Source organism: Saccostrea cucullata, unplaced genomic scaffold, assembly GCF_032062105.1.
Source record: "Saccostrea cucullata isolate Sc308-1 unplaced genomic scaffold, CSIRO_AGI_Scuc_v1 ctg3543, whole genome shotgun sequence".
NCBI classification, from domain to species: domain Eukaryota; kingdom Metazoa; phylum Mollusca; class Bivalvia; order Ostreida; family Ostreidae; genus Saccostrea; species Saccostrea cuccullata.
Window position 1 is genome coordinate 1 of NW_026934733.1, and position 61,731 is coordinate 61,731.

Sequence of the window (61,731 nt, forward strand, 5' to 3'; positions counted from 1 at the left end):
GGTCACGGGAAAGGGTCTTTTCAGTGACCTTTCAGTGACCATTCAGTGGCCATTCAGCCACCATTCAGTCGACTGAATGGTGGATTTTCATCCTGTGAATGATCATTGACCTGCAAGACATTTGTTTTCTTTTGAAATAAATCCCTCTCCACATCGACATGTCGAATTCAAACAAACATCAGAAAAAATTCTGTCTTTGCACTGGATGTAAGGCACAAATATTCCATTAACAGGATTATCAGCTAAAATTTCATTTAACAGAATAAACATATTAGGTTTTTTTGTATTTCATATAATATCATTATCAGATTGTTTTGTGAATCATTTTGAAACTCTTTATTAATACTCTATATAATGTTAAATTTTTTAAAATAATTTTTTAACTCGACAGAAAGGCATGACTACTTAAAACTTTCATAGGAAACAACCAATTACAACCGTTTCCTGGCTGGCGTTAATGATGCCTGAATAAAAAAAAAATCACCATTTTTTTTTAAATACCTTCAACAAATCTTGAAACAAAACATTTCTTATATAAATTGTCTGTTTCTTTTTTATTCACCGAAATCCTGCAGGTGTCATAATAGTATTAATATAGAATTTTTATTATATTTTCCATTTTTTATGTAATTTTGAGTACAAATTCAATATTTATTTATTTTCAATGTGTTCATATATCCAGTACAAGGCCAAATGTTATATAACTTTTTGGTACTGTTAAGATGACCAAGAGATTGAGTAATAAAATCAATCACTATCAATAGATTAAGTATTTCATGTACATGTAAGTGGTCAGTGTTCTCAGGGGATAACAATGTTGATTTTGGTCAAACCTATTGACTTTGATCACGTCTTAAATTGAAGATATTAAATACGAAATTCTAATTTGGCAAAGGTTAATTCATGATTAGAATTACGAAAACACTGATCACACGATGACCACATACAGTCATGTCACATGGGTACTGAAAAAGTTAACAAGTTGTAGAATTGTCCTGAAAACCGATTAATCTGGGGTATATAATGGCCGTGCCCACCCTTACAACCTTAGTTGCGGTTTCTTAATAATAAATTTGAAGATAATTTGAAATTAATCATTTTTTAAGGCAGATATTATCAGAGGCTGAAAACAAGTGTTGCCATCCCTCGCAAGCCAAGCGGGAATCCGGCTGAAACAAAAATACAAAAAATATCAACTACAATAATCTAAAGTTCACGTCAAATCATTGCTGACACAAAATGATCCCTGAGTCTCCCTTCCGATTCGGGAGTTTTGGTACGAGACTGGAGCTGATTTTCTGATGAGATGAAAAACTTAATGTACACTTCCTGTATAAACACATTTATTAAAATTTTGGGCGTGCTGATTTTTCTATATACTGTACTTGAGTAGGGAGTGATTAGGCCCTGAACTAGATTTTTAAGCACTTGCTTGACTTCGACCGAAACAAACTTGCGAATCTTGCTGGATGGCTAGGTATTTTTTGGTACTAAATTCTTTATAAAGAATTGATTTACAAGATCTGAATAGGAAACTTCTAAGAAGTATGTTTTCAATTAATATCATCTACTCAAACTTGCGCACTTTTGGTAAGAATATATAGCAGAATTGATACTGTGTGCAACCTATAAAGGTGCTCTGTGACAGAAAATAGCGCTTTGATAGCTTACTAGTGTTTGATAGATACGCATTTAAACATGTCAAGATAAGCTTAAAATGTTCAAATACATTTGTCGGACTGAAGCCTGAAATATGGATTTAAAATATGCTTATTTTCAATGTAAGGGTTTGGTAAAAAAATTTCCAGACTGAGTTTATTACAATGAGAAGACGAAGTGGGAATTTTATTTTGTAATTTCACTGTACAAATATTATCAACAAAATCATGAGTTCTTTAAAAACCATACATTAAACCTTTCTTTGTGTATTTATTGCTTGTCAAGAACAACTGGATGCCTATGCACTGGTGTCTTTTTTAAAATTCAATCTAACATTTTTTTTTTGTTGTAGTCATATAAAACAAAGATGATACAAGTGATTTAAGAGTTTCAAATACGATACAAGCTTAGTTTAATACGCAGGTATTACCAAATATACTTATTGCCTATATGATATGATGTCATAGTAAGCTATATGACGTAAACTTTAGAGATAACAATTTCTTAGAATCGAAATTTAAGATTAATTTGAGGTCGTAAAAATGAATCAAAATATGCAGAGGTATAATATAAACGGAATCTTGTCGTTTCTGGGTCTATGTATTTATCACAGGGATTAAATAACAAACCCGTGAGGTCATAACTGTTTATCAGTATTAGCAGAGTGAAAGCGAAATGTAACTTACAAGAATGCATGTAAACAAATACCAGAAATCAAAGTTTTAAATGCATTTAAATGAATATCATTTGTGATTTATCTGGGAATAAAGCTTATGAATAAGGTATGTTATTATATTTCTACAATTTCTTTGTACAATTAAAGCAGATAGTGTGTTTACTTGCAGAGTTCTCATTACTAGTGCAAAGGGTCTCTTCGTAATGAATTAGGTCTCATTTCCCCAACCATTTTGAGTTCATTAGCTGTTTTGGGGTGTGTTTTGAAAAGTTTAACATTTAAATATCCCCACAAATAAAAGTCAAAGGGGTTAAGTCAGGTGAATGTGGAGGTCTTACAATGTATTTAATAGATTTTAAAGATTTGAATGGTCCTCCAAACAAAGTTCAAGTTCAAAACATAATTCAGCGTCTGATATACACTCGACTTGCGTAATTTTGAGTCATATTTGTTTACAAGCTCAGTTATTTCACAAAACAGTTTATTGTGAGTCTATAGAACAATGCCTCTTTTGTAACGTTCTAAATGTTTTCCTATTTTTAATTGTCTTATTCGTTCAATTGTTCCTTTTCGTTTATCATGCATAAACTCTTCAATTAAGTGCAAACTTTTACTGTTGTCTTCCACTTTATGTTAAGTTCATTGCATTACTGTAAACCTTATTTTTAATTGTCCGTAACATAGAAATTGGTGACTTGCTTTGATAAAGCGGTATCGGATCTGATGATTGCTTATATTAGATTGCACATTAAGAAGAAAAAAATCAGTTTTTTTTTTCGGTGATGTCATATACGACGTCATAATTAATCTTAATGGTAATTATTTCATAAAATTTTGATAGTTAGTTTTTTGTTACAGTCTTCATATTAAGAAATGGTGAGGATCACAACATATGTAAAATTACGACGGCTACGCGCACTGCTTTTTATAGGAAATACAGTACCTGTGAAATTAGTTAGTTTGAAATTTTTCTGTAAAAAATTTAGAAATGTACTATTAAGTACTTGAATGCTGTCATATTTCAAGAATGGTCCTCCTTCTTGTAAAACTCCTTCATGGTTTATCACATTCATATACTCATGATTACATCAATTTTATAATCTTTTGAAAGCATAAAATGTCGAGGGCACACTAAAACAAGAGAAACCAAATTGTTCTTTCTTATCTGATTTGGAACATAATTTTTGGCAGGTAAACAAATGACAGGCATTTTTTTTTATATAATAAATCCCATTATTCTTTGAAAGAAAACAATATCAGTCATTTAAAATCAAATTTAACGCAAGTGTATCTTTTGTTTAAATTGTTTAAAAAATAATCTTGTTAAGATCATTTACCTGCAAAACATCCGTTTTCAATTTCATTGTAGCCCTCTCCACACGTACAAATCGAATCTAAGCAAACACCAGAGTAGGTCCCGTCTCTGCACTGGATATCTGATACACATGCTCCACCAGTAGGAACATTAGCTAAAAACAAAAAAAAATCATAACAGTATTTTTCAGAAAACAGATTTTTGTTTAAATTTATTTTAAAAATTTCTGATTTGGACCCGCTGATTATAATAATGATTAAAGGTGCAAAAGAGAAAAAAAAAAGAAAATCATCCATCAAAAGATAATTCTGCTAGTTTATAGACAATTTTTTTTTCTACAAAAGTTAGGTCGTAAACGTGTAATTTTAGCAGAAACAAAGGCTACGTTTTAGACATGTATAGCGAAAAACTTCGAAATAAGATCTCGTGAAATATGCATATAAACGAATTCCGATAAACATAGCATACCAGAAAATGTACGGAAAATTATTTTTAAGCGAAAATATGAAAATTTATTTTGAAGAAAAAATCAAGGAAACAACAGTATTTGATTTATGAATGTATTGTTTTATTTTAAATGTTCTTCTTAGAACGTACGAACTTAATAAAACTTAGTTAACTTGACTTTTATTGTTTGAAGTAATTTTTGAGCATTATTAATGTTCGTTATATGTACTTCGGAAATCAGACAGAACAATTTGTGGCATTAACAAACTATCCAACGCAATTTTCAGGCAAGTACAATTTATTGCTCCCTCCTTTTTTAGTGTATGTGAACAACCTTGTTAAACACTGGTACCACTACGTAAGAAATAATTATACTTATAATTATAACATGAATCATTTATTTCATATCTGTAAACATGATTAATTAGTTTTTGTAAATTTCTGTATTGCTTCCTATTTTGAATCCACAGTTGCAGTTCTACCATAGAAATGCAGTTAGCTAGACTGGGTCTAAACTGGGAGTAAATTATCAATTTCCGTATGTTTTGTTCTGCTTATGTTGATATTACTTTTTACAATTTACTCAGCTTTGAACTTGATTTGTATTAAGATTGTGTCATTGTTTTATAATAAGCAGGGAGGTAATATTTTTATTTATGTATTCTTTCTATTAAATATCTTTTTTTTTTCATCAGATTGTTTTGCAAAATTTTAAAGGGACATGGACACGGTTTCAGCTAAAAATATTCAAACTATTTTTTCTATTTGTACAATATTCAACTAAGGTGTTTCTAATCATCATAAAAAAATTGAACTTAAGTTGTCGAGATACAAGAGAGATATATAGCTCCAAAACTTTGTTATGCAAACAGGGTCCGTGTCATTTTTTTTTTTTTGTTTAAATGTGTTAATAGACTAGTATATATACACGTATATTCGTCCAAATGTAATAATTTCAATGAAAATGTTAGTTCTAAATACAGTTAGACAGTATTTAGTGATTTGCTGAATTTCATTTTGTTATAAAAATGATATTTTCTATAACTTATGTAAACATACACAAGACACAAGCCTTGTTTGTATTATGAAGAACTTAAGTTCTATATCTCGTTTGTTAATCAACATAAGGTGTTCAAATTTTTGCTGATCAATAAATGGTGCATTAGTTCGGATTTTTCAAGATTAAAATTAGTTTTAAAAAATCAGGTGAAACTGTGTCCATGTCCCTTTAACATGACTACATGTAATAAGGGCACCGCTAAGCGGAGCATCCCCTCGCGACAGGAACTTCAGTGGTAATGGTAATATTTCATTAGAGATAAATTCTCTCCAGGGACGTTAATAGTACAACGTATTTTGTTTAATGTCCCTCGCAGGAATTTTTTGCTCATATTAAGGCTTGCCGGTTGAGAGCTGCACATTCTTTCCTATAATAGGAACTGACGACCATTGAGAAGTGAGGGGTCTTTCTATGCCAGCATCTATTGAGATATGGGCCATTGGTTTACACGATTTCACTCGAAGGAACGTCTCCGCGTCCAACAAAGGGATTCAAACCCACAACATTAGGATCAACCCCCTTACGTTGACAAAATTATTAGTGGGATGTTGTTAATGATCCTTTTTTTTTTTTTACAAAATGCAAAGTGCTTAGCGTCTTAGCTAAAGGGTGGGGGGGGGGGTTAACATTGATACCTTATTTGGGGTAGTAAAGTTTAACATAATATATTAATTTTTTTTTCAGCACTAAAAATTATTTAAACAAAATTATCGGGGTGGAGGATGTCTTTTTAACAAAAATCAAATTGCATAGCGTTTTAGTGGGAAAGGGGTGGGGGACATAATGTGCATACGTAATCGGGCAGTTTCCCTTATGCCTAGCAGAAACATATCACGTATGCTAAATGTATGTTTCAGTAATTTTAATTATAAACCTACCTAGGGCTGGGACGATACAACTTTTTCTATATCGATATGTATCACGATATTTGAGCCACGATACGATATGTATCACGATATGTTTAATTCTTATAAAATCTTTCTTTTTTGCATTGAAATAAACAAATTAATTCTTAGCAACTAAGAACAATTTATTCAAAATAGTTGTTTATATATTGTAAAACAAAAATATTTTACTCAAGTGGTGTTAATTATTATTTATTTTCATATCTATATTTATATTTAGCTTATTTATTTTATATATTAAACCCCAAATGTTAAATAAACAAAGAAAAACAGAAGTAAGATTTTTTTGGGCGATATTTCGATATTTCTTTTTATGTATCGATATGCATATCGTCCTCACATATATCACGATATATCGATATCTCGATATATTGTCCCAGCCCTAAACCTACCTAAGTATATCGATATCTCACGGTTCCAGGCAATATGCATTTTAATTTTGTAGTGAAAAATAACAATGTACATCGAGAGATTAAGTGAACTTGTGGATTGTATTTACATCTGTCTGGAATACTGTGCACCCCAAATTCCCAGACACATGTTGGAATTTGGTAATAAAACTGCGACGTTCATCAAAGTGTTTAAATCTGGTTCCCGCAGACTCAACACGCCTTTTAAACTTTAAAGCCGGCTCTTTAACTGGTTCCTTAGCGGAAATGATTATTGTCAACTCGTACATAAAGTGTCAGGGTTTCGAGACAGTGGAAACGCGATATCTGAAGAAATATTTCATCAATGAACTTTAAAATGAATAGGCTTCGTCCTTTTATACTGCCACACAAGTGTGTAAACGCTGAGAATGGTTAATACAAAAGTTATCTGTCAATCTTTCCCACAACTGATTATTGTCAACTCGTACATAAAATATCAGGGTTTCGAGGCAGTAAAAACGCGATATCTGAAGAAATATCTCATCAATAAACTTGAAAATGAATAGGCTTCGTCTTTTTATACCGCCACAAAAGAATGTAAACGCTGAGAATGGTTAATGCAAGGGTTTTCTGTCAATCTTGCCCACAAGGTGTAACGAACACACTAATACACACACACATACGCACATTAGCGATGCTCTGCAACTAGTTGCGTAAGGGGATAATAAATGACATGCAAATTTCTCATTCTCATTTTCTATGAGTGTGACGAAAGCATCCAAATATCTCTTTAAGGCAGAAGTGTTTATCATGGACAGACACAAGAACGGAGATTAGAACGAAGCCTATACAATGCAAAAGCTCTTCTTGCCTTTTTTCCAGAGTTTCAAAAGAGTAGATATAAGAATATGCATTTCTATTTGATTAGAACAGCGTTAGAGTAAAATATGAGAGGGGAAAAATCCTATGAGACATTTATGAATGCTGATGTTTAGGAGGTTTTGTAAGGCAAGTTGTGTCTCTTGTGGTCGTCCTCTCTGGAAACCCTTTTAGAATTTTTTTTTATCATAATTTTTTTAAATTATTTGACGTATTGTCATACAGTAGTTTCTATTCTAATGACTATATGATATATCCTGGTCAGCTTAATATAAAAGATACCACAGAGTCTGATACATTTGTTTCAATATTTGGATATTTTACTTGAAAAAAAAAAAAACATTAATGGTAATTTAACAACCAATTGCAAGCTCCATGATGTACGCGATGGCTTAAACTTTTCCATCGTTTAATTCCCTTAATTCTTTACATTTCCATTTGTATGTCTTTAAAATCCCTTTCAACGCAGCACTGTTAAGGCCTACTATGAGAAAACAACGGAAAATAGACGAGCGAAAAAGGTGGATATTTTTAAAATTGAAATTATTTTAATTAAACTGTTTTATTATCACAGAACTTTAATACTTATGGAAAAGCATAGTATACACCAAACTGTACTGTATGAAGTTTAGTCCCATCGATGAACAGTCACGTGCTGAATGCATAGTTTGTGTACTGAATATAGGTCATTAACAAATTTTGATATTGCAAGGGCATACATGTACTCTAGTTGAAATTAAAAATTCAAACTATTAATTGTTTCTGAATACATTGTAGTTTCTAAAAAATGCTGCTGCTTTAAATATAATTCGCATTTTAATAGTTAAATTTTTAAGTAAATAGGCGAAATGTCGAAATATGTTTGACTTAAGGTTGGTCCGTACTTTCAAAACTTTCTGTCAAACTAAGAATTGTTTTATTTAAATATCTTAAATAACTCATAAACTAACTAAAACACACAGAAAAGACACATCTTTGCAGGTTAAGTTTCATACAACATGTCTCAGAGTACCTACCTAAAGTGAACATAAAGAAGTCTGATATCATATTTATTTGCTATGCACCAAATCACATCAAATCCATATTAAATCTTGTGGAAAAACAAACATAATTAATATTTCAGGAAAATATTTGAAATTTTCTCTGAAAAATATTGAAAAATCGATGTTGAATCTGTCCACGTCTATCAGAAAAAAAATCCCTAAATCTCTTTATTTTTAAATATCTTAAAATCTAAGTTGTTTATTTGCCACTTTTTCTTTAAAACTATAAAGAATTATATCTAAGGTTTACAAAAACACATATTTTATTATTGTTGACTAGAAAAAAAATTAACAAAATGTTCAGCCTTTTAAATACGTACACCCCCTATTTCGAAATATCAAGTTTTTTCAATCATTCTTTGCATAATTTAAAAAAAAAAGGACAATTTAAAAAGAAGATACATGCTTAAAATAAATGAAAAAGATCTCTGGTTAATTTGTTAAAAAAATTAAAACGTTCTAGGTCCATAAATGCAATTAAGAATGATGCTTCTATGTTTGTACTTAATGATATATAGATCCTATGAACAGAGTACAAAGTGTTAATATGACGTCATGTTTACAAGTTCAATGCGATCAGTGCTTTGTTTTTAACCAGCTACACGGGATTTAACTAGCAACTTTTTATAATGCATTGATAAGTTATATTGTTGTTTATTATGCTAATACAGTTAAAAGTTGCAAATTATTTTATTTTCAGGTATCATGAGAAATACACAAAAGTCTTTTTTTGTGTGACGTCACAGAAAACTTTTCCCGTATAAATAAGACCCCGCCCCCTTTTTCATTAACAATGCTGCGAAATTACAACTTTGTTCATTTTCTCATGAACTATCATGGATGAGTATGAATATCACTAATATTACGTCATAATACCTTACTTTACGTAAAAATTATACTGCAAACTGTTGTGCTTTAAAACTGACAGCCGAATGTAGTTATTTTTGGTACATGTAACTCATCAGAAAATTTTATAAATATAAACTAGAGGTACTGTGAGCAATGGGCTCACTAAATGATACCCCCCGCCTCCCATATGTGTGTAAATGGCAGTGTCCGTGTTTTGCTATGGGAAACCCAAAATATGTGTCGGATCAAAAAGTAAAATAGGAGGTGCACAATGGCAATATGTAGTAAAGATTCTGTGAAAGTTTCATTAAATTTCATTCAGTGGTATAAGAGGAGTTGCGGATAAGAGATGGGTACCCCAAAGCGTAACAGACGGACGGACGGACAGACGGACGGACGGAATTAACGATTACTATATACCCTTCCGCTTTTCAAGCGGGGGGTATAATAATAGGGATGGCATTTTCTAACGGGTTAATCGATTAATCGGTCGGAACGTGAGTAATCGGTTAGAAAATTTGTAATCGATTAGTCGGAAAAATTAAAATACGTAAAATAAAACAAATTTAATAACAATATTAAAATAAATCTCCACAAAGGTTGTTATTTTAGCCTTAATCAAATCTTTTCCAGTTGTTTAACAGTTTATTATAACTCCCAAAACTGAGACCGTTTGGTAATTTGTCAGTTTCTATAGTGTTAATTATTATGAAAACACTTCCGTTTTTACCTTATTAATGTCCTATATTTGATTAATGAAAATAATTGAATATTTCTGAGCACGGTGAATTGGTATATTTGTTATTTTCAGTAAACTATATATATCAACTTAAATTTTTAAATAAATATGGTAAAATAAGGGTACGGCTCAGATATAGTTCAAGTTAATATTGATGACGAGATGGAGAAGTAATTTATGTGACATCTGCTTGAAAATTATCAATGATTTCTAGGGCTTGTGTCATGTTTTAATATATTTAATTTTAGTTTTAGTTTTCATTTTTGAGGGAGAGAGAGAGAGAGGGAGAGAGAGACGTGTATTATGTTTCTTCCTTTGCTTCAATAGTACGAAATTAAAAATCCCGAAACTGAATGATCTTTTAAGTTGGACTGCTTTATAAAGAAACAAGATGTGTTTGTGAAACACTGATGCCCACGTATGGTGAATATTGTGAAGACTGAACTTTTCTTAGAATGCAAATTTAATATACAGTGTATTGGTACCCAATGTAGGGTCTCATAACTGGAAATACAATTGTAAAACATGAAAGCTCTATCACCATCAGTTCCAACGGTAAGGCAAGGCTAAAGTTTTTTTCATAAGTACAGAAATCTTCAAGATCAAGGTCAAAAGGTCAAGGTTATTTGTATCCAATAAAAGGTCTTTCAACAAAAATCACATATTTGAAGTATGAAATCCCTAGCCCTAACCATTCAGAAGTTATGGCCAAGGTTAAAAAGATTATATTAGTACGTTATACACCAAGATCAAGGTAAGAAAGTCAAGGTTTTTGGTATTGAATGAGAGGTCTTGTCACAAGAATTACATATATGAAGTTTGAAAGCACTAGCCCTTACTCTTCAAAAGTTCTACCCAAGGTTAATGTTTTTTATAAGTTCGGAAATCTCCAAGGTCAAAGTCCAAATGTCAAGGTTATGGGTATCCAATAAATGCTCTTGCTCCAATATATATATATATATATATATATATATATATATATATATATATATATATATATATATATATATATATATATATATATATATATATATATATATATATATATATGAAGTGTGGAAGCTCTAGCCCTTACCGTTCAAAAGTTATGGCCAAGGTAAAGATTTTTAAAAGTAGGCCAAACTCTAAGGTCAAGGTCAAGGGGTCAAAGGTCTTGATATCAAATGAAAGTTCTTGTCACAAGAATTACATATGCAAAGTATGAGAGCATTAGCTCTTACCCTATTAAAGATATGATCAAGATTTATTTTTTTAAAATTAGGTCAAACTCCAAAGTCAAGGACAAAGGACAAGGCTCGTAGTATTCATTGAAGCGTCTTCTTACAAGGATTGCATATGTGAAGTATGAAAGCTCTAGTCCTTACCGTTCAAAAGTTATTGCCAAGATTAAAGTTTTTTTCATTATTATGTAAATCTCCAAGGTCAAGGTCAAAGGGTCAACGTTGGTGATATTCAGTAAAAGATCTTGCCACAAGGAATATACATATATATGTGAAGTATAGATGTCCTGGTATCTACTGTTCAAAAGTTATGACCAAAGTAAAAATTTGAATTTTTCTTATTAAAGTGGGTCAAATTCCAAGGTCAAAAGGTCAAATTTGGTGGAACCCGAAGAAAGGTCTTGTCACAAGGAAATCACATGTGAAATATGAAAGTCACAGCTCTACTAAATCAAAAGTTATGGACAAGGTTAAAGTTTTTGTGGACAAACAGAGAGACAGAAAGACAGAGAGACCAACAGATAGACAGACGGACACGACAAAAACTATATACCCCCGAAAGTTCGTTTACAGGGGCATGAAAAAGGTTTATATTACGTGTAAGCTCCACGCTCGTTACATTATTAAAATATAGAGAAAACATAAATATCTGAATCAAAGCATATCGTACGTTTAAATTTGATACATAATAATAACGTTCGCGTGAAAAACCGTATAGTAACATAAAACTAGAGGTACTGTGAGCAATGAGCTCACTCAATAATACCCCGCCTCCCATATGATTATAATGACAGTATCCATGTTTTGCTCTGGAAAATCCAAAATATATGTCAGATCAAAAAGTAAAATAAGAGGTCACAATGGCAATATGTAATAAAGATTCTGTAAGGAGGAGTTGCGGATAAGAGATGGGCACCCCAAAGCGCAACAAACGGACGGACGGATGGAATGACAGACAGCTAGATGGACGGACGGACGAACATACTGATTACTATTTACCCTCCCACTTTTCAAGCGGGGGGTATAATAATATACCATCGTAGCAGCGTCCATTGATCCTGATATACTCTGATTTGCAGAAACACACGCCAATCCAACCATTTAAGATTAAATTGCATTCAGCATTATTTCCACAATCGGTATTATTGTTGCAGAGGGCACTGGTGCAATCTGAGAAATAAAATATATGTAGCACCATATTCTCTATGACATAATTGCATAAATAGTATTATCTGCACTCTATACCAAGGATTATTCTTTAAATGTATAACCGTCAATAAAATGCTTCTGAAATACTTTTAAAAAGTACCCCATATATAAAATGCCATCTAAAGACAAAATAAATTTAAAACATAAAAGATTTTTTTTAAAAATACATATTTAAAAGTAAAAAGCTAATAAAGCAATTTTGCAGTCATATAAATCTTTTAACAATTAAGTATTTTATCCACTTGAATTATACGTTTAGCTTACACTTATGTTAGTAACGATCTCGTACTATAATTTTATGTTGTTTTTAACTACTTCTACATCAGAGATGTAAATAGGGCGCTATATAAGTGTTATTATTATTATTAATTTCGTTAACACTAAAACAGTTTCTGATTAATATTTCCTTACCAAAATTACTATGGCTACAATCCACAAACAGCGTTACTACTCTAAATGTATGAAGCACATCTAATCCGGAAAAATAAAATTGATCATGTGGACAAAATTCTTTCAAAGAAATCCGCCTTTCTTGGTGTCCATACTTCAGAACTAGTTCTGACAGTTTGTGGGGCCAGTAGTCACTCCAAATGTTGGAAATGGACACATCGCATTGATAAGAGCAATTTCCTAAAATGTATCAAATCAATATTAGGCTTTATCTGTGTTGAAGTTAACTAAAATAAAGTGATTATAACAGTATTTTTCAATACATGTAGGTTCTTTGACAAGAGCACACATCTGCTGAGTAGCAGTGTTCCTGCTTTTCTTGAACAACGATTCCCCTCATATTCATGTACTTTATTTGCGTACAAATTTGGTCACACTGTGCGGCACATCTACAGTGTATCCGGGGGTTATAATTCTATCAACTTTCTTAACGTTGCATAAAAATGCCACAACATATAAAAAACCTTTACATTTTTGTTTTTGAAAAGATTTTAAACCTTTTCTTCTCGTAAAAATGAACGAAGTTAATGTAAACCGTTGATTAAAAAATTAAGCTAAACCATACCTGGGGGACATGGTTAATCAATTTATATTTTCACTTCTTTTGGAAGCCTCCATACGAAAATGTTTAATCAATTAACCCGATTTTGAAAAGGTTTTAAATATATATCCTATTTTAACTACAGTGTAAATTAAACATTCATTTCTTGTTGTGACGCAACATAGTCATACTGGAGGATAAGCTTCCTTTTAAATATTGTTTCAAATGGCTTTTATATGGTGGCATATTTTTGCCACCAGTAGTCTGGTATTCATGAAGACTTGTGTGTACTTATCAGACAGGTATGTCGACATATCAAATATTTATGAGAACTTGTCAGATAAATTAATCAGGACTAGGATCTCCGTATGTTGTTTATACCCCTTGGTTTAGCTACATGTTCTAACTGACATCTTTTTTTCATCACAGTTTTGGAGAAGTCGACATAATTTTTCTAAAATTTACCTGATAAGTCGGTTTGTCCAATCGCGCAATGTTTTTTTCAGATAATGATGTCCAGCTGTGTATTATTATTTAGACTTCCCAGAGTCATAATGTGAACAAAATCAAATTAACAATATATAGTTAAACTCTTGCAAAATTTTATCTGGCAAATGATTCTTGAAAAATAAATTTAAAAATGCTTTTAATTTAATTCGTACTTCTCCTATTAAAATGATGTGAATATTCAAATACATGTAAACTAAATTGAGTCCCATTACGCAAGAATGTTAAGGTGTTTCCACCCTCAAATTCTTAATGGTTCAATGTACAAAACTGTATTTATTTTCATTTAATATTCTTTACATTTTCCAATGATTGCAAAAAAAATGTATAGATCACCATATTATTTAAGATGAGAAACATAATAAACAGAAGTGTATGTCAGCATAAAAAAATTGCACATTTTTTGTAAACAGTATTATAAAAATCATGTCAAAACTGGTCCAAATGCAAATTTCTGAAGCTGAATGTTCCTAAATACTTCCTACTTATAAGATACTTTTGAATTGTGAATATCATGGAGACTAATTTACAATAGAAGTACAATTAGAAAGAGTTATTGCCCTTGTCAAAATTATTAAAGATTGAATAATTGATGAAATAAAGAAAATATGCATTTTAAAAATTCTTTTACTTTACAATATTTATCATTACACCTTTTGTAAAACATTCTTCCAAAAGGTTTTTTTCTATTATGTATGAATTTTCACTAATTTCAGTTTTTGTAAAAACCTATGATATGACATCATATGAGGGCGGAGTTACCTTAACGACAAGTTTGCTTAGCTAATTGATTGTTTGTTGTTTTACGGTCCATTGGAGATATTTTCACTTATATGGAGATTTCATCTTAGGAAAACTTCAAATCTAGACCTCTACTCGACACTCAACTCAAAGCCTACCTTGAAAAGAGGCCTCGGTTTTTAACCCCTTCTCTACCGCATCGGTCAATATGACCGATAGCGCGTTAAAAATAGACAACGCGATAACAGGACCTCCATATCTTTTTAAAAATAGCATTAAGGTATATAAACTATATACTATATATCATCTTATAGAAAATTTCCTCTACTTTCAGACCCTAAAAAAATTTCGAGCCTTATTAATCGGTAATTAATAGATTTTACGTTTTGAAGACATCCATGACATTTTGAAAATGATGCAATTTTTCCAAAGCAAGACCGATTTTCCTGACGATAGATATATTTTTTCCTGATTAAATCATTTCAATAAAATTAATATTTTTAAAATGGATATTTTCTCTTCTTTTAAAATATGTATAAAATATTGCTTTTATTTTTAAATATTTTGTAAAAACAAGAATTTTCTTTCATGCATGTGATTTTTCTGGGTTTTATTCGCAATATTTAAATTAAACAAAGTTTTACCTTTATTTCTGTGTTGAAATAGGGAAAACAAAATACAGCTGGTAAAAGTGGAGAAAATTTCCATTTCAACTAACCTTCACTGGTCTCTTCATTTTCGGCATTTTTTGAATTACGATAGTTTGAATTTGAACCTCCGTCTAATTTTTGTAAAAAATTCGAATATTTAACGTCAAGGTCGTTTTCGTTGCGCCTCTGACATTTGGAACATTCGGACATTCGGCATGTTTTTTAATTAAATAACTAAGATATCATGTTTGAAGGATAATTATTTAATTGCAAAAAATATCTACTGTATTGATATTTCTATTAGTATAACTTAGCTGTTACTTTATCCATTAAAATTTCTCTGGAAAATAATCCATTATGTACCTACATGTATGTAGAACGATGCTAAAATATTAAATTTAAATAAGGGCAATGTACAATTCTTCAAGCACGGCAACATTTTGTTGTAACAAAAAAGACGACAAATCGTTATAATTAATGGATGGATAATACTTTAATTTCACTTGTATCAAGCTATTTCATTGGCTGAATCATTCAGAGGAACAAATAATATTTTCGATAACATAACTTGCCTACGTCACAATGAGTTACGTCAAAAAAGTATTACTCCGCTTGACGTTACTTTTAAAATAATGCTCAATTTGAAATCTTATTCTGGAAGAAAAATTGTCTTATTGTCTATATTGAAATTAAATTATAAGGAATGAAGCTAATTTCAACTTATGTTATACGATAAAACAAAACTTGGGGCAGTTTACGCTTTTTTATAAACCGCTTCGCGGTTTATAAAGCATAAACTGCCCCAAGTTATGTTATATTGTATAACATAAGTTGAAATTAGCTTCATTCTTTAAATAATCCAAGACAAGAATACACATACACAAAAAAATTTCTAACACATATTTAAAAATAAAATGCACAAAAACATATTAGAACTACGAGGGTTGTCCGTAAAGTTCGTGGACAACATTGATAATTACTGATAAACATTGATTAAATATATGAAACTATTATTTTCACTAAATTCATGTTTCATTTTATTAATTTAAGTTTTCAACAAAAACAAAGCACAAATAGTTAATTTTTTATCAGATACAAAAAAGACACACACTCATAACCGGAGCACTGAAACGAAAATCCTTGACGTTACCTGACGTCGAAAGCTTGATATGAGTACATGTAACTTTTCTCAACATAGTCACCGTTTAACTCAGTACATTTCTTATGTCGCTTTAACCAGTCATAAAATGTGCACAGAATGTTCTGGTTTCATACGTAAAATAATACTTAACAATGTCTGTCTCATTACCTGCAATCATCCTACCTCTGACTGCGTAAAAACGACTTTATTTAACGAGGCCCGATCTACTTGATCTGCGCATACGTTTTAACGCAGCGTCGACTCAGGCACGTCATAATACCCTTGACTGCCATCACAATTAAACACAATAACGTCACTATTAAGGTCAAGATCTAGTAAATAACTTGAGACTAATTTTTTGGTGCTAGATCCATTATGACGTCATAATCAATTTCAACTTTCTTTTTCCCGTACTTTACGGCTTCAGCAGAATTATGTAGAAAAAATGGTATTTTCAAGTCATTCAATTTGAAATCCTATGAAAAGTAAACCGGATACCTATATTAAATTTGATATTGATTTAAAGAAGAGGCCATGAGCATACTAATTACCGTTTTCTGAGAGAATGTAGGCAATCTGGATACATTTCCTTTGCCGAATACGAAAAAAACTCCCATATTCATGACTGGTTTTCTTAATTTTTCATTGAAAATGACAGTTTGAAATACAGTTTTTCATCTTGTTTATCTACAAATCATGCCCCGAAACATCTTATTTGACCAAGCTAAAGTTGTAAAGCATCAATGAAGGAATTTATTTCTCAAGTTTGATAAAACTGTAGGCACCTTTCATTTACTTGATCTTGACCTTAAAATGACGTGAAATTGTGCTAAAATGTTTCGCTAATCCTGCTTACCTGGTAGCTCTATAGACTGTGCATGGAAAGCTGGCTTTTTTTTTTTTTGATATTTAAATTAATAAACAACTTTGGAACCTAATCAATTTTGAGGGAATAATTTTTAGTACAGATTCATTAATTTTATCTTATTTTATTTCAATTTGTGAGATTAAAAAACAAACACTGCACCAAAAGTAAACGATTTTAGACTTTCTCTTTGAACACGTTGAAGTATTTATACACACTCTTTTTATTGCGGACTTAAATATGCATGGATTATCTTCAGATTTAAAAAAATAAAATAAGTCTACAAATCATTTTAATGCAACCCCCGAAATATTTTATTTTTCTATATATTATATGATATTAATAAAAATCGTAATTTTGTCTCCTTTACCCCCTTCCTCCCTCTACCCCTTTTTTCAACGTAAAACAACGTCGCGTGTTAAGGGAAAAATAAAGCATGGCGAGAAAATTATTTCATAATGTAAGAATTATTTTATTTTTTAGAAAGTAATACAGTATTGCAATCGTTTGTTCGTGTTATGTAAACCCATTGCGACCTATAAAATACGTAGTTGGATAGAATAAATCCAAATTTTGTGTTTTGACATATCCCTTTTCACTGTAATAAAGGCTACCTCCAATTTTCTTTTCATTTTTTATAAGAAGAATGAAAATTGCATGATATATGTGAAGAACAAAGATTTTCATCATGTATTTTTTTGTAAATTTCTTTGTTTATTGAAGAGTTTTAGCATGTACATGTAATTGTGTATAAAAATACGACAAATAGTCCATATCTTGACAGTGCCCCCATTTGACTACAATAAAGGTAAAATAACAAAATTTCATTCTTTTTTTTCTAAGCATAAAACATACAAATATATTTTTAAGAATTAAAATTTTTTATCATTCCGTTTTCGTAATTTTCAACTAGATCTGGCCTCGTTAAGGGGAGACAGGGTACATGTCACATGACTAAAAAGACATATTACGTCATAATCGGTGATGATATACATGTTAAACGTTGTTAAAATCAACAATTCTTGAGTAATTTTATTCTAAATTTTAAAACTGTTTTTAAACATTTTATTTAAGAAATTGTTATCAATCAAATTTTTATAGATCTTTCCATTATTTAGATATTGTGAAGTTGCCCAATCCACACATTTGTTTCTATTTACCCTGCAGTCGGATGTCAGTGACGTCATAGACGTGAATGTTTGAATTCTCAGTGCAGCGAGATCAAGTACACACACCTGTAATGATCATTTTATTTCATAATAACCGGGTCACAGTCAATGTATCGTGAAAAATTTCTGAAGCAGATTTTTTTCATTAATATTTTTTCGTGTTTAGTAGCAGAGATTCTCTCTATTTAAATAATTTTGAATGCTTATGTTTTCGGACAACCCTTGTATATATTGGTCTGGGAATTATGAACAGTATTGCAGATATTAAGTTCATTAAATATCTTTAGAGCTAAATAAATTGATAGTGTGATTTTAAATTTTAGAAAAGACCAACTGTTTAAAATGTAATACATTTGAATTATTATCTATTTTACGTTAAGTCTATTGTAAAAGAGGGAAAATTCCTTCCCTCACCGTACCTAAATATATGTTTGTTGAAGAGACCACCCCCCCCCCCCCCCCCCACCCACCCCACCCCCCACTCCCCGGGCTCCTTTTCTCCCAAAATCAAATTTTAGTTAGTATTTTCATTGTATTTTAATTAATATTTAATCTGTACTCTAACACAAGAAAATCAGTCTTAAAACGAACATCAAACAAGTCATTAAACAATAGTATTTCAAAATTACGGCGCCGCTGGAGGGCCAGGTAAAAAAATATTTTTATTTGTTCGGACAAATTAGAAATTCGTTCGGACGAATTAGATATTCGTTCGGACGAATTAGATATTCGTTCGGACGAATTAGTTATTTGTTCGGACAAATTAGATATTTGTTCGGACAAATTAGATATTCGTTCGGACAAATTAGAAATTTGTTCGGACAAATAAGTTATTTGGTCGGACAAATTAGAAATTTGTGCGGACGAATTAGTTAGTTGTTCGGACGAATAAAATATTCGTTCAGACGAATTAGAAATTTGTTCGGACAAATTAGAAATTTGTTCGGACAAATTAGTTATTTGTTCGGACAAATTACCCAGATAGCAGGATGTTATTGGACATTTGTTGGGCCAACATTGCTCCTTATGTTGGGCCACCGTTTGCATTCAACATTGGGCCATCGGTAATTTGCTCATCGGCCCTTAATCAAACCAACTTGTTGGCTTATTGTTGGGCCAATGTAACAGTTAATATTGGGCCAATGTTGGGCCAATGTATTATTTCAATATTGGGCAAACGTCAATTTTGTAAAATTGGGCCATTGTAAGCAATTAATGTTGGGCCAACGGTAATTTGCTCATCGGCCCTTAATCAAACCAACGTGTTGGCTTATTGTTGGGCCAATGTAACAGTTAATATTGGGCCACTGTTGGGCCAATGTATTTTTTCAATGTTGGGCAAACGTCATTTTTGTACAGTTGGGCCATTGTAAGCAATTAATGTTGGGCCAACGGTAATTTGCTCATCGGCCCTTAATCAGACCAACTTGTTGGCTTATTGTTGGACCAACGAACGGATATCATTGAGCCATTGTTGGTCCACTTATTCTTTCAATATTAGGAAAACATCATTTTTGGGCCATCGTTGGTTTGTATCTTATTGGCTCTCCATCATGACAACTCATTTGCTCTTCACTGGTAGGCCACTTGTCCTCAAAATTGACAAACAAATATATACAATAAGGTTATACTAGTTTTGTAGTACAGTTTAATGGTAAAAGCCCTTTAATACTATCTATATATGCTATATATGCTAGATTGATAGTTTGATACATATTCTCAATATCTCATAGAATTGCCATCAACAAGTATTGCATTGTAAGTAGCTCTACATTTATTAAAAAAACTGAGGAAAAGGAAATCAAAATATAAAATTAAATTATGACATACTATAATTTTATTGCTCAGTGCATGAAGAAAACATTAATAAAGAACTAGTTGATGCTCACTTCAAGCGATACATGTAGGGTTACATGACTGTATACTCCCTCTCTGATGTAAATTTATGCACAAGTTCAGTAAATTACAGGTATCAATAAGCACGTCTAACAAATAAACAAAGCCCTCCTGTTCTTAAAATAATACTACTTACACAAAAAAATGTTTCTGGCATCTGCATCGTGTTTGTAACAGACAAACAGACACGGAAAAGGGTAGAACTACAGGTATGTCACACTATATTACAGAAAAAAGTTAGGCACTGTCACTTTCCATCTGATCCCTCTACTAAGTCTCCTCTTCTCTCTCCCAAGTCTTTTCCCTCCTCCCCCTTCTTTTCTTTTCTTCTCTGTCCGTTTCTTCCTCCCCCATCCCTGTCCTTGGCATACCTTAGCTATTCTTTGATTGTGTTCTCAATGTCTTTTTAGAATCTCCAGTAGCACTAAAATTGAATTATTTGGTACTTAATACATTTGTTACTTTTCTCAGTAAAGAGTAAACATACGATTAAATTTACAAGTATATCACTTTATGTTTAAGCTGTCAATTAGGAATAACTGTCTTTTTTGTTTCTTGGTGTAATTAAGTGATTAGCTTGCGTGATGAAGGCATTTATGCATAACATTTCTACGCTTGATCATCATCATCACAACGTTTGATCCAATGTTGCCCCATATAAAAAAATGTATTGAAAATTTGTCGTTACACTGAACAAATTTTAAATGAAAGAACCCAATTTATGTTTAGTACTGAATAAATTTTGTTTTAACTTCAACATGTTCAACATTTTCAAAATGTTTGATCATGTACTCGACGTTTAAGTGTATATAAGTAAATTAAGTGGTAGACTTCGGAAATTTATTCAACTAGACACAAATTTCAATCTAAATAAGGTGCAAATTATTTATTGTTTTAACTGTATCAAAACACATTTTTTATTTTATACTTTCATTTATTTTTCTTGTATAGAAACAATAAATTTGATCACTGATAATTTATTTTGATTTGATAAATTATAAGAATTTTGTATTTTCAAGTAGGATTGGTCGTAGATTTATTTCTGATTGTAGAGACGATCAGATCTGTTAATATACATATTTGTAACAATTAAATGTTTATACACATGGCCCAATGTTGGTCCAATATATCGGGCCAACATTGGTCCAAGGAGCAAAATGACACTGGGCCAACGTCATTTGCTAACATTGGCCTAATGTTCTTGTTGACGTTTCGCCAACAATGTCGCATTCATTGGGCCAATGTTGGCGCAACGTTGGGCCAATATCTCTAGAAATAACACTCTACATTGGGCCAACGTTGGTGAAACATATCGGTTCAACATTGGGCCGATGAGCAAACTTAAATTGGGTCAATGTCATTCGCCAACATTGGCCCGATGTAACCGATTACATTAGCCCAACGTTGGCCCAGTGTTAGCATGCTATCTGGGGTGCAGTGTTGACCCATTAGCACCTGGCCTCTGCACTTCCCCATGTCTGATTTAAACAGATATGTACATGATATCGTTTAAAATCTAAACGTTAATTCAGATATACCGAGGCAAACATATTATTAATACTTACAAAGTGGATGCAGATATGCAAGGTATCAGTCTCATTACGCTCGCTCGTGTCAGATTAAAAATGGCGCGATTATTACAAGTAGCCCGGTTGTTGTCTACCCATGATGCTTAGTCAAATTCATGGTATATTGGGCCAACGTAGGGCCGATGTCAATCCCCAAACAAATATTTTCTCTCATAATAATAGTTTTATGAAATAGGACTAATGCCGAACCGTTTTACATAACCAGCTATCAATTATATTCCATATTGGGCCATTGTTGGCCCAATCAAGGTAACCCAACATAGATAATAGAACCATGATGTAAGATTTGGCCAACGATGTTCTGCTATCTGGGTTATTACAAATAAATATTAAAAAAAGAATAAAACACTCTTTGGTGCTGTGATCACTTATGTGCAAAATTAAAATGTTGAAAATATCATATCTAAACAAAAGCAGTCATCCAATGATAAGCATGGACATAGAAAGTCCTCTTAATTATTTCAGAATGTTCCAACGTTGTCCCAACGTAAAGCTCAGCAACTAATTATAAAATTGACACCATCAATTAGTTGGCAGTATAATAACTGGGCCAACGTTGGCCCAATATAAATACCCCATCTTTGAAACACCTAAACAAAATAACACTTGTGTGTATTACAAACATTGTGCCAACGTTGAGCCAACATACTACTGCCAACTTGATAAGGCACTTTCTTTAAGAGTGTTTTACAAACAACGGGCCAACGTTGGGCCAGCATAATACTACCAATTTAATAAGACATTTTCGTTTAAGGGTGTATTAGAAACATCGGGCCAACGTTGGGGAAACATACTACTAAAAACTTGATAAGACACTTTCTTTAATGGTGTATTACTAACAATGGGCCAACGCTGGGCCAACATACTACTAAAATCTTGATAAGACACTTTCTTTAATGGTGTATTACTAACAATGGGCCAACGTTGGGCCAACATACTACTACCAACTTGTAAATACACTTTCTTTAAGGGTATATTATAAACATTGGTCCAACGTTGGTCCAACACCAGGATCCTTCCTTCCTTGGAAACTAAAGTGAAGGGAAGTTGCTTACGTTGTACCAACATTGGGCTAACATAGGAATTCCGTCATGGTCGAGAAGGTTGACTTGGTAACATTGGTCCAACAATGGCCCAACGTTGTTCCCCCAACGCCAACCATACAACCTTTAACAAATGTTGGCCCAACATAGTCATGCTATCTGGGTAGTTATTTGTTCGGACGGATTAGATATTTGTTCGGACAAATTAGATGTTTGCACAAATTATCTTGTAAAGAGTGATATACAATTTGTTTATTCAGGAGGATATATCCCTTTTTAATACATAAATAGCTCTTTGGACCATGACATACACACGTTGCAACTAGACATGTGCTATTAAAGTCGGGTATGTTGATTGTAAATATTCGGAAATAATGGTTCTATACCGGTATATATTATAGGCCTAAAGTCTGCCATTCTGAAGGTATATTATCTGAGAGCCCATTAGTAAATTCAAAGGGTCAGTTACTTCTTACCAAACATCTTTTCACTCCCATCCCTGACACACTCATAAGATTTTTGTGAAATTTTCTTAATTCACAAACAGGATAATTTAATTAAAAACTCAATGAGGACCTTTTTTTCATTTTATGCACCGCATATGTACCAGATTGATTGATTGAATGTTTTACGCCGAATCGGCAATATTTCAGCCACATATGTATCAGAAATGTATTTCAAAAATCATTTACATGTCATGATTAATAAATGCAGGGTAGTGAATATGTACTTAAAAATTATAAGAAAGAGATCAACATTAAAACGACCTATCTTCAAAATATTTATTGATAATGTTGTTCATTAAAGTTATTTTGCAAAGAATCAAAATTAAATGTAACGTCTTGGTGCAAATCGCACATTAATCGCGGTGTCTTGACAGTTGTTCACATTTTCTCTAATTTGTCCGAACAAATAACTTATTCGTCCGAACGAATTTCTAATTTGTCCGAACGAATATCTAATTCGTCCAAACGAATAACTAATTCGTCTGAACGAATTTCTAATATGTCCGAACAAATAACTTATTTGTCCGAACGAATATCTAATTTGTCCGAACGAATTTCTAATTTGTCCGAACAAATAACTTATTTGTCCGAACGAATACCTAATTCGTCCGAACAAATAACTAATTCGTCCGAACAAATTTCTAATTTGTCCGAACAAATTTCTAATTTGTCCGAACGAATATCTAATTCGTCCGAACGAATATCTAATTCGTCCGAACAAATAACTAATTCGTCCGAACGAATTTCTAATTCGTCCGAACGAATTTCTAATTCGTCCGAACGAATATCTAATTCGTACGAACAAATAACTAATTCGTCCGAACGAATTTCTAATTCGTCCGAACGAATATCTAATTCGTCCGAACAAATAACTAATTCGTCCGAACGAATTTCTATATTGTCCGAACAAATAAAAATATTTTTTTTACCTGGCCCTCCAGCGGCGCCGTACAAAATATACATGTGCCGAAAGTTGTATTTTTAATTGGCAGGGAACATGTATCAAATTCTATTTCAAATTTAATCCTTCCAAGTATATATTCCCATTTTTTATTTATTTTTTCTGAGAAATTCGTAAATCAGATCTAGAAGTGATAGAAAAAAAATATTAAAACTTCTTGGAAATACTAAGTGACTTTTTGCCTTCGGCATGTTCGGTAAAACGAGATTTCCACACCTCCACTGCGTCGAATGATTTTGATTGACAGGACAAGCTCGTGGACATCCTGTAAACCAAGTGAACTTGAAGATTGAAAATAAAAGACGATGAATACTGTCAAATGGATTTGTTAATCTTAAAAAATTCATTACTTTTACTATTTGAAATATTTAGGAAAAATAATTTGAATTTTTATTTGATTCAACAAATATCTGAGAATGAAAGGGTATCCCCCTCTCTCTCTCTCTCTCTCTCTCTCTTTCTCTCTCTCTCTCTCTCTCTCTCTCTCTCTCTCTCTCTCTACATCTTTCTGTTTAATAAAATATATGTCAGCACATCACTTATTTAGTTTTGAAAATTTAATCTATTACAAATAATTTGATTGCCTCTTTCCGTCATCTTGTCTGCGTACAATCACGGCCGGGAAATATTTCCAGGTACATCTTGCTCTAAATTCGCTCTTGCGTACATCTGGGAGGACAAATAAAGAAATTTGTAAACACACTTTTTTCATAAATTTCTTTATGTATATTCGACGTTTACACTTTAATTAGGGTAAAACAATGTTTGAATAGATAATTAAGTCAAAAATAAATATTTTATTTATGTTTGAAATGTGTGTAACGTAACATATGACAGACATATAACGTTACATGACAGACTTGTAGCATATTATGACATGATTAAATAACATTTTTGATGTTTAGCAATACAAATAATTAATAAGAAATAAATTCAAACAATTCCTTATAATGTTAAAAAAATCAATTTGACATAGCAGAAAAAAAAACAATTTGTAGGCTACTTTTGATGCAAAAACTGACGAACGTAATACTGACAGACTCCTTTACCTAGCCAGCCAAGTCACCTTTAAACTTCATTATTTTAGCAAAAAGGTAATGTTATCTTATGAAAATGACATTATTCAAATTTTGATTCCTTATAAATTTTAAATTTGAATTTTTCTAAGATAAATCTCCGCCATACGCTTTGTAACATACAAAATTTCTACCATGTCTGTCATGTTACGTTTTTTCTTGAGCAATACCCGTTCGAAACGAGCCAATAAAATTTATTATTCAAAGCTTATCTTTTATTCTTAGGAATTAAAATACATAAAATAATATTATTTATGAAAATACTAATGAAATTTTAAAAATAATATTATTTAATATTGATAAAACCTATAACGTAACATGGACAGACGCATTAACCCTGACAGACACGTTTTAAGAACTGCAAGAAAATAACTATAAAACTGTATTGTATGAGTTATAAAGACAAATTCTGCCTTATAATACAATAAAATGTCTGAATTAAATATCTTTTTAGTTTAAATTCAATGAATATTTAAATCTGAATGCATCTGTTTGATTTATGTAACATGGACAGACATTCGGTTTGTCCGTCATCGTTACGATAATATTCGGGCAATGTCTGTCAATCGGTAAGTTTTGTAAGAAATTTCAAATTTGAAGGGTTTATGTAATGATGAAGAGCGTGCACGTTCATAATTTAAACAAAACATACAAAATACACCTACTGGTTGACAATATTTGATGATATGTGTAAAATCTAGGATAAAGACGACTTCTAAAGTTATATAAATGTAACATACTTTTTGTAACGTAACACTTGGACAGACAAGCTTTCGTGTCTTCTCGGTCTCTCTCGGTAGCTCTTCTTATAGAAATGTAAGCATATTTGCATAGAACACCAGAGAAATTTTAAATATCCATAACCTTAAGTCAAAAGTATGAGAAGAAGCGTCTCCGAGCTCTATTCTTAAACTTGCACGTAACGCCAACTTGTCATGACAGACACAGGAAGCATCTCACAGATTTGTTAATTTCTCAGCAAACTCGTTTTTCTGTTGAATCTGTGACCACTTAATTGATGAAAAAGTAAACTTTCTACCAGTAGACAAGAAAATTAAGAGAGTTTGCATAAGCGATGTCCCATTTTATAGCAATTTACCATGTGTATTGTACGATGGCCGATATGAGCCGTCAAAATACAAGTAAGAGTAGCTCTATCATGTACATAGAATCAATGGCCAAACACAATAAGTAGTAATAGTAATTTGTACATGTACAAATCTTGAGACAAAATACACTCGAGACTACTTAACATTCTTTAGATTTTTTGGGAAGATTATCTGTAAACTTAAAAGGGACAAATCAAAAACATGTGTTTCTGATTTTTTCCTTTATTTTCTCCCCTCATTTTTAGTTGTTTAATAAATGGTGTCACCTTACTTCAGTTGATTAAAATAATTCAGCAAGATTGTTTTTATTTTCGCCTTTGATCCCTCTGTGTTCCTTTTAATTGTAGTCTCTGCATGGTTTTTTTAATTTTAACTTTCACGACAACAAAATTATTAATCTTCATTCGTAGGACCCAAAATACTATTAAAAGATTTAAGAAACAATGAAGCTGCATTTTTATTAGTTCTTTTCCAGCCCGATGAAAATCTGTTACTTGATGATATGTGCAAGAAATGTGTTTATTTTTAATATTATGCTCTGTCGTTTCCATCATGTTCCATATTTTTTTTCTCGGAACGACGAAAAAAATAGAATGAGGAAATACATAATGTTTAACATAAAATACAGCTCATTTACTATGAAATCTGAATAACGACTCTCATAAAATATGCCTTAATTAAATGATGGAAAAACCCGACAGATTAGATCGCTGACAAAATACATGTATGTAAAAGTAAAATCAGTGTTGCTGTTAAATAACATTAAAAGCATTGGCATATGGAATGAGGGCAAGTAAAGTACCGTATGAAACAGGGGAGGATCCAACCATTTTTGAAAGGAGGTTCTAGGTTTGTGTCCCTCTAACCCCCCCCCCCCCCCATACAAACTCTCAAGCAAAGATTGACACACACATATGGAAAGATCTAAGGTTGTGGTAAATATCATCTTTGTTTTACTTCCTTTTTTCTTTGAAAATGTACCCCCAGTTCAAATAAAAAAATAAACACATTTCAAAACTACTGAAGCCATAAAATTAAATAGATTTGCAGGATTTCCGAAGAGTACAAAGGATTTGTTTTTAGGGTGGGGTTTAAAATAAAGAGTTACATGTTAGTTTCTTCAAAAAATATAATCAAAACACGGTACATACATGTGCATAGCCAACACAGCCAAAAATTGTGGAAATTTAATATCAAATTAAATCATCAAGAAGCAGATTCTCATCTAGTGGCAAAAGAGATAATTAAGATACAGATCCCTTGTTTCTGGAATTTTTAACCAGCGTCCTGGGGCTTATGAATGAAGGTTAAGATTTTGTTGTCGTGAAATTTAAAATCAAAAACACCCAGATAATTTTATTAGAGAAACTTGCAAAATATTTGATTAGATCAAAGACGAAAATAAAAAAAAAAAAAAACTCGCTGCATTTTGTGATCAATTGAAGTAAGGTACACAACATTTATTTAACAAAATAGAAGAAAAATCAGATACACATGTTTTTGATTTTGTTCCTTCTAAGTTTACAGTTAATCTTCCCAGTAAATCTAAGGAATGTTAAGTAGTCTCGAGTGTATTTTGTCTCAAGATTTGTACATGTACAAATTTTTACTACTACTTCATGCGTTTTGCCATCGATTATGTGTACATAATAGAGCTACTCTTACTTGTATTTTGACGGCTCATATCGGCCATCGTAGTATTGAGACTGACAGACGTTATGTTCAAAATATGAGGAGAAATAAAATTCATTTTTTTCTTTTATTTGAGACATAATGTGCATTTAAATACTTTTGTATGTAAATTCTAACCTTCCTAAACAGTAGTAAATAAAAATATTCTGTATATAAGGTATCATCGCCGTATATTAGTCTTTTATTTTGACATGGTTGAAAATGTCCTCCTACACATGCGTGATTCTAGTGGAATTATCAAATTCATTTCAAGAAAAATAAGTACGTTGATGAAAAAATCTACTCATATTATCTTTTCTATATATTTGCAATATAGTTTTCAATATAAAATATTTTTTATTTCAGTTTTTTTCAATAATTTATGAAATATTTCTCTTGTAAAAGTCATAGGTCAAGTTGTACACAAGAGCGAATTTTTAGCCACCTAGAAGTTAGCTAAAATAATCATCATAAAAAATAAAATGACACATAAAGTTTTAATATTTTGCATTAGAATTTTAAAATACGAGCGAATTTATGCAATACGTCAACAGACATTTGTAAATAAAAATAAATCCGTTATTTTACTCAGAATCGCCTTGGCACGGAAGTACATGTATGGTTGTTCCAACCGGGTAGATGTAATTAATTCATTCTATAAGTAGTAGTTTTATCTGCTACAGTCCACATTATTTTATTAGTTAAAAGAATAAGCATATTTACTATATATGTACGTGTAGTTTTATTTTATATTTATACTACAAGCGTTCGGTAACAAATACTCATGTTTTACGGCAATTAAAAACATGTTATTAAAATATCGACTTAAAACATATGTATGTGCAGAAAAAAATGTTTTTATTATTTATTTATCTATTGTTTAAAAATATCTTAGCACCTGAAATTAGAATTGTTGAATCATAGAATAATTTCAACGCAAGGAAAAGATCGGAGGCATTCCTAAGAAATTGTTAATCTTGCGTTCACCGTTCAGTTTGCGCTCCGTTCGTGTTCTGCGTTCACTCACCGTTCACACATCGTTCACCAAGTTGCGTTCAGCGTTCGCACATCGTTCATTAACCGTTCCCTCTGCATTCGTTCACCGTTCTTTCACCCTTCAGGTTGGAAAGTAGAACGTTTTAGGGACTATAGAACTGTACAGAGATAATCATTGTTCTAAAGCTATTTTCGAAATTTGGAAATAATGTAATTGGATATTTCCAGATATTAACTTGTAAAGTGATGAAACATCGCACAATTTAATTGAACTCTTATCCAATAAATCTCTTGTTTAGCCACAGTGGTTTTTATGCTCCTATTTCTGGAGTTGTTTATGTAGAAATGAAGAACATAATATACATGTATGTTTATTGATGCTCCATAATTTGTATATTATGTACGTAGTATTAAAATTCTTGGTATCCAATAAAAGGTCTGTTCACAAAACTTATATATCTGAAGTATGAAATCTCTTGCCCTTAACAATCAAAAGTTATGGCCAAGGTTTAGGTTAAAGTTTTTTTTCATAAGTATGGAAATCTTTAAGGTCATGGTCAAAAGATCAAAGTTGTTGGTACTCTATAAAAGGTCTTGCCACAACAAATACATTATGGAAAATAAAAGTCCTGGTATCAACTGTTCAAAAGATATGACCGAAGTAAAAAGTTGGGATATTTTTTGTAAAATTGAGTCAAAACTCCAATATCAAGGGCAAAAGATGAGATTTGGTGTTACCCAAAGAAAGGTCTTGTCACAAGAAAATCAGATGTGAAATATGTAAGGCATAGTTCTACTGAATCAAAAGTCGGACGGAAACGACAAAAAACTATATACCCATGAAACTTTGTTTACGGAGGCATAAAAATCACGTCTTCATATCATGGGTATGTTCAAGGCACATGGACAGTTGCAACAAAACATTTACATTCTCTCCCCATTTTTACAAATATATATATTCTAATGATCATCAAAAATTAGAGATACAAGACAGATTTAGAGCTCTAAACCTTTGTTATGTTCTGATTTTTTTTTAACAGATTTCCATCAAATATTTCTCATTTTATTTGCAATTGCCTCATAACAAATTTATACACCTGTATATTGCATGAACTTAAATCAGATCTAGATGTTTCGTATGTATATAAATTTCAGATATGTAAGCTTGCCTTTAAAATGTATGTTGAGGAGGAGAATTTCGTAGCGCGTAAATGTACAGGTGGGACATTACCATGTATGTAATAGATACTGTGGTTTCATTAGTTTTCGTTGGCATCAATTTTCGTAGATTTTGTAAAACAGACGTTTTCAAGGATATGTAAGTTCATGGGCAAAAGCATTGCCTAGACTAAAGAATAACATATATCTTAATTCAATGAATATTAAAATTTGGTGGATCTGCTGAACATCGAAATCTTCGAAAATTGGTGCTCAACGAATATTGATGAAACCACAGCATATGCCGAGTACTTTCCATATGTAAAATTATTAGACTGTTTGAGGCGTATTTCATCAGTATTATACCTTGTTTTTTTTTCAAAGTTTCGTTTGGTTTTAAATATGTTAAAATGTGAGAGACATTCTGAAAACTATTGTTTTGGTAGAGAAAAAGTTTTAGATTTTTTTTGTTTTTTCCCGTGTTCTAAAAAATGAAAGTTTCAAAAAAGTAATAATTATTGTATATTCTTGGCAACCTAAAATTCATCATTAAAAATATGATTTGTGTATTGTGTATGTTTAAATTGTGAGAAGAGTCCATTTTGATACATCTAAAGGAAAGCAAAAATCATCTATTTACCTCTTTCCGGATGAAAATGAAAATCCTGAAATTATATTCTATTTCTACAGGACATTTACACCAACAATCATCTTCTAAATCATAATTAGGCTACTGCGTAAAATTATGAGGAAAATATAAGAATTTTATGAGGAAAACGAATTCCATTCCCCCATCCTAGATTCCCCAGTTAAAAGGTTAAAAATCCTAAAGTTTTTAATCATTCACTTTGTAGAAAACTACGATCGGTATCAATTATAAATAACTTGTTTAATAGATATCATACTCTTTATTTAAATTACTGAAATTTTAAGTTATATTGCAGAGATGAGATCTTTAGGTAACAATTCTTTATATTTATTAACCAAGTGTAAATCGCCAGCTTACACATGGACTGTTCATGACCAAGAAATACACGCTTGTCAATCATCAGTATCACAAAAAATTTTGAATGCTTTAAGACAAAATTTATGTTGAAGCAAAAGTATACCTACAGTTTCTGTTGAAAATGAATTAGGTATACTATATATACTGACACGCACAAGAAACGCAACAAGCAGTAATCTACAAATGTTTGAATTTTTTATCGAATGATTTTCAAAAAAGAATACAGTAAGGCTAACCTTACTTTTCAGAACATCAGGGATTTGATAAAAATGTTAAATGTTTATCTTTTAACTTTACTAAGTAACATATGACTGTTAAAACACCCCCCTCCCAGTCATTCAATTACAACGTGCAAGACTGTCCTAAAAAACAATTACAGCTTAATTTTTACGATACAATAGGTTAATCAATATCGAGATCTGAGCGAAGGAGTTATTCTTTGACATTTTTAAATGCCTGTTTTTTAGAAGATGATTAGGTCGAATTTTCTCTAACTTAGTGCATTGTAGTAACCCTTGAACTTCCGGTCCAAGGACTATCATTTATGCATATATGATACATAAGACCCCGTTGATGCGTAATGCAGTGTATTTTTGCATCATCAACTCTTCATCACCTTTACGTTGAGATTTTCCAGTTAGGGCAATGGAAATGCTTACTTAAGCCATTTTCGAGAAGCCTTAGCATCGTAACGGGAAACGAAAGGAGATTTTATTTTTTGAAATGTTGCTGCTTTACTTAAGATGAACAGTATAAACCCTTAAAGCTCCCATAATATTGCCAAATGTTTTGTTAAACATGCCATTTTTGATTTCTATTAAGCAGACTCAAACTTGACTTCCGGTTATGGTACGAAAATCGTTCAACCGTTAAATTACCGATATTTACCAAATTGAAGATATCCATAATTTTAAAATACAAAATTCTTTACTTTACGTAATTATCTCCCCCAAATTCGGGTGTTGCGTTTCTTTTGCGTGTCAGTATATATACATGTATAGAGGAAAAAAAAAGAATAATTACATTGCAGGTGTACTATATATACATGTATAGAGAAAAAAATAACTTTTAAGAACTGTTGCATTTCACAAGTATATTAAGATATGAATGAACTTACCTCCCTGAAGAAATCTCCTTGCCTCCGGTAACGTAAAATCACAAGCCAGTTTCCTTCCCGCAAATTTCATAGGAATGTCCACACATATTTTCCTTAAACAGGACATACAACAAAACGTAAAAACAATTTACCATTAAGTCAAATGCTGACTGAAGTTTTTCATACCAATTGTTAGTCCATTATTTGCACCCTGAATTAACGATGGATTTTCCGGTATTTCATGATAAAGACAAGGAGCACACGACGGGTGTAACCAGTTGGCAGAGGATGTTCATTCCTCCCTTGGCACCTGCTCCAACCTCTGTTGTTTTGGAGGCCCGTTTTTGCTCTTTCCCTATTTTGTATTGTGTTATGGAATTTTGATCTTGAATACTGTTCGTTATCCCCATGTTCATTACACTACTAATTTTGAACATAATTTTGCCAAGGATTTAATCTTTACTATAGATATTTTCAATAATCATAATAATCACTCATCCAGTAAATAAGAAAAAGCTGTTTACAAAGATGACTAGCTCTAGATTTAAGTAGAATACATGCGTGAGAACATAAGTCTGATATCCTGAAATCTTAAAAAAAAAAACCACACAGTCCGTTTTTTTTTTTTTTTTTTTTTTGCATTTTTGGAAAGAGATGTATTTTATTTCTTATTTTTTTTTTGTCATTGTTAAAGATATGTTAATTTATATTTTTTGCAGTTACAAAAATACTTTTTAAGGCAACATAATGTGGTCATGCAATTTCATAATTTACAAACAATGCTTAATTAAATCTTATTCTTCAGTTTAAAGTTATGATTTTGCATTGTGAAAAAGGCATACATTACACATGATGTCAGACTCAGTTCAGAAATAATGTGAATTTAAATATATGAGAATGTATAGGCACACGAACAAAAAAAAACTAATTTCAGTCACTAAATTAAAAAAAAATTACAAATTTATTTTAAGAAATTCATAATGCTGACTTTATTAGCCTACGCCGATCATACCGTTTTAGAAAGAATTTACATGCTTGTTCCTTAATATACTCCTTTGAGAAACTTAGTCTCTTTGCTGTGACCCAAGCTTACCCGAAGTTTCGTGGTTTGAACAAAGTTAAATCTTCAATACAAGAGACAGAGGATGCTTGCATATAAATATGATATATTTAATATATGGATTTGTTTTTCTTGTGAAGAGGTTTATAAAAGTTTTTTTCTATGTAAGTAACAGACTACTCATTGTGGTCCAAATCTCCACCAAGAGGCCTGATTTTGAACAAATTAGCAAGAACCTTGACTATGTAAGACTTTACATGAATTTTTATTTTTGGGGTTGCCACCAAAATCTCATTTAATCTATGTTATCTCTTCTTGTAAGAGGGAGCGTCTAATACTTTATTTGTATAAAATGGACTTCCTACACTTGCGGATACCAAGTTTGCATGAATTTGGCTCAATAATGAGATAACTGATGATACATGTTTACATGTTAGTCCAAAATGTAAAATACTTACAAACGGAAAATTAGAAAGACGCCGGACAAAATATGATTAGAAAATCTTACTTGATATTTCAGATCTGATGAGTCAAAAAAAAGTATTTTGTGAACTGTAAACTAACTTATTTTATAATGGTTAAACTTAAAGTTAAATGTTTTCGGGGTGGAAAAAAGACCCAATAAGTTATGACTCAGATAAAACGAAAATTATTCATTATCATCACTACCAAAACTCTCTCTAACCCGAATTAAAATCTGGAGTACCCAATACTATTTCCATGCCTCAAAAATCTACTATCCCACAAAGAAAATTTTGATTTTAGTTTCACAGTTCGTGGAGGAAATTTTGCATAAAAATACACACCTTTGTAGCGTATAAGTCTGGACTGAATGAATGAAATGCAGGACAGCAATAACCAGAATAACCAGAAAAACTAAAAAAAAAAAAACAAAACAAAACAAAAAAAAAATATGAAGAAAACGATCTATTAGAAGAACATTTAGGTGTTAATCAATGTTCTAGCTGTAATTTTTAGAGAGAGAGAGAGAGAGAGAGAGAGAGAGAGAGACTCACGCCATTTGAAAATATCCATGTTATAGGTAATCTTTTTTTAAATGAATGCTTCCTTGATAGAATGTTTCCTTATTTTAGTATACAACAATGTACATGTATCATAAATTAAGGCAAAAAGCTTTTTTAGTATACAACAATGTACATGTATCATAAATTAAAGCAAAAAGCTTTCAAGTCACAATTCATCTACTATATGTATGACAGAATAAAAGAAAACAACAGGAAGCGTTTTATTTTTATATTTTGACACTTTTTAAATTTTATACTGAATCTTGTTACTTCCTTATACCCTATCTCACTTATGATTATTTCTTCTTCCTTGTTCCTCTGCGTTTATCTATATATTCTATTTCAAAATATTAATAAACTTTAAAACCGCTACTTGATTTATGAAATAAGTACGGAAGCCCATTTAGGACCTATCAAAAAATATTTTTGAATTCGTTATAACAATTTTTAGAATTCGTTACAATGAATTTAATTTGTTATAACAGATTTATTGAATTTGTTATAACAAATTTAATTTGTTATAACAGATTCATTAAATTCGTTATAACGAATTTTATTTGCTATTACAGGCTTATTGAATTCGTTATAACGAATTTAATTTGTTATAACAGATTTATTGAATTCGTTATAACGAATTTAATTTGTAATAACAGATTTATTGAATTCGTTATAACGAATTTAATCTGTTATTACAGATTTGTTGAATTCGTTATAACCAAATTCAAAAATTTAGTTATAACGAATTCAACAAATCTGTAATAAAAAATTAAATTGTTATAACGAATTCAATGAATCTGTTATAACAAATTAAATTCGTCATAATGAATTCTAACAATATATTCTAACAAATTGAATTCGTTATAACGAATTCAATGAATCTGTTATTATAATAACAAATTAAATTCGTTATAACGAATTCAATGAATCTGTTTTAACAAATTAAATTCGTTATAACGAATTCCAAAAAATCTGTTATAACAAATTAAATTCGTTATAACAAATTCTAAAAATCGTTATAACGAATTCAAAAATATTTTTAATAGGTCCTAAATGGGCTTCCGTAAATAAGCATTTATTCGTACCGTTAAAAATCTCATTTACATCTTCATACGTCAATATATGAATACGACGTCTGAATGTGAGAAAACTGGAGTGAAGAATTCATAAACTGTTTCATTGTTGTTCATATGATACAAACATTGTCGAATTGGTCAATGTGTTCAAGATTACTGATCTTAATTGTTAAATACAAAAAATATGATTGCTTTCATCTTGTTCATAAAAATTGCGTTTAAACAGTCAAAATGGTACATTATGGAGGACATCCAACTTTTCTTACAATCTATTTTAATATTTCTTTGTTCTATGATCGATACAATGACTTTGTCAGCAAACACAATTTTACATTAAGTCAAATGCTGACTGACGTTTTCCAACTATTTGTAAGGCCATTTTATCTATTTACGATTTGAATTGTCGATGAATATTTCCGTTGTTTCTCAGTTATGTCAAGGACTATACGGCGGTTATGACACCTGATAATGAGTCATGTTAATTTTGAATACTAACAATTATACATATGCAAATGTCTAAACACTACAGATTGGTAATGATTATTCAAACAACTATTCTAGAACTGATGGAGTAACTGACCAGTAAATTCTGAAGACAACTATGAACATCCATCGCTTCTTACTTGAGTTGATAATGTGCACCTTCCAATATTTACTCATCGCTGTTCCAGTGTCTGGCAATTATTTAAGCAAAAAAAAAAAAACGTTTTGGTTGTTGGTTCCGGCATGAATGTCGCATTGTTACAGAAAAAAAATCATTATGCGGGTTATGCTATTTTCTGCGACATTAATTCCCTTTCTAACAAACAAAATAAGAAAAGCATTATTCACATTTGATGACCGTCAAGCAAAAACCATCCTTAAGTCAAAAATTTGACATTTTGAGTTTTTTAGTGATTCTAATAGAAAATTTTCTTCTCTTTCAAATGATATATAACATGTCATTGTTCATAGACTAGAAATAAGTTAAAATTTTCAAAGAAAAATTACAAATTTTATGTCATGACGCTGTGTTTTATCGGAAAACATCATTAATTTACTTCTCACATTTCCATACTTGGGTTGTAAAAACTGCACAAGAAAAATCACCTCGGACTTCAAATGACATTTCGTATGTGATTTTTATTTAAATATTTGTTCGTTTTCCTTTTTTTTTGATCGATAATTTTAGCATTATAAAAGAAACATCTGGTTTCTACCCCCCCCCCCTTAAAAAGGAGACACGTCGGATGTGGGTTTGTTTGTGGGGTGGGGTGATGGTTTATTGTGCCCTAAATGCCCTTCATGTGGCATATGCTTGGAAAATCTTAGTATTATCTTAGATTCATCCGATACTAGAGACTTTCATGTACAACCCCCCCCCCCCAAAAAAAAGAGAGAGAGAGAGAGAGAAAATATCAGATTGATGTATTGTATGCTTCTTTTGTTTCAGAGATTTAATTCGCCATTTTAGGATCGAAAAAATTAAACAATATGAAGGTCAGGGTACATTTACGTCAAGTTGACATATATATAAAAAAGTATATTGTACCGTTAATTTATATTATTTGTCGATTTAACTAAATGTGTAAGGCCACAGAAGGTGTTTTCTTTTTCTCATACATGTAAGATTTTGAGTGTAGCTTTGTATGAATAAAAAAAAATTAGGTCTGCTAATAAGGGGCAACATGTAAATAGCGACATCATTTTCCAGAGAGAGAGAGAGAGAGAGAGAGAGAGAGAGAGAGAGAGAGAGAGAGCATTATATCACATACGAAGGTGTGTGTATGTGTGTGTGAGTTAGTTTGTTTTAATCCTGTTTTTGTTTCGGAATTTATTTTTTTGAACAGTTTTAGGATCACATTCTATTTCATCTTTCCCTCAATAACATCGCACAAATGATCCTTATAAAGCAACCACAACACTTTCCTACCGGAGATTAACAAGATTTGTTGAAGAGACACTGCATTAAAGATGCATATTATCCCTATAGCTGAAGTATAATTTTTACCCATGCAGAAAAATGTTTGGTACTTTACTTCACAGAAAACGGAATAGAAGCCCCCCCCCCCCCCCACCTTCTTATCTGCTGCAAATGTGCACTTTTCGTTCCTGGTGATGGATTTCTAGCAATCGATTTCTCTTTGTTTTTATATTTTACCTATTAAAGGAAGTCAAACATCCACCACCTTTTATCATGCCGAGGTACAGGAATTGTGGATGGAGGAAAGTTTTTGATTGAAAACAAGTACCCATGCATAATAAAGAAATATCTGTTAATTATTGAGAAAAAAATTACAATGTGTTTTTTTCCTGCTTGATTGTAGACGATATTAAGACAATTATTTAAAACCTGACCTACCATAGTCTCGTTCAAAAAGACACACGGCTGTCTCCGTAAATGTCCGACCAGCAGATGCTAGCTGATCGGAGATTTACGGAGACAGCCGAGTGTCTGGTTGAACGAGACTACAGCTGATCGGAGATTAACGGAGACAGCCGAGTGTCTGGTTGAACGGCACTAGACTTACCAGTGTATTTGTTTCAGCTATGTAAAAAAAATGCATCACCAGGTCCAGAAGAGTTCGTAATTTTATACAGTGTGGCTGCGGCAATATTTGAAGATGAAAAAATAATTATCCGGATAAAGATTTCTGCACAGGATGAAGTTTTTTTTGTTAAAGTAGAATTTAGAGACCATGACTGCAGTCATGAGGGGGGGATACTGCTGCTTTCTCTTTTAAGCAGCAGTTTCGTGTACCCCTCCTCCTGGTGTGACATACATTTTTTTTATTAATTTAAAAAGAAATCAGATCTGAAGCAATCTCAGAAGTTCTCTTTTAAAATATATCTGAATTTGCCTCTAGAATCTAAAAAGTGTTCCTATAAATACAGCATCGGAAACAATGACTTAAATAAAGGATCCTCGCACATTAATTTTGAACATATATTATGCGGATCTCGAGTGACATGAGACAATTCGTGCAAAAATGCAAGCATTAAAACAATTCCTTAACACACACACACACAGAGAGAGAGAGAGAGAGAGAGAGAGAGAGAGAGAGAGAGAGAGAGAGAGAGAGAATTATGAACTGAGTACCATGCATTGCCAAAATTTAGACTCCAAAACACAGTTGGTCTTTGGCATAAATGTTACGATGTACATGTACGTGGTGTGTAATTGAAAGCCCATATATGGAACGCCATCACTGCCTTATAGCATACAACTATGCATTTATTACGTCAATTTATCATTACGTGATGTGAACATATCTTTACGTTATGTCCATTTTTTATGGGATGATGAAAATATATCTTAACATCATGTCAATGCTGCATTGAAGTAAATACATCCTTTCTTTATGTCAGCACTTCATAACTTGAAGTAAAAAATTCATTATGTGAAGTGATAATGTGTTTACATTGTGTTAAAACTTAATTACGTTTAATGAATGTTTCTTTACATCATTTCATTTCTTTAATATGTGAGGTCAAAATTGCATTACGTCAAGTAAATTGTTTTTTATAATTAAACTTATCATCACATGAAGTCAAAAGCCCATTCCTTTTTGAGAGTGTATATTTCTATTATATCAAAGTATTATTACGTGATATGGATTTATCTTTATTTTACAGCGAGGGCATCATGATGTGAGGTGAACACATCTTACCTTTATGTCAGTGCTTTATTACGTGGTGTAAAAAGTGTATAACATAATGTGAACATATCTTTATATTATATCAACACTTTATTACATTATGTCAAAACACATACCGTGATGTGGATATATTATAACGTTATGCCAACTCTTTCTTATGTGATTTAAAAATATCTTTATATTGTGTTAACTCTTTATCATGTGGATTCCAAGTTCATTACCTGATGCAAAAATACATTTACATTATCTCAAAGCTGTATATCTAGTATATAATAAATGTTGACGACGTGTTTTAATGAGAGAGGGGAGAGAGAGAGAGAGAGAGACAGAGAGAGAGAGAGAGAGAGAGAGAGAGAGAGAGAGAAAATGTAATGTTCATTGAAACTGTACAGCCCCCCCACCCCCACTTCTTGTTGAAATATAGTCCACTAAGGGTAATATAATATATCTGGAAAAAAATTGGATTGATTGAAGTTGGACCACTCTCCCCGAAATAGGATTTTCGGGCTTGGACATTTTTTTTCTTGGCTTGTCTAGTTTTTTCGGATAAATGATTTTTTTTACTGGCTGACCTCTTGAACAAGGAAGGGGGACGGTATATGGTGGGAGACCAAGGGCGGAAAGCGGAGAAGCTCTCAGGCTTTATAGTTTTATAGAAAAAAGTTTTCAACTTAATTCAGCTAAACTTAATGTGAAACTAATGCAATGTCCTACAAAGTTTAAAACTTTTATAAAAAAAAAACAAAAAAAAAACAAAAAAACACACAATTCAAAATAAAAAGAAAAAAATGATTGCTGCACGACTCATAATATTTGATTTATTTAATTATCAGATTAAAGTAATCATCATTGAATTTCGACGTGTCGCAGTGTTTGCTTTGCATATTTCAAGACTGTCAATCATTTGTCGCTTAAATTTTTCATTTAAAGATGTCATTCCGAAATCGCTGAGAATCTCTTCTACGACAGTTTTCTCTCCCGCCATTTTAGTGCTTGCGGAACGCGGAAAACACGTTATGCTCATATAAAGGCCGAGGATACCCGCGTTCGCATAACGTAATAGTGAATCGACATAATGTAGAAGTGTGCGCACAGTATGGCATGAGCTTTTCACATCAGTTAATAAAAACTAAGATTGTCATGAAAAGTAAACATAACGAAATGCAAGTTGACGAAATAAAATTGTAGTATGTGTAAATGTCATAAAGAGTTGATATAATGTAAAGAAAAGTTAACACGATGCAATAGTAGTGTGGGTTAATGTCATAAAGAGTTGACATAATGTAATGGAAGGTTGGCACAATGCAATAGTAGGGTGGGTTAATGTCATAAAGAGTTGACATAATGTAATGGAAGGTTGACACAATGCAATAGTAGTGTGGGTTAATGTCATAAAGAGTTGACATAATGTAATGGAAGGTTGACACAATGCAATAGCAGGGTGGGTTAATGTCATAGAGAGTTGACATAATGTAATGGAAGGTTGACACAATGCAATAGTAGTGTTCTGCTATAAGGCAGTGACGGCGTTCCATACCCATAAGTATAGTCCAGTGCATAATACAGCTGTCGTAAATCTATTGAAAGAGCCGGGTTGCACAAATACCCTTGAATGGTGTGAATCTCACTGCATATCTACTTTCTGCTGGATGAGCGAGACAAAATACTGGAATAAACTTCTTTTGCTGTGGTTGCAAAGTAGCAGGAAAATAACACGAAAGTACTGCTAACTTCAAGAAGTTTCTAATGTACAGTTGTGCAATTGAAGTACGTTTGACTGGTCCATTAAATGACGCATTAAAAAAAAGAGTTATAAGCCACATACAGACTATATATAACATCAGTTTCAAGTGTTTTTTTTTTTATTAATCAATTTTATTTCTATGACCTATGACCAAAGTAAAAGTAGCTTATACCCACCTTAAACCATGTTTATTTTTTCCATAAAAGCTAGTGTCTAATTTTTTTTCATGATGATTTCTCATCTTTTTTCCAAAACATGTAGGTCATGTTTGTATTTGATTGACTGATCGGAGGATTCATAATATTGCAATATTATAATGATTTCTTTCAGAGTATGAACATATTAAAAATTTTAAAAAAATATGAATTTGTTTTAAACTCTTTTTTTTTATTAATTATTTTATAGAATGAATAATTCAAGTTTCTACTTTTCCCTCTAAATATCGATAAACATGCAAGAAAAATACACACCAATACAAAAAATCTTTGGAAGAAGTGGTGAATACTAAGGCCTCCTGTTGCCAGGTAACAAAAAATATACACCGATACAAAAAATCTTTGGAGGAAGTGGTGAATACTAAGGCCTCCTGTTGCCAGGTAACAAAAAATAATTACATTGCCGGTTACTTCCCTTCAATAGCGGTACGCTAACATGCTAACATCCGTGTAGATTATTTCATTTCAGGCACTTTTTTTTGGGGGGGGGGGGGGGGGGTTGGGGGGGGGGGGGGTTGGGGCAATAACAAGGCAAAACAAAACGGACATTTCATTTGTTATAGTATAAACTGCCCACATTGTACCGAGGATAAAAGGATAATAAATGTAGCTTTTGTTTTCAAAATTAAATTACTAGTATACACTGATAAATTATTTTCATTTGAACCCCTTCCCATTTCTTTCAAACTTGCTTTTATTGTTTTTTGAGGGGGGGATGGGTACGCAAATAGAAATCAACACCTCTGTATAAAATCGAACACATTGGCTTTACATTTTGATTAGATTATCTATGCTTTTTATCATAAATATGGAAAGTCTTAATAAATAGTAACAAAAATTCATGCTGAATATGAGTAGATTTATGTTCTTTTTGTTACTGCCTCGGCAAGATAATATGCGATCTTCCCATATTTGTGTTTTGGCAGCAAATAAGAATGAAAATATGGGGAGGATCGTGCATTTGCTACTTCGAAAGATTTTCACCTTCTGTTTGATAATCGTTAATTTTTTAAATACTAAAACAGTAGGCTTTTATTAGTACACTGAAGACTACTCATACTACTCATATGTTGTCTAGTCAATGTATTTGATTAATAAAGAAATTTATTAATGACGTGTTTTCACACTGCATTTATTTGCAAAATACGGCAAACATTTATGACGTCAACTTTAGCGCTAGTTTTCTCGATAACGTCACAATGCACTTAAGCCTGGTTTTCGCTTGACGGTCATCATTTACATCTTTTGAGAAAACATTCAAAGCAAAATTTGATAAAATAATGTAAAATATTGTATTATAGACGTATTTGTTAGTCTATGCATAACTAATGGAACAGCCATTGTTCATGAAATATATACAGATGGTTTGCTAAGTGTAGCTCATAGACTCATTAACGGAAATGGTCTTCAAAAGAAATTGAGGAAAAATATTCCGTGCATGTAAATACACTGTATATGCATATGAAAGGTAATGGAGGCGTATTTTGGAGCTTTTTGATAACCTAAATAAGAATTTTCGAATCATTTTCGAGAACACAGTGCCTCCAAAATACAACAGTGTCTTTGAAAAATGCATTTTCTCTTTTGAACAACCTTTTATCAGCTCCAAATTGTCTCTGTATGCCTTCAGTAAATTATTGATAAATAAATTAAATAAATGAATCAAAATTATCAGCAGTTTCGTTTTAAGTCATCAATTCGTAAGTTCTATGGTCGATACAGTGTACAATAACTTTGTCAGGAAATACAATTTATATTGAGTCAAATACTGACTGACGTATTTTATTCTAATTACTCAGTATTAGTACATTATTTATACACTGAATTGACGACGGATTTTCCGTTACTGGTACATTATTTTCCGATCATGACAAGGAACACACGGCGGAGGCGACCGGTCGACAGGGAATGCTTACTCCTCTATATGGTACCTGATCCCATCTCTGATGTTTTGAAGGTCTGTGTTTGCTCTGCCCCTGTTTTGTATTCTTTTATGGACTTTTGATTTTGAATACTGCTGGAGTGCTTGCCATGGGAGCAATTTCTCCATGCCCGAAAATTATATAAAATTTAGCCGTCTTTTGATAAACTCCCTGCATTTACACTATACGCATTGAAATTATGTAAAATTACTGGAAAAAAAACAAATAATTATAAAAATCACTGAATGTAAGCGTGCATGAAAAAGAAAATTATTATTTATTTGCCGAACTTCATTTTTGCAGTTTCCCCATGACGTCCTAATCGATTTCCCTAAGCTCTGCATAGACTGATATGCCTTTGGTACATCTGTATTCCTTTACCTAGCTAATCTCTGTTTTGTATTCTTTTATGAACTTTTAATCTTGAAATCTGTTCGTTATCTCCATATTTTTCAATTGGATCAATTGATAACTGACGATTTTCATACTAATTGTTAGTCCATTATTCATTCACTGAATTGACGACGATTTTTCCGTTATTTCCCGATCATGCAAGGAACACACGCCGGGCGTGACGGGTTGACAGGGAATGTTCGCTCCTCCATGGCACCTGATCCCATCTGAAATGTTTTGGAGGTATGTGTTTGCTCTGCTACCATTTTGTATTGTTTTATAAAATTTTGATCTTGAATACTGTTTGTTGCCATATGTTTCATTTAGGGGATATCTAATTGTTATGCATCATTGAGTGAAGTGCATTTAAGAAATGTTTCTAGAGTTCTAAATAATAGAAATATATTGCCGAAAATGTTATAAACAGAGATAGTTTAGAAAGGTTAAATCCACCATCTATAGATTTTTATTGTTGGATGAGACAATAATTGGTATATATGTAATTATACCAAAACATACGGGGGGAGGGGGGGGGGGCATTACGGCTTTCCATACTTTCTTGAATTAATGAAATCTATTTGTCTGTTTTGTACATACTGGCAAAGATTCCTAGAACCATGATAATATGCTCCATGTGTAATTCAACATCTAAGCTTTGTGAAATAAAAGACAAGGAACAGGTACGGTGATCCAACATCTTATAAGAGGATTAACCTTTCTTTCCTGTAAAATCAAATTTTGGAGTCAAATTTCGAGGTTTGAGGAAAAAAAAATATTGGTTTGTGGCGATTTGAATTCTTGGATGGAAACTGTTTAGTATTATGCATACGGATTTTTATTTTTCGTGGTAGTCATAAATTCATGTGTCTCTCCATACCTCGAAAACAACGAAAATGACCCCCCCCCCGCGAAAATAAGTGATTCACAGTATTTATTGTTATTTGTCTTGAAGAATAACTAATAAAGTCAACTAATTTTTACATTATAAAGAGTAAAAAATTAAACTTAAAGTGATCTATTAAAATAGATGAATTATAAACTTAACCCTTTTAATAATAAAACAATGAACTCCAAGATAACATGGTTTGCATGTACAAGATACTCTATCATTTAACAAGGTGTATTCTTCTTACAACTAAAATTGTACATTTCGTGATAACAAAATATATGTTTTAGTCATAAAGACTTTTTGAGAGCATCTTGTTAACTTTGTACACTTGTAATTCTTTGTTTTTACATTCAAAATCTCTAAGCTTAAGTATAAAATGTCAAAATCTAATTATAAGTCGCCTTTTATATTTCAAATCTTTCTCAACAACAAATTTAAAACTCCTGTTAAAATTTGATACATATTAATAAAAAATCTGAGTAAAAATATTATATATGGAATCGCATATATTGACAGATAAGCTGTTTCACACTAAATGTTAGGCTTTTGATATATACTTAATTTCAGTTCGGAATGCTTCCACTAACTGATCAATGCATAGGCCTCAGGGAGGCCATGACAGGTCATCAGAGACGGATGGCTAAAACCTGCTGGGCACGGGATCCAACCTCTGAAATCTTTCGTTTTGAAACCCTTTCACAAATTTGTATTTATAGAATGATTTTGACATAAACCTCTGTTCTTTATCTTCAACTTATCCTTTTTTTAAATAGAAGGCTATATATTCTCAAAGCTATTTTCTGCAATAAAAGATCAAATAATATCTTTCTATTTTATTAAAAGCCTGAGAATCATGGCTAAAATAAAATCTACATACCGGTACTTTAAATAAAACCTTTGTAAATAGAATGGAATAGAGTACGATGCATTTAGGGAAATAAAAATCAGATGGGAGTAAGAATTTCCTTCCTTATAAAAGTTTAGTATCTTGATACTTTAAACATTTTTGTTATGCTATCTTTTGTGTTTTAGTACATTATATAGCATAGTAGATAGGTCATATCACTTTTTTTTATTTGTTATGCTGTGGACTGGGAACTTGCCAACCAGTATCAACATTGCCATAACATCCATAGTGAAAGGCTTCCGTAGCTAGTTTTCTTATCCAAACTTGGTTGTCTACTCAAAGGTTTACTAAGTGACAGACTGTTTGTGTGCACGTGGTTAAAAGTCTTTTCTATAACTCTAACTTTCATTGTCGAAAAAGAATGACATGGTAAATTTAATTTTTTGTAAAAAAAAAAAAAAAAAAAAAAAAAAAAGATGCTGACCCCAATTATTTATTTAAATCTATGAACTCAGGAACTGAAACGTGTATTTTTGCACTGTTAAATTACTTATTTTGGTAGGGTTTAACTTAAGATTTTTTTTCGGGGATGTAAAAGAGATCAAATTCGTTATATAGATTTGGATATTTAAGACCTGTACATAAAATCACCTGAAACCGTACAGTATGTTGACAAACCTCTTAGTTCGTAACTTAATCCACAGTTATTACCAACGTAATAAACATTCAAAGGTAACTTAATGTACAGGTTTTAAATGTTGAAAACAATACATGAATGCAAAATTTTTTTTGAACTTCATTAGCAATGATAACAAGCAAATAATTTTTTTATTTAATATGCATTTATGTCATACAAATGTATCTGAAATGTTTTAACAGTTAATCATCTTTAAATTTAGAAATGACAAATCCAGTGCAAAAAAGATACATATGTTATATCCTGATGCAAAATAATTTTAGAACATCTACATCTAGAAGTTTATTAATAAAAATTTTCTGATGAAATGATAATCTCACTAGACGCACTGCAGGCGGAATCATTTTTTGGTACAGGGATTACGAATTTTTATCTTTTTCATACATTTGCCATCTTCTGAATCCCTCATATTTCTATGAATTATTTCATTTACTCTTTGCTGCTTTTCATTGTTGGTTCAATAATTGTAGGATTAAACAGATATAGATTCGTGGCCTGTTTTTCTCTGTTTTTTGATGTTCCCCAATCTCAGTTTCATACAAGCTGATTTCCACTGTTGTTCACAAAAAAATTTTCGTTTAAGTGTCTCTTAAACCTGGTTGTCCACAAAAATTTGCGATATTACTGGACTGTACAAAATTGAACACTAACTTCAGATTCTGCATATCTACATGCTTCTGCTTGTGCCTACCTACTTTAGAGTATTTACCACCATTTGGCCTGTATTTTTGAGAGATATGTTTTAATTACATTCTTCATCAGTTAAGGACATCTATACTCATAAAACTTTACATAGTAAGTATGTCAGGAATCAAGTAAGCTATCATTTAAATCTTAATTTACCTGGCAGTGTATATTAAGTTAATTAAACAATACAGCTATTGTTTTCATCCCTCACTCTCTGTACAATCAGGTGTGTTACGTAATCATAGCAAGTACATACCCATCACCTTGGACAGTTTAACAAGTTAACAATATAGAAAATGTTTTATTTAATACCCAGTAGCAGAGAAGAAGATTTTCAAAGAAATAATGCATTTTCACTATATACTTATTTAGCCCCGCCCTAGCACTAGAACCCCTGATCCTGGGGCCATAAATTTCCCAATTTTGGTAGAGGACTCAATGCTGATTACAATCATGCAAACAGTTTGACTGCTTGATGTCCAGGAGTAAAGAAGAATTGCATTAATTTCAGTGGTTTTTACCCCACCCCTCAGGCCCCAGGGGGGGGGGGGGGGCATGGAACATGAAATTCACAATTTTTGTTCCCCTTCACCCATAGATGCTTTGTGCCAAATTTGGTTGAAATTAGTTCAGTTGTTGCAGAGAAGAAGCTGAAAATGTTCAAATGTTAACGGAAATCGCACTACGACGGACGAAAACAGATAGCAATAGGTCACCTGAGTTTACTCAGGTGACCTAAAAATCAATTACTGAATTTATCATGAGGAACGTTAAACAAGATACAAAAATCTGAATATCTAGAGCATACAGTATAACAGCAAAATTTATACAATGTAAATATTACAATGAGGTTAAAAAAAAAGTAAAATGACATTAAATTTTTACACAAATCAATCTTGATTTCACCTTGTTGACTATTTATGAGATCTCATTCATACATAAAAAATTTTTATATACCATTTGTACTTTGCTTATAAATTGTAAATAATGTTTAAGTATACAAAACACAAAACACTGAAAGGCATAAGGTTGAATTATACACTTGTTTGTTATCATCACAAATGTTTAACACCGTGAAAATTCAACGTCATAAGTGAAAATAATAAGAAAAAATAACAAGCTCACATTAAGCAAAGGCTTAAAGCAAAAAATAATTCTTCAATTAATTGCAACATACCCCAAGGATAATACAATGGACGTGATTTTTAAAATATAAATCGCATTTGAAGTAAAGGTAAGGAGTAAAAAAATGTAAGTATTGTCTGTAGGATAGTCTCATAACTGCAATGGTATGTGCAAACAAGTTTTCATAACGGGCTCACCCGCGTTTCGAAATTTGTTTGCACACACCGATTCAGTTATGAGACTATATCTTTCAAAAATAATTTTTCAATGCTGAAATGTCATGATATTTCTATCCATTGTTTTGAAATTTTCTAAAGTATACAATTTTCATTATTTTTCTCACAGGCGCTTGACGTTTTTAACCTTTCTCTTTATAAATAAAAATTTCCCTACTATAATAATAAACAAGGTCGGACACGTAGCCATCTTGGATTTTTTTTTCAGGTCAGCTACCTCACCTCGATTTTTAGTCTACAATATGTTTAAAATAAACAGATACAACCCTTTCCTTGGAGTACTTTCCTTAAGTATGCCTCCACTTTCGGCAATCCAACTCAAACCACATTAAACCCTCTCTAATCTTTAAAATATCGCTTCATACTCAGTCTACTGCTACCGACTCGGTAAAAACTTAGAAAAGGGAGGCCGGAAGTCGATGTTAGAACGTCATAATCCGGGAAAGCCCTTTTCTGATTGGTTGATATCTTAAGAGTAATAAATATTAAAATTGCGGTAATATTTGAAATAGAAAACGAACTGTTTGCATCATGTAAATCTATAGCATTAAAAATAAAATACACACAAAATAATGGAGCTTGAACAGTTTTACTGGTATTTATCATATGAATACCTTAGTAATCAATCAAATTTAAGTAGAGGGAATTCTCATTTACATAATAACATCAACTTCCAGCCTCCCTTTTTTAAGTTTTTACCGAGTCGGTAGCAGTAGACTGAGTATGAAGCTATATTTTAAAGATTAGAGAGGGTTTAATGTAGTTTGAGTTGGAGTGCCCGAAAGTGGAGGCATACTTAAGGTAAGTACTCCAAGGAAAGGGTTACAGCTCAACAAACTTTTTAAGCTCACATCGTTTTTCGCACAAGTTAAGGTCACATTGTTATAATATATTCTTGTGTATTGAGACATCAAAATACATTTTAAAAGTATTTGTTTACATTATTTGAATTTATCACATTTACCAAAACATAATTCATACAAATCAATTGCTAGAACTTTGATCTATTCTTGGCTGAAAAATAACAACTATTTCCATTTGATTTTTTGTGCTTTCTCGACAATTGCAGCTGTCTTTTGTCCGATCTTTTGAAAGCAGTAGCTCTTTGCAGAAACATAGATACGGGCACAGTACAGCTACTGTAACTCGTATTTTCCATACATTCTGACTCTTTAGCACAGGGTGATAATAGAATTTTTCATCTGTTTTACTGCTTTGTATGTCAATAAAGTGGCATTTTTTAGAGTCACCTTCTAAAATCTAGAATCATGAAAGATTCACCCCACACCAAAATTTTAACGTTTCAAACTGTAAATGCATAAGAATTTTCCTTTTCATAGAAAAAATTTACTATTTAAAAAAATAAACAATACTTCATACTCCTACCCTGTAGTATGGTTTCTTTCTGCAATGTTATCTCTTTTTGGTGCTACATTTCTAGAAAAACCCATATGAGTATGGTAAATGAGCAAAGAATTTAAAAAATACTCACCTTTAAGAATAAATTTTAAAATTTTCAACTACATTGTATCAAAGATAGCACGATTTATATTATTTGTAAATAACCTATGGTAGAGGCCTATAGTAGAAACATCGTACCATTTATTGATAAATTCCCCTCGGAAACATCCACTTTGGAAACTTAAGATAATAATTTTAAAGGACATTTATACTTGACATTAAATATGTAATATAATGTAGGGCCATGTCATCGTTCTGAGGTTCGAAAATATTTTTTTTTTTTCATAAAAATGTGACCTTAATTTGTGCGAAAAACCATGTGAGCTTAAAAAGTTTGTTAAGCTGTATATCTGTTTATTTTAAACATATTGTAGACTAAAAATCGAGGTGAGGTAGCTGACCTGAAAAAAATCCAAGATGGCTACGTGTCCGACCTTGTTTATTATTATAATAGAGAAATTTTTTATTTATAAAGAGAAAGGTTAAAAACGTCAAGCGCCTGTGATTTTTCTTTATTCCTAAAATATCCGTTATTGGCCTTTTTAAAAAAAAAATTCTTCCCATCACCTCATGCAACGGTCAGGATTCCGCACAAAGCTTACTCCTATCCCTGGCTACTTGATCACATAAAAAACTACGAACTCATTTTGCATCAATTAAATTATATTAAACAATATGGCCATAAATTCGTTGTTAAATACAAAGAACAGTTCACTGGTACCGTAATTGATTAATCATCATGATTCCAGCGCTAGGTAGTAAATTATCATTAATTCCAGCTCTTGGAATTAGCATTTGCTATTCTTGAAAAGAAGATATTTAAAGAATTTTCCTATATATTTCTATGTAAAACTGTGGTCGGCCATTTTGGCCCCGCCCTACCCCCGGGGGTCATGATTTGAACAAACTTGAATCTACACTACCTGAGGATGCTTTCATATAAATATGACCATTCATGCCTTTGCTATTCTTGAGAAGAAGATTTTTAAATAATTTTCCTAAATATTTCTATGTAAAACTGTGGTCGGCCATTTTGGCCCCGCCCTATCCCCGGGGGTCATGATTTGAACAAATTTGAATCTACACTACCTGAGGATGCTTCCATATAAATATGATCAATTATTGCTTTGCTAATCTTGAGAAGAAGGTTTTTAAAGAATTTTCCTATAATTTTCTATGTAAAACTTTGGTCTGCCATTTTGGCCCCGCCCTACCCCCGGGGGTCATGATTTGAACAAAATTAAATCTACACTACCTAAGGATGTTTCCACGTAAGTTTCATCTTTCCTGACACAGTGGTTCTTGAGAAGAAGATTTTTAAAGCATACCAACAAATTTTCATTAATTCCCAATTATCTCCCCTTAAATAAAGGCGTGGCCCTTCATTTCAACAAACTTGAATCCCCTTCAACCAAGGAAGCTTTGTGGCAAGTTTGGTTGAAATTGGCCCAGCGGTTCTTGAGAAGAAGTCGAAAATGTGGAAAGTTTACAGACGGACAGACAGACAGACAAACAGACAGACGGACAACGGACAAAATGTGATCAGAAAAGCTCACTTGAGCTTTCAGCTCAGGTGAGCTAAAAACATAAATTAATTAAATACTAATATTTAGTTGTAAATCTCTTTGAAATTGGTGAAAAATAAGCATTTTTTCCGTTTTTTTTTTGTGTGTAAAGATATGTTCCCAAAATCGTCGCAAACCACAGCCAAAATGTACGATCCTCTCCCATTCTGGCCATGGTTCACCGCGAAGAGAATTCTTTGTAGCTCATCAAAAAATTGACCAATGCGAGTATAGCATAGTCGGATGATGAATTCGAACTTTATCGCAACTTTTCAATGTCCAATCGCAGTAAAGGAAATATATCTTGTATATTGTCGACGTTAGTTTTTGTACTCAATTGCGATGGAAAAACAAAACAAAACTTGCCATTGACTAGATATGACGTCACATTAGAGAGGCGTTTATAAAATATTCAAGTTTACGTCAATTACGACACATTTTGTGATCAAGCAGCCACGGGTAGGAGAGAGCTATATATGCAGACTCAGGGTCGTGGCTTGAAACAATGGTTCCTCCCCCACCCACCCCCTGAAACACAACAAGAGGCCCATGGGCCACATCGCTCACCTGAGAAGCTTTGACCATGCTGTTCTTTACCAGATTTCCGCCTTGTAATACATAATGCATCCCCACCCAGTGGTTCTTGGGAAGAACATTTTCAAAGATATTTTCTATATGTTTCTATGTAAAACTTTGGTTCCCCATTGTGGCCCCGCTCTTCCCCCGGGGGTCATGATTTGAGCAATTTAGAATCTAAATTTTACCAGGAATCTTCCACATAAGTTTCAGCTTTTCTGGCCCAGTGGTTCTTGAGAAGAGATTTTCCTATATATTTTTATGTAAAACTTTGATTCCCATTGTGGCCTCGCCCTTCCCCCAGGGGTCATTATTTGAACACTTTAAAATCTACACTACCACAGGATGCTTCCACATGAGTTTCAGCTTTTCTGGCCCAGTGGTTCTTGAGAAGAATTTCAAAGATTTTTCCTATATATTTCTATGTAAAACTCTGATTCCCATTTGTGGCTCCACCCTTCCCCCAGGGGTCATTATTTTTACAATTTAGAATCCACACTACTCTAGAATGCTTCCACATAAGTTCCAGCTTTTCGGGCCCAGTGGTATTTGAGAAGAAGATTTTCAATGATTTTTCCTATATATATCTATTTGATTCCCCATTGTGGCCCCGCCCTTCCCCCAAGGATCATGAATAGAAGAATTTAGAATCTAAACTACCCCCGAATGCTTCCACGTAAGTTTCAGCTTTTCTGGCCCATAGATTCTTGAGAAGAAAATTTTCAAAGATTTTTCCTATATATTTCTACCGTAAATCTGGAAATTTTTACTGTAGATAAATTTTTAGCAAATTTGCGCGTGCATTGCATTCGCAAAAATATTTTTCTTAAAAATAAATCAACATGTAAAGAAAATCTTTTTCTGAAAGCTGGTGTCTATTTTTAACTCAGTGAACAGGCGACGGTACGTAAGCACTGGTCATTTTTAAAAAGAAACCTGAGTGTTTATATATATATACTACTGTAACTACAAGCGAATTACCGTACCCATGCGTGTAAATTGCCCTCATTATATGCAATATCGTCCGATGGTATGTCCCTGTTTAATTATTTTGCCAAGAAAAGACCAGTTATTTTATCTAACCATGTATCAACACGGGCGATGACTCGAACTCAGTGCATTTACTAGAGAGTTCCAAATGTAAACACGGCGTGTAAATTTTAGGTGAGAAAAAAACAAACGTTGAGAAAATTAGTTATAAATATTTTTGTCTTTAATTGGATTATATTTTAGGTGTAAAGCCATATACAACCTCTAAAAGGTTTGTTATAATTAATTTAGAAGTCATTTCAGTGCAAATCCTTTTGTATTTTTATCTTCAAAATTGTTTGGAGCAAATCTGCAATTTCTTAATACGTTGCGAAAATATTGGTGGTATTCTAAATGTGCATACTAATTTGAAACATAAACTGATATGAATATCTAAAGTGATTTTTATTTTTAGCGCCAGTGACAATTCACAAAATTTTGAAGCGTAAAAATTAATCAACAACTCTTTGACCCAAATTCGCAAAAACAAATTGACGTAAAAATTTCCGGATTTACGGTATGTAAAATTTTGATTCCCAATTGTGGCCCGCCCCAGTTCCCAGGGTCATGATTTTTACAATTAAGAATCAACACTACCCCAAAATGCTTCCTCATAAGTTTCAGCTTTTCTGGTCCAGTGGTTCTTGAGGAGAAGCTTTTCAAAGATTTTTCCTATATATTTCCATGTAAAACTTTGATTCCCCATTGTGGCCCCGCCCCACTTTCCGGGGGTCATGAATTGAACAATTTAGAATCTACACTACCCAATAATGCTTCCACATAAGTTCCAGCTTTTCTGACCCAGTGTTTCTTGAAAAGAAGATTTTTTTAATGACCCTACCCTATTTTTGTCTTTTCTTGATTATCTCCCATTATCAGTCTTACATTGCTTGGTTTCCTTAAGAATTAACAACAACGTTAAAAAGTTCTCTTGGAAATGGATTTAATTGGTCACATGGTCAAATCCCGTGAAACATGAAGGGTTTTTCAGTAGATTTGTTTGTGTTCCAACTAAGTTCATTTCCCAATGAACTTTAAAAATATTGTTTAGCTTTATATGTACATTTAAATGTACATTTGAGACGAATTAATTCCGAGAAAAAAAGAACGGGTCGCCGTTTTGCTACGTTGCGACGCACAAATGACTGAGTTGTTTGGTTTTGAATGTTATTAATGCAAATTAAAATTGAAATTATCTTGTGTTTAATGTGTAGAAAATAATATGTGCTGACATTTCGCTTTTTTTATATACATATATAATTGCAAGATGGTTTGCGGACTGCTCAGGTATCATTAATAATAGGAATGGTAACGACCGTCTTATCAAAGCCTATTCGATATTCGAAAAAAATCATTTGATATGATTGGTATTGGACATATATTTCACATTTATTGCATGATCGTGAGGGAATATAATACCGTAAATTTTGAAATTTTTACGTCGATTTTATTTTGCGAATTCGGGTCAAAATGGTGTTGATTAATTTTTACGTTTCAAAATTTTGCGAATTACCACTGCTTTGTTTACATTTTCTTATTGGTAATTTATTTTTAAGAAAAATATTTTTGCGAATGCAATGAACTCGCAAATTTGCTAAAAATTTATCTACTGCAAAAATTTCCAGATTTACGGTATTTCTTAGCTAAATAATTTTCATGTTTTCCGAAATTTCTTCATGCAATAAATTGTTTATTATACCGAAACAAGTAAAGACTTCTTTAAAAAAAAATAAATAAATGTTAACTTTAGAATTCTCATTACACTTTGATTTTTGTGAAATGAACCTGTACTTCTCTCGGCAGTTTTCATTCAGCGTAATCATTGTGGGGAAATGCACTAAACATCCGAAGAGGTTGAATAGCATGTCATCGACAGGGAAATATAAAGTTTTATGGCTCTGTCATATGACAATCTAGAACCAGTCAGATAAGGTATTGTATAGATTAATTATAACGAGGTAAATTATTATAATGTATGCTAACATGAATTAATTTTTTTCAGTTGCATTTGGAGATCTTTTTCTGCATTGATTACACCATATCTAAGTACTTGGAAACGTTAATATGTTCGCAAGTTCTTTGTAATAATGCTCGTGTTGGTCATTAGTTTGCTCTTGATTTAAAGTGGTATAGGCTGAATTTGAAGGATTGGTTGTTGCAACAGTCTCTGAATTTCTTGTCAAACTTTCACTGTTTGTCTCAGAACTCTGCATTCTGTCAAAAAGAGATTAGATCTAAAATATATGGAAAACGATTGTTAAAATATTAGATATAGAAATTGATTTGTTTAATATGTTTTCATTAAATTTTTTTTTACTTATTTGATTATGGAATTTAAATACTTTGAAGTATTAGATATTTTCTCGTAATGCTGTTCAGTTAAACTATGAGCTTGCTCTGGATTTAAAGTAGAATACGCTGAATTTGAACGAATGGTTGTTGCAACTGGATCTGAATTTCCTGTCAAGTTGTGAATAGTATCGGCAAGACATTGCATTCTGCAAAAGAGTAACTGAACTTCAAAATTATTAAATATGTCTTAAAACAAATATTTCGTACTTTGAATAGATTAATATTTTTTCGATTTGAATTGAAAAAGAATAATAGTGATGAATTTTATGAATATACTTTTAAACAACAAATATGCATTATCACCTTGTACCTTTTATTAGTCTTCATGTTGTGTATAGCTTGCACAATGACGATCACAGTTAATGTAATAACCAATAGTCCACATATAATCAATCCAATCAAAAGTCCCTGATTATGGAATGATGCTGAAAAATGGGAATGTACAATCATTAAATTTATTAATTGACTGTATGGTATTTGCATTTATTGTTATATATTTACATTTCCATTGTCTTTGTCCGAGATAAAATTTCAAATAGTTAATGTACTTATTTCCCCCATCAATGTACATGTTTTGCTTCGTCAAAAGGAGCGGCTTCAAAATAATCACGTACAGGGCAGGGCAAATAGCTAGACAGAAGCAAGGCCTGGAACACGTGGATTGGCGGAATCAAAAGCATGTAAATATAAGGAATAACTGTCAGATTTTTCAATTTCATGACGATGATGAATCGATTGAAAATGGAATTAATTATTATTAAATAATATAATTATATATAATATTTTTCAATGTAAAAGTGAATTTCTCTGTGCTTTCTATATCAATACTTCTTCACTTAGGGCAGTTATGTTAGTTTAAGAGTCCACATATTTTATAATGTGCTTTATAAATAATAATTAATTTCATTACAACGTGTATTGATAACAATCCTCAGTTAAAACTAATGTCCAAATAACTGTATTTCACTTCTACTCTCAATGACCCTGTAGTGTAGGGCAGCGCTGCGAGAATTCCATAGGCATCGTAAGCAAGTTTTTGGACTTGCATTTATTAGATAGCCGAGCTGTCTAGCGCGCTGTTCCTGTGCTGCTAGGAGACAGATTCCGAAGGTCGAGAGATCAACCCCGGGCTGGGGCGGTAGTGGGTATCCATGTAAAAGTGAATCTCTCTTTGCGTTCTATATTAATACTTCTTCACTTAGGGCAGTTATGTTAGTTTAGCAGTTGTTTTAAAATGTGCTTTATAAATAGTAATTAATTTCATTACAACGTGTAGTGATAATAATCCTTTTGTTTGGGAAAAAAGTCATATTTTAAAAAAATAGCGGTAATGATCGGCGAAACATTTGGAAAATGTAGCGGTAATGAGATAAATTTATGACAATGTTTTGAATATTTTAAATATCCAAAAATGAATTAAAACTTCCATATATAATTACTGTATTTCAAAACTTCATAAGAATCCTTACAAACAAAGATACAAAGCGGTATCCTGTAAATGTTCAACCAAGCCTGTTTCTTAACTTCTCACTAAGATATTTACAGTAGTGAAGGAGGAACTTCAAGAGTTCTATTCTGAAAAATTCGAAGGGACTTTCTAAATTGAATATCAAGGAATAAGATGTTAATAATAATTTGTGTATTAATGGTCTTACGCAAGGAAATAGCCAGTTTAAATGAAGTCAGTCAAATGTAGTTCTATATTTAGAGAGACAATTTTTTTTTTCATTTTCGGCAACGGTTTAGGTCTACAGTTTTAATTTTGGACTCATGTTCTAAAGTGGAGTAACTAGACCATTACAATTTTGAATTTATTGTACCACCCTTCCCTACGGCTGATGTATACTTTTTGGCTGAGAAATATTTTTTTGCCCGGTCGTAGGAATTTCTATGGTTAAAATTTGAAATAATAGGAAATTAAAGATCAAAATGAATAAAATATACAAATATTGATTTCATGGAAAAAGAACGTAAATTGAAATGATAATGCCCATTTGTCTGTCTATAGAATTAAACGTTTGTCTTAAGTATTTTTATCTTAACTGTGAAAGTTTAATGCAAATGTACGTGTTATTCTTTACGTTACAATCACGTAATATTTTATACAGAAAATAAAAAAAAGAACAATAACAACACCACCCATCACCCCCCCCCCCAAAAAAAAAAAAAAAAAAAAACAAGGAATATGACTAACTTTTGCATTTAGCTGTTCAGATACGCATTCATGATTTCTAAAGAAATTGTTCGACTTTCTCTCTCTTTCTCTCTCAATCTTTCTCTCTCTTTCTCTCTCTAAATATATTGCTCGACGCTCTCTCTCTCTCTCTCTCTCTCTCTCTCTCTCTCTCTCTCTCGCACTTTAAGTAAAACTTCTTCTAAAATTCTAAAAATTATTTATTATCTAATGAACTTTCGAATAAGGGTTTACGAATAAATTCAGCGGGTTACATTGTAAGGATTAAGGGATTTAGAAAGGATTTCAACACGTATTGATGATAAAGTTGAAATTATTGGAAAAGGTTAAAGAGTTTAAATCAATAAGCGCAATGCATTTGCTAGAACTCTAATTTCTATTCATTGGATTACATGTTTATCTTTGTTCCTAATTTTCAAGAATATTTTTGAAAATACTTATCATTTGAAAAATATACGGTAGAAACTTTTAAAAGAGTTAAAAGTAATGATAGCCGATCCTTTAAAAGTATACTTTATAGGTTGGTAGATAATAATTCGAACAGTGTAAAATGATATCACGCCGCAATATCCACATTTAATGCATGTCGTGCATGGCTTTTGTTCATCTACTGACTAAAATCTTTATATCTTTGATTTTTTAAAAAATAAAAGGACGATTGCCTAAAAATTCTTTTTCGTTTCATCAGAAGTCCTGAAAAGAATGTTAGAAACACCTTGATGTTCCTGTGGTTGGTGTACGATATCATTTATGAATATTATATTTCTTAATTTATTAATTTGTAAAATTAATATTTGACAAACAACTCTTTAGGCAAAACTAATTATTCTTTTTCAAAAGGGAAAAATGTTGAAAAAGCTTTCTTACAACAGAACAAACCATCATTGTTTTTCATTGCAAAAACTTTGGTGGATTGTTTAAATTTACGGTTCTGTTCGATTCATGACTTCATTTGAGGCACATCGATTTTTTTTTTCAAAATAAAACATTCAGTACTAATCAATGTGATAACACAATATGATACCCCTGCTCATAAAGAAGTATAAAAGGAAAGTTCAATTTTTGACAATGCGTTAATGAGGAAATGCGAAAACAAAATGCATATCCCTTAGTTTGATTTAATAATGTCCATGTTTTTGCCATGTATATAGAAAACAAAATTTTTTTTTCCCGAAAGAAACATGAAATAGTTTCTGTAAATTAAAGGAAAGTCCTTCATATTAAATACTTAAATCGATCTTCTATTTCTGTTTCATATAAATTAGTTTTGCTTTAATCTGTACTGCTTATGATGCAGAAAGGCTTTGTATCTTTTTCAAACAGGAACGTAAAAGAAAAGTGACATGCTTGTCCTTTACGTATGGTTTAAATTGAAAAAAAACCTTCCAAATGCTCATTAATTTAAATTCAAACTGAATATAAGCCTTATTGTATTAAGAGCCTGTCTACGAGAAAACCATGCAAAAAAGTTGCGGGAGCAAGGTTCTCCAATCAGCTTCATGTTTTGTGTGTAAATTTCTAAAAGAAATGAAAAATTTAGCCACTAAATTTTTTTCAGTGTGGTCTCACTTAATGGGATTATTCAACACTGTTACTGAAAATAGAATTTCTGGCCTTACACAGGGTGAAAAAAGAAATATTTTAGGGTTTTATATTTAAAGATTCAGCATTTTACTTAACATTGATATAAAATACCCATATATATGTTTGAAAGTAACAAGATAAACTTGTTTCGGTAATATTTTATGGCCTGTTTTATTGCAGAAAGGTCACAAATCTGGCACATTTCCAGATTATTGAAAACAGGTGAAAATATTCACTTTTCAAAAATCTGCAACTCAGAAAGTAACACTTAGAATCAACCCAATCTCATACCAATTATTAAACAATATGTCTGTCTACATAATATATGAAAAATGGTCTTTGGACTCTCAAAATGTTTAACTGTATTTTTTTATTTAAAGTTGGACTTTTTTTCAATTTTTAAATTATCTCATCCTTTAACTGCATTAAGGAATTTTGCTGCTTAGTTATTTTTTTTTTCGAAAAAATTTAATTTTGTTGTTGAAAATTACCAGGATGTTGTATATTTCTGTTTTTAATCAATTTAAGTACTAATATTTCAGAGGGGGTTGAATGGGGTCAGTGGGGGAGGGTGGGGTGGGGTACCAGAATTCTATAATTTTACGTTTTCTTTGGAAAGGGTGATATTCACGTACTGTTTACATGTAGCACCCGTTAAATGTCAGTCAATAGATCTAGAATAAGTATGTTCTCTTATCTTTAAAAACATTTGCTTGACAAACAATAAACAACATTTAGTGGGAGTTTTTGTCCTATGAAAGAAATAATCCCATTTTTGCATCAACCATGGGATTTTTTCCCACATGGGACAAATTATCCCAGAGTATTATTTCTCCCATGGGATTTTGGTGGGATTTCAGTCGGGATGAAAAATCCCCCCATTCTCCCTTGGGATTTTAAGTTTTAAGAGAAGTTTATAAGAAAACTACAACATTGTGGAAGTTGAGATTCATATGATGAGATGAGAATGAAAAATCCCACCAAACTTCAGGAAAATTTTAAAATTATGTCTTTTCGATAGGGTACCTAAAAGTCTGGACTTTGTCGTGTCCGGACCTAAAAGTCGCTTTGTTATTTCATATTAAAAGGAGAAGTGCCGACAAACGTGCACTCATATTGAATTTAACAAAAAACATGTTCAAAATTAAACAAACTTCTCTCTTCCATTGTTATGACTGCGATCGACCTCTTCAATATTACAATTCATCACGTGATGTCCACCTGCGAGTGTACTTGTGAAAGCAGTTACATTGTATTCTTCTACCTGACCTCGTTCTAAATCATGTCTTTGAGCGTGTTTAGTTGCCGTTTTCAGAATTTAGCAAATTAAATTTTGTTTTAATTTTGCGTACCATCACACTTTTCAAATAATTTTATAGTTGAAATCGCTGTATTATGCTAAAAACGTATTCGAATTTTCAAAGAGAGAGAGGGATGGAGAGAGATGTCAACAACGACGCCGATCGATAGCCCCGCCTCCTATAAATATTGATTATGTGACCTAAAAACCACTCTGGATACGTGTCAAATTTCAGAAGACGACACTTATGTATCATTGCTTCAATTTTGATACATGGCAACAGGGCATTAATTTTGTACAGATGTTCCACCTAGTATAACCAAGTATACGTAGCTCTTTCCATTGATTGTAATTATGTTCCCCAAACGAAGTTTGGGAACATATTGTTTTTACTTTTTCTGAATTTTTTCTTTGTTCTCCGGTACTTTTTTGTCCGCGAGTGTTCTCGTAAACTACTCATCCGATCTAGGTGAAACCTTTTTAGGGTCACTTGGTATGTTATGTAGATGTGCGGAACGAAGGTCATTTTGCGCGCACGTGCGTGCAGGTGCGCGCACGTGTAACACGTGAAATGACCAATATAATAGATTTAGCCGTAACTTTTTAAATATTGGATGAAATGCTTTGAAACTCATAATATAAGGATATAATAGTAGTATAGACATGATGACATGGTCAAAATAGCAAGATCTTACGCGCATGCAGGTGCCCTTCGCTGCGATTGGCTGAAACTTAAAGTCTAAATATCTATTTTGTTTTCTGACAAAATCCTTTGAAATTTTGAACATAGTCTTACATTATGAAGATCTACAGCATGATATATAAGAATAATCATGAACGCACGCACATGCACGTGTGCTGCAATCTGATTGGCTAAAACTTTAAATGCCTACAACTTTCTTGGTTCTCAATAATACAGGGTGAAGTTTCAAATATGAATAGATATAATGATTGCCTACATTATACTACTATCAAAAGTAAATACATGGACGTGCATGCACATGCGACCGCACACAATGTATTAAAAGACAGTATACTTGAGTGTTTGATGTTCATGCAGAATTAAGAACTTCTAAATGTCAAGACATGTAACATACTGAAGCATGCAGATCTTTTTACCCTTGACCTTGAAACTTAGGTCAAGGTCACTGGTAACCTGAATAAAATGTTGATATTAACTATTTACCAAAATCACCTTGACCTATGAACTTGAAATCGACCTTAACCTTTGTCCTTGACCCAAGGGTAAAAAGAAACATGAAGTACATGTACATGTATCTAGAAACACCTTTCAGAGTTTATTTCGGTTGACAGGTAAGAAGTTAAAGAGGTGGTGGTTTTTAATGACCTTGACCTTTCATCCAAATGTCACAATCAATCTTAAGTTCTTGGAATAGGATACAAGATTCAACTCCAACGTTAAATAGGTTAAGAATAAAAATAACCCCCCCTCCCCACCCCCACCCCCACCCCACACACACAAACAAATCAAATTAATGGCACCGTAGAGAATCACTGTTAAACTCAAATAACACCTCTGACCCACATAAAATTTCAGGAAAACTGCAGAAAAAGC

The 61,731-nt window shown here is 32.0% G+C and overlaps 1 protein-coding gene across 1 annotated transcript; it reads right to left on the minus strand.

Moving 5' to 3' along the window:
* Positions 1-110: 110 nt before the first annotated feature.
* On the minus strand, positions 111-34,715 carry LOC134241239 (uncharacterized; the record flags this gene model as incomplete). The annotated part of the gene is made up of 7 exons (XM_062723301.1): positions 34,620-34,715; positions 34,410-34,479; positions 32,565-32,656; positions 12,784-13,002; positions 12,199-12,333; positions 3,673-3,804; positions 111-242 (listed from the first exon to the last, which is right to left on the minus strand). Coding segments are annotated over exons 1-7 (799 nt in total), but the record flags the coding sequence as incomplete, so codon positions are not given.
* Positions 34,716-61,731: the final 27,016 nt, after the last annotated feature.